General features: G+C 39.6%; 6 protein-coding genes across 6 annotated transcripts; all 6 read right to left on the bottom strand.

Moving 5' to 3' along the window:
* Positions 1-1,860: 1,860 nt before the first annotated feature.
* Positions 1,861-2,799, bottom strand: LOC123777615 (olfactory receptor 7G1-like). The gene has a single exon (XM_045774381.2). The coding sequence runs from the start codon at positions 2,797-2,799 to the stop codon at positions 1,861-1,863; it is 939 nt and encodes a 312-aa protein (XP_045630337.2).
* Positions 2,800-15,147: 12,348 nt separating this feature from the next.
* Positions 15,148-16,101, bottom strand: LOC123777617 (olfactory receptor 7G1-like). The gene has a single exon (XM_045774383.2). The coding sequence runs from the start codon at positions 16,099-16,101 to the stop codon at positions 15,148-15,150; it is 954 nt and encodes a 317-aa protein (XP_045630339.2).
* A 14,820-nt stretch (positions 16,102-30,921) lies between these two features.
* Positions 30,922-31,860, bottom strand: LOC123777587 (olfactory receptor 7G1-like). The gene has a single exon (XM_045774348.2). It carries the CDS (start codon positions 31,858-31,860, stop codon positions 30,922-30,924), a length of 939 nt encoding a protein of 312 aa, XP_045630304.1.
* Positions 31,861-39,966: 8,106 nt separating this feature from the next.
* Positions 39,967-40,905, bottom strand: LOC123777570 (olfactory receptor 7G1-like). The gene has a single exon (XM_045774320.2). It carries the CDS (start codon positions 40,903-40,905, stop codon positions 39,967-39,969), a length of 939 nt encoding a protein of 312 aa, XP_045630276.1.
* Positions 40,906-44,201: 3,296 nt separating this feature from the next.
* LOC123777571 (olfactory receptor 7G3) lies at positions 44,202-45,140 on the bottom strand. Its single transcript, XM_045774321.2, has one exon. It carries the CDS (start codon positions 45,138-45,140, stop codon positions 44,202-44,204), a length of 939 nt encoding a protein of 312 aa, XP_045630277.2.
* An 8,050-nt stretch (positions 45,141-53,190) lies between these two features.
* Positions 53,191-67,955, bottom strand: LOC123777632 (uncharacterized). The gene is made up of 6 exons (XM_087867738.1): positions 67,925-67,955; positions 67,339-67,397; positions 66,242-66,373; positions 55,913-56,000; positions 55,127-55,206; positions 53,191-54,633 (listed from the first exon to the last, which is right to left on the bottom strand). Exons 1-6 carry the CDS (start codon positions 67,953-67,955, stop codon positions 53,191-53,193), a joined length of 1,833 nt encoding a protein of 610 aa, XP_087723864.1.
* Between the last annotated feature and the right edge of the window lie 4,134 nt (positions 67,956-72,089).

Raw genomic sequence — 72,089 nt, 5'->3', positions numbered from 1 at the left:
ATGTTAACCAAATTGGATTTAAATTTAAAAATTAAAAAAGAAATATCCAGGGGCGCCTGGGTGGCACAGCGGTTAAGCGTCTCCCTTCGGCTCAGGGCGTGATCCCCGCGTTATGGGATCGAGCCCCACATCAGGCTCCTCCGCTATGAGCCTGCTTCTTCCTCTCCCACTCCCCCTGCTTGTGTTCCCTCTCCCGCTGGCTGTCTCTCTGTCAAATAAATAAATAAAATCTTTAAAAAAAAAAAAGAAATATCCAAAGGAGAATAGGTATATTTATATACATAATAATTCTATCCCATGTATAAAACATTCTCCTTTCCACCATGAAATGTATATAATATTCAAACAGATTTATTTATAAATGAAGAAGAGTACCAACCAAAGTATCTTTCAACCTCACAAGAATACTGATCTTGTAATGTCTCCATACGTAATATAATAATAGCAATGAAAATAAATTACTGCTAAAACCAACACTTTTGAACCTCAAAAGCACAAAGATGGAAAAACAATCAAGACCCAAAATGCAACCATTAAGATTTAACTTTTAACTTGTTCAAAAATAAAAAAATTTACAAATTGGATAGGGATACATGCGGGTGATAATAACATTGAATCCCACTGCCCATTTTAGAGGGCAACTGTGATCAAATACTGACAACTTTATAGGATTCAACCTAATAGAAGAACATCTAACAACATGATTAATACAAAGTTCAGTATAGTGCTTGTCACCGGGGAGAGAGAGGGTAACGTGGCTTGGACACCATCAAATGGACTGTCTGTGGCACGGCTTCATTTCCTCACCTGGGTGGGAGGTACATGTTTTACTATTTTTAAAAACCATAGATAGATTTTATATACTACTTTCTATATATTTTAACAAGAGAACTTCAGGAAAGGTCTCATGTTCCAGATTCTAAATACATTCTTCCATAGATTTCTTCCACCTGTTGCAACCATCTGGTCCATAAGGGGAGCTAGACCCAGGAGGAAGCCACCACCTGGAGGAACAAATGAAGCCTTACTGTCCGGTTCTTGTATAGCCCTACTTCTGAAGTCCTTACAATGAAAGAGAACTCTTTTTTTACAGCTTTACGGAGGTATAATTAACAAAATCGCATAAAGCGAGGGTGTACAATATGACGACTTCTATGTATGCACTGTGCACTGATTGCCACAAGAACGTTAATTAACACATCCGTCACCTCATAACCCTCTCTGTGTTTTGAGCATATTAGAGTCAGGATTTCTTTTTCTTATACAACCAAAGACCTTCTCACTGATAAAATTTAATGATCTCCCAGCATGCCAAACTACTAAGATAACCTAATAATGCCATTTTAGATGTCATGGAACTGAGTGGTTGCTGATGTTGCCCCGCACAGGTACAGTTTCCAGCGACTGGAATTGGTGATTACTGAATCAGGGTAAAAAATATCAGCACCTGGCATCCTAGCACTTTCAACACTGAAGTGCGATTCTCATGGCATGATCCCAGAATCAGGTAAACTCATGACACCCTCATTTAAATTCTTTCCCTGTTCTATCCACCTTATCCCACTTCTCTTCTGAAAACACATCTCACAAGATTGCTATGACAAGAATCCCTGACTCAGGTTCTGCTTTGAGGGAATCTGACTCAGAAACTGAGATTACAGATTTGAAATCACTTGCCACACACCACATTGCTTGATAAAGTGCAGGTTAGTTTTCCGCATCAAATTAAAATGCACATGGCCATTATGCTATCTCGTCATTTCAGAAGATGATGATGCAAGAATCAGATATTCTAGCTCATCATGTATTTTTGTCACTTTGACTCATTCTAGAAACGACAGTTGAATGCCAGTGACACAATCACAGAAGAGAAGGTGTCCTACATATAAGTTTCTTCAAGGCTCCCTTCATGTCCCTGTTCCTCAGGCTGTAAATGAAGGGGTTCATCATTTGAGGGACAGCGGTGTACATCACTGAAGCCACCGCAGTGCTTCTGGAAGAGTCAGTAAGAGCAGAACTAATGTACACCCCCAAACCTGTCCCATAGAACAAAGACACAACTGACAGGTGAGAACCACAGGTGGAAAAAGCTTTATACTTTCCACCTGCTGATGGCATTCTCAAAACAGAGGACACTATCTGAGTGTAAGAGAGAATGATTCCACACAGAGGAATACCACCAAATACGCTAGTTGCAAAATATATCAGGATGTTATTGATGAGGGTGTCAGAACACGCAAGCTTGATGACCTGAACCACTTCGCAGAAGAAGAGAGGGATGTCAAGGTCTGTGCAGAAGGTCAGCTGCAACACCATCAGACTGTGCATCAGGGCATCCACAATGTTAATGCACAAGGAGAGTAGAACCAGCAGGCCACAGAGGTGGGGGTTCATGATGACTGTGTACCTCAGGGGACGACAAATGGCCACATAGCGGTCATAGGCCATTACCGCAAGAAGAAAACCTTCCAAACCACCAAAAACCAGGACAAAGCAGACCTGGGTGAGGCAGCCTGTATAGGTGATGCTCTGATTCTGTGTTTGGATGTTCACCAGCATCTTCGGGATGGTGGTTGTGCTTAAACAGATGTCAGTAAAGGACAGGTTGGAGAGGAAGAAGTACATGGGGGTGTGGAGGTGGGAGTCGGAGCTGACAGCCAGGATGATGAGCAGGTTTCCCAGGATGGTGACCAGGTATACGCACAAAAACAGAATAAAGAGAAGCGGCTTCAGTTCTGGATCCTCTGTCACTTCCATAAGAAGGAATTCTGAAACCCCTGTTTTGTTTCTGGGTCCCATGTTGTTGATGAATCTGATAGAAAAGGTGGAGTGAGAACACAATCAAATGTGTGTTTTCTAGACCAGCAGAAGGACCATCGCCAGAAGCAGACACTATCTTAGGATAGGATGGAGGCTAATAGAGAGAGATAAAAAGTAGGTGCCTTCAGGACGCCTGGGTGGCTCAGTCAGTTAAGTGTCTGCCTTTGGCTCAGGGCATGATCCCAGGGTCCTGGGATCAAGTCCCACATCAGGCTCCCTGCTCAGCAGGGAGTCTGCTTCTCCCTCTGCCTGCCGCTCCCCCTGCTTGTGCTCTCTCTCTCTCTCTGGCAAATAAATAAATTTAAAAAAAAAGAAGTAGGTGACTTCTGTATGCATATTATTCTGCTCCTTTAACAAAAACCTGAAGCTGATACCACAGAGTGTCATCCATTGTTAATTTCCACAAGAGTCAAGAGGGGGCCATTTTTTAAAAAATTACACTACCTATACTGTTCTGATTACTTGAAACGTTTGCTAATTTTATAAAGAGAAACAGACTCTAGAGGCAGCTGAAGATTCTGTCTGGATCCCCAAAGACCTCAGAGGAAAGCAACTGAGATAATAGATAAGTATGTCAAGAACCAGGAATATTTTATTGATGTACAATACACATAATAAAAATCTACCATCTACAAATCTAAAAAAAAAAAAGAAACAGGAATGGGAAGATAAAGTAAATTTTACCAATTTCTTGCTTCCCACCACCATCAGATTGCAAGTAAATGTCAGATAATTTTATAACAGCCATCCCGTTTTATAAAAAGCATATTTCTACTCAGTAGGAAAATGGTCCTGGCTATAGTAGAGACTGAGTGTGGTATTAGTAAATCAGCAATACTTGAGATTGGTGTAAAGTACAAGGAAACATGTGAAGATGACAGACAGGCAGGAGGACCCTGGGTGACATGGTTCTAATCATCTGATGCATGTACTCTTCACAGCTTCCTCTGGATGAAACTGTAGTAAAATATCTGCCCTCATTTCCAAACATTGACTAAGGACATTGGATTACCTGATGGGTATCATAGTAGAATGATTTGACATTTCCTCTGAATATACCAAATGGAAGATAAATACTCAGGAAGGGCAGAAAGACTGAGTCGCCCTTGGGCTCCAGGGCAGAAGAGATCATCTGCGAGATGAGGCTCAGGTGTGCTACTTCTTTTCTGGAGAAGAATTGTTGAAGCAAGTGGTCACAGGCAGATTGAAGTCTCTGTATCTCTAGAGGTTCAATTTCCAAAGCTCCTCATTAGCCAAGCAATTTTATTGTCACTGTGATCCAGGGCAGTGCAAATCCTTCAAGGCCAAGACTCTAGAGGGAGGAATTCAGGATGACTGCTTTTCTGATTCTGAGGCCAGGTATATACAATTCACTCTACAATATGTTTAAGTAAATGGAAAAAAAAATCCCAAAATGTATATGGAATCACAAAAGACCCCAAAGAGTCAAAGCAATCTTGAGCAAGAAAAACAAAGCTGGAGGCATTACACTTCCTTACATCAAGCTACATATCAAAGCTATAGTAATCAAAACAGTATAATATTGGCATAAAAACAGACACATAGACCAATGGAATGGAATAGAGAGTCCATAAATAAGCCGACACATATATAGTCAACTAATCTTTGACAAGGGTTCCAAGAATATTCAATGGGGAAGGGGTAGTCTCTTCAACAAATGGTATTAAGAAAACTGGACATTGGGGTGCCTGGCTCAGTTGGTTAAGCGTCTGCTTTCAGCTGGGGTCATGATCCCTAGGGTCCAGGGATCAAGCCCTGCATCAGGCTCCCCACTCAGCAGGTAGCCTGCTTCTCCCTCTCCCCATCCCCAATCATGCCCTCTCTCTCTCCCTTTCTCTCTCTCTCTCCTCAAATAAATAAATTAAATTTAAAAAAGAAAAGAAAAGAAAACTGGATATCTACATGCATAGGAATGAAATTGGATGCATATTTTACACCATACCAAAAAAACAATTATGAATGAAGTCATATGGTATTTGTCTTTCTCAGTCTGACTTATTTCACTTAGCTTAATACCCTCTAGGTCCATCCATGTTGTCTCAAATGGCACAATATCATCCTTTTTTATGGCTGCCTAATATTCCATTGTGTATGTATACCACATCTTCCTTATATTTTTTCATCTATTGATGGATGAAGAGGAGTGGGAGATACAGGCTTCCAGTTATGGAATGAATAAGTCATGGGAATAAAAGGCACAGCATAAGGAATATAGTCAATGATACTGTAATAGCAATGTATTAGGATAGGTGGTAGCTACACTTCTGGTGAACATAGCATAATGTATAAACTTGTTGAATCAGTATGTTGTATGCCTGAAACTAACATAGCATTGTGTCAACTATACTCAAATTTAAAAAAGTAAAAGTAAAATAAAGAGATATTTTAAAAATCAACTTGAATGGATTAAAGAATTAAACAGAAGACCTAAAATCATAAAACTCCTAGGATAAAACATAAGGAAAAAGCTCCTTGGCATGGTCTTGGCAATGTGTTTTTGGATATGACACCAAAAGCACAAGTAACATAAGAAAAAAATACACAAGTTGGACACATCATACTAAAAAGTTTGCACAGCAAAAGGAAAGAAACAACAAACAAAATAAAAAGACAACCTACAAAATGGGAGAAATATTTGCAAACCACACATTTGAGGAGGACTTAATATCCAAACTAATAGCAAAAGAAAAAAAAATAGTAACCCCATTAAAAAAAATGATGGAAGAACCTAAAAACACATTTCTCCAAATAAGAAATACAAATGGCCAACAGGTATATGAGAAGATGCTCAAAATCACTAATCATCAGGGAAATGCAAATCAAAACCACAATGCGAAATCACCTTACACATGTTAGGATAGCAGAAGAAGAAGAAGAACAAGAAGAAGAAGAAGAAGAAGAAGAAGAAGAAGAAGAAGAAGAAGAAAGAAGCAGCAGCAGGAGGAGGAGGAGGATGAGGAGAAGGGAGAGAAGGGGGAGAAGGGGGGAGGAGGAGAGGGAGAAGGGGGAAAAGGGGGATAGGGAGAAGGGGGAAAGGGGGGTGGGGGAGAAGGGGAAAAGGGAGATGGGGGGGCGCCTGGGTGGCGCAGTCATTAAGCGTCTGCCTTCGGCTCAGGACATGATCCTGGCGATCTGGGATCGAGCCCCACATCAGGCTCTTCCGCTGGGAGCCTGCTTCTTCCTCTCCCACTCCCCCTGCTTGTGTTTCCTCTCTCGCTGGCTGTCTCTGTCAAATAAATAAATAAAATCTTTTAAAAAGGTGGGGGATGAGGGGGGAGAAGGGGGAGGAGGAGAAGGAAAAGGGGGAGAAGGAAGGAGGAGGAGAAGGGGGAGAAGGAAGGAAGGGAGAGACAGAGAAAAAAAAGAAAGAAAGAAAGAAAGAAAGAAAGAAAGAAAGAAAGAAAGAAAGAAAGAAAGAGGAAAGAAAGAGAGAGAGAGAGAGAGAGGGATGGAGGGAGGGGAGAGGGAGGGAGGGAAGGAAGCAAGGGAGGGAGAGAGAGAGAAAGAGAGAGAAGGAAGGAAGGAAAGAAGGAAGGAAGGGAGGGGGAAAGGAGGGAGGGAGGAAGGAAGGAAGAAAAGGAAGAAAGGAAGAAAAGAAAAAGAAAGAAAGGAGGGAAGGAAGGAAGGACGGAAGGACGAAGGGAAGGAAGGAGGAAAGGAAGGAAGGAAGGAAAGAAGGAAGGAAGGAAGGGGGATGGGAGGGAGGAAGGAAGAAAGGAAGAAGAAAGCAAGAAAGCAAGAAAGCAAGAAGAAAGAAAGAAAGAAAGAAAGAAAGAAAGAAAGAAAGAAAGAAAGAAAGAAAGAAAGAAAGAAAGAAGGAAGGAAAAGAAAGAAGGGAGGAAGGGAAGGAAGGAGGAAAGGAAGGAAGGAAGGAAGGAAGGAAGGAAGGAAGGAAGGAAGGAAGGAAGGAAATAAGGGAGGAAGGAAAGATCAAAAAGTGTTGTCAAGGATGTGGAGAAAACGAAGCCTGGTGCACTGTTGGTGGAAATCATAAACTGGTACAGCCCTATGGAAAACACCATGGAGGTGCCTCAAAGAGTTCAAAATAGAACTACCATTTGATCCGGCAATCCCACTTCTGGTATGTAGTCAGGTGTATTGAAATCAGGATCTCAAAGAGATCCCTGCACTCCCATGTTTGTTGCAGCATTACTCACAATAGCCAAGAAATGAAACCAATCTAAATGTTCATTAATGCATGAATGGATAAAGAAAATGAGGTATATATTCACAGTAGAATATTATTTAACCTTAAAAAAAGAAGGAAATCTTGACATTTGTGACAACAAGGATGGACCCAGAGGACATTATGCTAAGTGCAATAAGGCAAACAGGGAAAGACAAACACTGTATGGCATCACTTATATGTGGAATCTAAGACAGTCAAACTCATGGAAGCAGAGTCAAATGGTGGTTGCTACTGGCTTGGGAGAGAGGTAAATAGGGGAGTGATGGTCAAAGGGGACAAAGTTTCAATTGTGCAAAATAAATAAAAGTTCTGGAATCTACTATACACCATAGTGCCTACAGCTAACAATACTGTACTGTACATTCAAAATTTGCTAAGAGGGTAGATCTTATATTAAGTATTACCATCATGAAAAATAATAATAAAAATAATATGACGGATATGTCTTGATGGTGGCGATGGTTTCACAAATACACATTTATCCCAAACTCATTGAGTTGCATATGTTAGTATGTACAGCTTCTTTACATCGCAATCATATCTAAAATAAGTGCTTTTATAAATTAATTAAATCATGGCTGCACTATAAAAAATCCATCACAGAAGTTCAGATCCTCCTTTTTTGCCCAATTGGGCCCCACTAAAGCTTGGGTCAAGCAGCTTCGGGCAGTGCCTCCTGAGTATATTCAGAACATATGCACCAGCATCAACTCTAGGACTCTCCTATCTCCTGGGTTAAGATGAGATTTTTTAAAATTATTTTTATTTAAATTCAATTAATTTACATATAGTGTATTATTAGTTTCAGAGATACAGTTCAGTGATTCATCAGTCTTATATAATACCCAGCGCTCATTACATCACATGCCCTCCTTAATGTTCATCACCCAGTTACCCCATGCCCCACCCCATGTCATCTGCAAAGAGTGAGAGTTGGACTTCTTCTTTGCTGATTTCGATGCCTTTGATTTCTTATTTCTCTCTCTCTCATGGATAAATAAATAAAATCTTTAAAAAATAAAAAAATTATGAATAGCAATATAGAAACTTTGCTTCACCAATGAGAAAATCTGAGCCATGCATGCATGGGGTTGTGAAAATAAGCAACTATATCAGAACTGATCATTTGCTATAAATTTGGACTCAGAAACACCTGAGTTTATTCCAGGTTCCAGCACATGCTTTGGGAATAAGGAGATGTTTACAAGTAAGAAATACCACCAAACACAGTGCTTGACACATAGGATCTTCTTCATCTCGCCTGTAAGAATTTGTTTATGGAGGGGCCCCTGGGTGGCTCAGTCAGTTAAGCGTCTGACTCTTGATTTCAGCTCAGGTCATGATCTCAAGGTTGTGAGACTGAGCCAAATGTTGGCTCCACACTGGGCAAGAAGCCTGCTTGGGATTCTCTACTTCCCTCTCCCTCTGCCCCTGCCCCCCTTAAAAAAAAAAAAAGATTTGTTTATGTCATGACAATGACTGGACTAACAGGCATGGTTCATTATAGGGAGGGAAGGAAGGGTGGGACAAGATGAAAAAAAGAAGAGAGAAAGAAAGAACAATCCTGGCATGGTAACAAATTTCAGGAAGGAACTGATGTGCTAAAACTTCCACTGTAAATCTTGCTCATGTATAGAAGCAGAGAGAGGAAACAAACCTTGGTACATTTCATTCTGGTTCACTGACTTTCACTCCTTTGCTGTATTCCCCTGTCTTACAATGTCACTATTTATTTTCTCTTGAAGGAATGGGCATTTGCATTGTGACACACAGACACACATACAGGCACCTACATATACATGCACACAAATACACATACACATATGTTTGTGTAAAAATAGTTTACCATAAGGCCAAGAGACCCAACCAACTAAAGACTGTGTGGTTGCCTCTGGGAATGGAAGGACAGAAACGGACAAAAACAAAAATAGAATGTTGTCTCTATGCAAACTATTTTCTTGCTTTAAGAAGAAAACTAATATGGCAAATATCAAAATTTATTAATTCCAGACACAGATACATGAGAACCTGTCCTAATATTCTGTATTAGTCTCCATTTTTTAAATATTTAGTAGGTTACTAAAGAGGGCCCAGCACTAGAGATGTGGCTTATGGGATTTACCCTGGTCCATCTCCTGTTCCAGGGTCCTCATAGACAGGCACCAGGACCCAGACCAAGGATCATCCCTACAAAGGAATATTAAAAAACAGACATGGGGGGATAAATATATGCTGACCATTTACCTCAATTCTGTGCCCAGAAATTAAGAAACATTTAAGAGAATTCTAGAACTTTCCACAAACTTTTTCAAGAGAAATTTTCTCCTGAGGATGGAAAAGATCTCTAGAATTTTGGGTTCAGAGTAGAAAATGAGACTTATTAGGTATTGCTGCAAAAGTACATGTTTATATTAGATGATGAACAATGAGGCACTTCATGGATTAATAAGATCAGGTCATCTGCAGCATATTCTCACTCACAGACCCAAATGGACTAGTAGACAAACACCTCTTCCTATTTGAAAATCATATAATAGGGAACTTGAGATTATCTGGATGCCAGCCCTAAGGAATGATACCCAGTTCTCCCTTTGATACTAAGGGAGATAAATGGAAGTCCTCTTCTCAGGGAGACTGAGAACACAGCTCAAAGGACTGGCCATTATACAAAATAATGGTCCCTGAGAAAAGACTCAGGCATGCTGCTCAGGAACCTGAACAGAGTGGCCACAGGCAGACAATCTGCAGACTCTGTGGTCCTTCAGGATCCAGTATCCGAAGTTCCTCATTAGTCCCATTCTTTTGCTATCATGCCGATCCCCAGGTAGTGAAAATTTTTAAGGAACAAGGCTCAGAGAAGGAATAACTTAATACTGGCTAATTCCCTCATCCTGGGAGGCCAAAAGTATGCAATTCTCCATCCACCTATTTCTTTTCATATCCATTTCAAATTCAAATTCCTTTTAAACAGAGATGCAGTTCCCTTCTGCAATTGTATTCTAGTCTTGTTTCCTAAGGTACATTCAAAGGCACTCTTTATAGCAACAATCTAAGGAAGACAAACAGGACATGTAAGCTCAAAAGTATAGCTTATTACATGGAGATAGATAGATGATAGATAGATCACCTATAAAATGCAAGTGATAATATGCATGATAATATAGCAAATATACCATAAGAAGCAAATTTTAAGGACTAATTCTATGTATGGCTCATTGTATTCTGTTTCTACATATTATATTCAACAGTTTCTTTTTTTAATAAATGTTAACAACATATTTCATTTAACTTAGTATATTAATTCAATATGTAAACCATATAAAATTATTAATGAGATATTTTACTTTTTTTTTTCCTCTTTGAAATCCACTGTGGGTTTTAAACCCAACACCTGTCTCAGTTCGGACCACCATTCTTCATGTGCTCAACAGCCACATGTCTGCAGTGGCTCCCCCCTGGGACAGCACAGCCTGAGAGCCTTGACCTGTATATTCAACAATTTCTAAGGTATTCCTTACAATCAAAATGAACTGTTCATGGAAAAGTAGCCTCAGGAAAAAGGCAAAATGGGAGACCGGGCTGCTCAAAGCTCTTGTCCTCTCAAAATAACACTGAAAAAAAACAAGCAGAAATGTCAGAACTCACTTCGTGAGAACTCTAAAAAACAGTCAAAATTTACAGCAACCAAGTAAGTGCTGAATCAAGAAAAAAGCAACTTCAAACTGGCAGAAAAGTTATGTGGCACTTTTACCTGTCCTTGCCCCTCCCTTTCCGTGGCATGGCAATAGTCTTAATATGAAAATGGTTATAGCCTGTATTCTCAGCATGAGACCTGGTCCAGGTATTCTGAGGAACCAGAGTAGATCCTTTCTCAAACCATGCTGTATGTCTGTTTTAACCTGTCTGGGAGCTACCTGAAGGACTGACACAAGGCATTCGTTTCTGTTTGCCTAACTCAGAACTCAGGCTGGAAAAGCAGAGGGCATTGCTCAAAAATACTGCAAACCAAACCAGCAGCCTATATGCAGTTATGGTAAAAGATTAAGTCAAAACATAAAATAGGGGGCACCTGGGTAGCTCAGTTGATAAAGCGGCTGACTTGCGCTTAACCAACATGAAAGTTTAGGATCAAGCCAAGTGTCTTGGCTCAGGTCATGATCTCAGAGTTGTGAGATCAAGCCCCACGTGGGACTCCACACTCAGTGTGGAGTCTGCTTGAGATTCTCTCCCTCTCCTTCTCCCTCTCCCCTCTGCCCACTCGCACTCTGTCTCTCTCTCCAAAATAATACATAAATAAAATCTTTAGTAAAATTTTAAAAACAATAATACAGACCAGCTAAACCCCAGAGTAAAACAGGGGAATTTTTCTTTAGGAAATTAGGATGTTTAAAAGTAACCAAGTTGGGGCACATGGGTGACTCAGCTGGTTAAGCATCTGACTCTTGATTTTAGCTCAGGTCATGATCTCAGGATTATGGGATCAAGCCCCACGTTGGGCTCCATGCTCAGCAGGGCATCTGCTGGAGATTCTCTCTCCCTCCTCTCTCTTTGGCCCTCCTCCTACTCGTGCTCTCTCCCTCTCTAAAATAAATAAATCTTTAAAAAATAAAATAAAATTTAAAAAAAGCAACCAAGTATATGGGAAAATTTAGAAAGCCACCTGGATAACCATGGCAAGACATATACTCAGAAAAGAAGACATATACTCAGAAAAGACCAGAGAAGATCCTAAACTTTAACACTGATCTCTATACTCAGTGCAAACCTGGATAAGCGCTGAAAGAGTTCTGCAGCACGGATCTAATCTGAAAGGACTGATAGAGCTGTGTTATTTCTTTGTGTGTTTGTATCACTCCTGGCATTTAAGGAATTCTGTCACAACGCTAGCTGAACAAAGTAAGGAACATAGATTTCAATGAACACATAAAATAAAAATTACAGTCTTTGCAAATACATTCTGGGAAAGTTACTAAACAGACTACTACCACCTTGAAGAATTTTTTAAAAAGCAAGTGGTAGGATTACCTCATTTTTTTATGCTACACACATACACACACACACACACACACACACACCATAACTTATTAATCCATTCATCCATCACTGGACACACATGGATGGACCCTGAAGGCATAGCTAAATGAAATAAATCAGAGAAAGACAAATACTGTATGATCTCACTTATATGTAGAATCTAAAAAACAAACCCAAACACCTAACTCGCAGAAAAAGAAAACAGATTTGTGGTTACCAGAGATGAGAGGTGGGGTGAAGGGGAACTGGAGGGAGGAAGTCAAAAAGTACAAACTTCTGGTTATAAGATAAATAAGTTCTAGGGATGTAACATACAACATGATGACTACAGCCAACACTGCTATGTGATATATGTTAGAGCAGATCCTTCAAATTCTCATCACAAGGAGAAAATATTTTTCTTTTTTTTTGTACCTATATGAGATGATGGATTTTTTTAAAAAGATTTTATTTATTTATTTGACAGAGAGAGACAGCCAGCGTGAGAGGGAACACAAGCAGGGGGAGTGGGAGAGGAAGAAGCAGGCTCCCAGCGGGAGAAGCCCGACGTGGGGCTCAATCCCAGAACACCAGGATCACGCCCTGAGCCAAAGGCAGACGCCCAATGACTGCGCCACCCAGGCGCCCCAATGGATGTTAGGCAAACCTGTGGTAATCATTTCACAATATATGTAAAACACGCCATCATGCTCTATACCTTCAGCTTACACAGTGATGTATGTCAATTGTTTCTCAATAAAACTGTGGAAAAGAGCAAACTCTGGGGGAGATTCTGATACCCAGAGTGATTACATTGTAATACTGAGTTTAAGAAGCAAAAAGAAAAAAGAATGAAGAAAAATGAGCAGACCCTAAGGGACCAGTGGGACACATCAAGTGAAAAAAAAATACGCATTATGGGAGCCCCAGAAAGAGAAGAGTAATTGAAGATAAAATGAACAAAAACTCCCCAGACATGATAATAGACACGAACCTACAAAACTAGGAACCTTAGTGAACTCTAAGGATGATAAGTCAAAGATTAACACTAAGACTCATTATGATTAAACTGGCAAAGCCAAAGGTTAAGAGTCTTGAAAGGAGCTCATCACATACAAGAACTTAAGAGAAAATAACTCCACACATACAAGAGGTCCTCAATAAGACTAAAAACCAATTTCTCATAAGAACCATGAAGGCAAGAAGGTAGTGCGACGACATATTTAAAAGTGCTGAAAGAAAACTGACAACCAAGGATTTTATATTTGACAAAATTTTCCTTCCAAAAATGAGGGGAAAATAAAACATTCCCAGAAGAATAAAGCTGAAGGAGTTCATTACCACTAAGCCTGTTCTATGAAAATATCTAACAGATTCCTTCAGGTTAAAAATGAAAAGACACTAAACAGTAATTCAATTCTGAATGAAAAAGATAAAGATTTCTGATAAATGCATGGGCAAATAAAAAAACAGCATTGTATTTCTGGCTCATAACTCCACTTTTTATTTCCTACTATCTTAAAAAAAATGTAAAAATGTTAAATCTCTGCTATTAGAAACAATTTATAAAGATTTAATGTGTGACAGCAACAACATAAAGACAGAGCTATATAAGAGTAGAGGTTTTGCATGCTATTGAAATAAAAATGGTATGAGTTCAAACTAGAGTTTTATAAACTTAGCATGTTAAATATAATGCCCATGATAACCATAAAAACAATTATCTGGATATATTCCAAAAAGACAATGAGTACAAAATCCAAAATGTTCACTACAAAAATCAACAAGGCCGTAAGGAGGGAAGTAATGGAAGAAATAAAGAACATAAAAAGGTATTAGACATAAATAAAATTTTCAGTGGAAGAATTAAGTATCTCCTTATTGGTAAGTACTTTAAATGTAAGTAGTCTCTCATGCTTCATGAGAGACTAGGGACTCTGAGAAACAAACTGAGGGCTTCAGGGGTGGGAGGTGGGGGATCGGGATAGGCTGGTGATGGGTAGTAAGGAGGGCACGTATTGCATGGTGCCCTGGGTGTTATACGCAACTAATGAATCATCGAACTTTACATCAAAAACCAGGGATGTACTGTATGGTGACTAACATAATATAATAAAAATAATAAAAATAAAAAATAAAATAAAAAAATAAAGGTAAGTAGATTAAACTCCCCAATCAAAAGGTAGAGATTGGAAGAAAGATAAAGAAAACATGATGTGAATATAGGCTGTTTATGAGAGACTCATTATGGATTCACAAACACAAATAGATTTTAAATTTAAAAATAAAAAATACAGTCCCGGGGCACCTGGGTGGCGCAGTCGTTAAGTGTCTGCCTTTGGCTCAGGGCGTGATCCCAGCATTCTGGGATCAAGCCCCACATCAGGCTCCTCTGCTGGGAGCCTGCTTCTTCCTCTCCCACTCCCCCTGCTTGTGTTCCCTCTCTCACTGGCTGTCTCTCTCTGTCAAATAAATAAATAAAATCTTTAAAAATAAATAAATAATAAAATAAAAATAAAAATAAAAAATACAGTCCAGGAAAACAGTTACCAAAGAGAGCTAATATCAGGTGAAGAAAAAAAGACTTTAAGTCAAAACTGTTAAAATAAACAAAGCAAGCAAGATGGAAAATAAATAGATACACAGAAATAGAGATTAAAAGACCAATAATCAAAACAATATAACAATTATAAACATATATACACCAAACAACAGAGCCTCAAAATACATGAAACAAACATGACAGAAGTAAGTAAGAAATACGTTTCCACATTTATACTTAAGATACTTCAATACATCACATTCCACAATGCTTAGTGCCCCTGGATAGATCGACAAGAAATAATGAACTTGAAAAACAGTATGAACAAACAAAACCTAACAGATACATGTGAACACTCTATCCAACAACAGTAGAAAATGCACTCTTCTCTGGAGCACACGGAACATTCCCCAGGATAGATCATACACAAACCTGCCACAAAGCAGGTTTCAGTAAATTAAAAAATATTATAATCATTCAAAGTGTCTTTTCTGATCATCACGGTGTGAAGCTAGAAATCAGTAACTGAAGGACAAATGGAAAATACACAAATATATGGAAATTAAACAACACACTCCTGAAAAAGCAATGATATCTTACCCATGAGTTTCCTCAAGGCTCCCTTCATGTTCCTGTTCCTCAGGCTGTAGATGAAGGGATTCATCATTTGAGGGACAACGGTGTACATCACTGAGGCCACCGCAGTGTTTCTGGAAGAGTCAGTAAGAGCAGAACTAATGTACACCCCCAAACCTGTCCCATAGAACAAAGACACAACTGACAGGTGAGAACCACAGGTGGAAAAAGCTTTATACTTTCCACCTGCTGATGGCATTCTCAGAACAGAGGACACTATCTGAGTGTAAGAGAGAATGATTCCACACAGAGGAATACCACCAAATACGCTAGTTGCAAAATATATCAGGATGTTATTGATGAGGGTGTCAGAACACGCAAGCTTGATGACCTGAACCACTTCGCAGAAGAAGAGAGGAATGTCAAGGTCTGTGCAGAAGGTCAGCTGCAACACCATCAGACTGTGCATCAGGGCATCCACAATGTTAATGCACAAGGAGAGTAGAACCAGCAGGCCACAGAGGTGGGGGTTCATGATGACTGCGTACCTCAATGGATGACAAATGGCCACATAGCGGTCATAGGCCATTACTGCAAGAAGACTACTTTCTAAACTTGCAAAAACCAGGATAAAGTAGATCTGGGTGAGACAGCCTGTATAGGTGATGCTCTGATTCTGTGTTTGGATGTTCACCAGCATCTTTGGGATGGTGGTTGTGCTTAAACAGATGTCAGTAAAGGACAGGTTGGAGAGGAAGAAGTACATGGGGGTGTGGAGGTAGGAGTCAGAGCTGACAGCCAGGATGATGAGCAGGTTTCCCAGGATGGTGACCAGGTATACGCACAAAAACAGAATAAAGAGAAGGGGCTTCAGTTCTGGATCCTCTGTCACTTCCATAAGAAGGAATTCTGAAACCCCTGTGTTGTTTCTGGGTCCCATGTTGTTGATGAATCTGATGGAAAAGGTGGAGTGAGAACACAATCAAATGTGTGTTTTCTAGACCAGCAGAAGGACCATCGCCAGAGGCAGACACTATCTTAGGATAGGATGGAGGCTAATAGAGAGGGATCAGAAGTAGGTGCCTTCTGTATGCATATTATTCTGTTCCTTTAACAAAAACCTGAAGCTGATACTGCAGCGTGTCATTTATTGTTAATTCCCACAAGGGTCAAGAGGTGGCCATTTTTTTTTAAATTACACTATCTATACTGTTCTGATTATTTGGAACATTTGGTAATTTTATAAAGAGAAACAGACTGGGGAGGCAGCTGAAGATTCTGTCTGGATCCCCAAAGACCTCAGAGGCGAGCAACTGAGATAATACATAAGTATGTCAAGAACCAAGAATGGGAAGATAAAGTGAACTTTACCAAATATTTCCTGCCTTCTCACCACTACAAAATTGTAAGTAAATGTCAGAGACTTGTCTAACAGCCATCCTATTTTTTAAAAAAGCAGAATTCTTCTCTCATTAAGAAATGGCCCTGGCCATAGTACAGAGTGAGTACATTAGGAAATGGAGGTACTTGAAATTGGTGCAAAGTATAAGGATATGAAGAGGATGAGACACAGGCAGGAGGACCCTGGATGACTTGGTTCTAATCACCTGGTACATGTCCTCTCTTTGCAACTGCCCCTGGATGGACCTGTAGTAAAACACCTGCCCTCACTTCCAAACGTCCATGTAGGTTACCTGGCTGGCATCACAGTGGAATGATGATTGACATTTCCCCTGGATGCACTGTCTGGAAGATTTGTACTCAGAGAGGGCAGAGGGACTGAATGAGACCTAGGCTCCTGGGCAAGAAGGATCATTTATGGGAGGAGAACCAATTATGCTACTACTTTTCATAGGAAGGATTGCTGAAATAAGTGGTCACAGGTAGATTGCAGTCTCTGTGTCCCTAGAGGTTCAATTTCCAAAGCTCCTCATTAGTCCAACAATTTCATTGTCACTGAGATTCCAGGCAAGTGCAAATCCTTCGAGACCAAGAATCTGGAAGGAAGGAATTCCCTGACCCTGTGAGGCCCAGTGCACACCATGTACTTTTCTCCACCTGCGTCTGCTTATCTCCATTTCAAATTCTTGGTAAATGTGGACACACCATCCTTCTCTAACTGCATAAGAGTCTTCTTTTGTTAGTTATGGACAAAGACATTTCTATGTAATCAATGACATCAGGAAATCTGATGCCTATTTGGGGTGTGAGAATACAGTGTGCATGTTTAGATATATGAGATATATTTTAATATATCTTATATGTATTGTTACATTATAAATATTACATAAATAAGATATTTAAAAACATAGCTACATTATTGTAAAAATGCAAACACTCTAAGGTTTATCTCTCTGAGTCTTTAATCTTCACTGTGTATACACAGGGCATATACAATGTTTTATACAATAGATTCTAATCTATTCTCTGTGACAATTCTCTGATTAACTCAAAGAGACCTGCTACTCCCACTTTAGGTTTTCACAGTCACTTTTTTTTTTTTCAAGTTTTAATTTAAATTCTAGTCAGTTGGGGCGCCTGGGTGGCTCAGTCAATTTAAGCAACTGCCTTTGGCTCAGGTCATGATCTCAGGGTCCTGGGATCAAGCCCTGCATAGGGATCCCTGCTCAGCATGGAGTCTGCTTGTCCCTCTCCCTCCCCTGTGCCCACTAGCTCTCTCTCTCTCTCATGCTCTCTCTCAAATAAATAAATAAAATCTTTTTTAAAAAGTAAATTCCAGTCAGTTAACATACAGTACAATACTGGTTTCAGGAGTAGAATTCAGTTATTCATCACTTACACACAACACCCAGCACTCATCCCAAGTGCCCTCTTTAATACCCATCACCCATCCAGCCCATCCCCCACCACCTCCCTCCATCAACCCCTAGTTTGTTCTCTGTAGTTAAGAGTCCCTTATGGTTTGTTTCCCTCTCTCTCTTTTTCCTCCCCTTCCATATGTTCATCTGTTTTGTTTCTTAAATTCCACATGAGTGAAATCATATGGTATTTGTCTTTCTCTTATTTCGCTTAGCATATAATACACTCTAGCTCCATCCCCGTTGTTGCGAATGGCAAGATTTCATTCTTTTTGGTGGCTGAGTAATATTCCATTCTATATATAGACCACCTCTTCTTTATCCATTCATCAGTCGATGGGCACTTGGGCTCTTTCCATAGTTTGGCTATTGTTGATAATGCTGCTATAAACATCAGGGTGTATGTGCCCCTTCCGATCAGTATCTTTGTATTCTCTGGGTAAATACCTAGTAGTGCAATTGCTGGATTGTAACTATTTTTAACTTTTTGAGGAACCTCCATTCTGTTTCCAGAGTGGCTGTACCAGTCTGCATTCCCACGAACAGTGTAAGAGGGCTCCCCTTTCTCCACACCCTCACAAACACCTGTTGTTTCCTGTGTTGTTGATTTTCACCATTCTGACTGGTATTCATGGTCATCTTTTCTAATTTTGTCACAAGTCTCAAGGTATAGTGTTCCTCACTTTAGGGGACTGTGGACTGAAACATTAACATGAACATAAACATAAAATTTGCCATCTTAACCATTTTTAAGTGTGTGGTTCATTAATGTTAAGTATTTCTCCCTGCTGTGCAAACAATCTCCAGAAGTCTTCATCTGGTAGAAATAAAACTCCATGTCATTTCAACAAGGCCAAATCCCTTGCCTCCCCCAGCCCCGAGTAACCACCATTTCATTTTTTTATAGTAATATTTTTTATTATATTATTTTAGTCACCATACAGTATATCCCTGGTTTTTTTGGGTTTTTTTATTATATTATGTTAGTCACCATACAGTACATCCCTGGTTTCTGATGTAAAGTTTGATGATTCATTAGTTGCGTATAACACCCAGTGCACCATGCAACACGTGCCCTCCTTACTACCCATCACCAGCCTACACCATTTCATTTTTGGCTTTATAATTTTGACTCCTCTAGAGACCTCATAAATAGAACCATAGTCTTTGTCCTTTTGTGACTGGCTCATTTTACTTAGCTTTATGTCCTCAAGGTTCATCCATGTAACTTCATGGGTCAGGATTTCCTTCCTTTTTAAGGAGTCATATTCCATGGTGTATATATACCATATTCTATCAAGTGTTCACCATTGCAGACCCCAGCGGTCTGCTCCACAGATGACACCAGAAGCTTTCATCACCGAGGAAACCAAAAGCCAGCTCAGCTGCTCCAGTCTCCCTGCAGTTTTCATCACCAAGAGTTCTGCACGTTTCACATTCAAAAACCAACAGCTTGAGTCCCACTCCATTCCCACCACCACAGGTGCCTTGGTCTTGGAAGTCAGTATGGCCACCAAGCACACACTCACAGCTGGTCCCAGTCCCCACAGCTACACATGTGCATGCAGCCAGCCCCATTTCTTGTCCCTGGTCTCCACCCCATGCATACCCATGGCTATCTCTGTCATGATGTAAATACATACCACACAGCCCCAGAAATCACAGTTGTGCATACACAGGCAGAAAACCTCAACCCTTATCGCTGGCCTCTACCACTATGCACACATCTACAGCTGACCCCTGTCATTGCCCTGACCCTCACCACCATGCAAGTACTTACAGTCGGCTGTGCCACCATGCAGGAAACTACAGCTAGCACCCACAGCAGAGTGTTTGCACACTGCTAACCCTGACCATCACAACTACCTGTCCTGGACCTTCATCACTGATTCTGGAGGTGCTGCAAGAGAAAAGAGCCTCATCAAATACAAGGGAAACCCCATAAGGTAATCAGCAGATTTCTCAGAAAAAACCTTGAAGGCCAGGAGAGACTGAGATTTTATATGTAAAATATTGAAAGAAAAAAACCTGCCAACTAAGAATACATTACTATATATAATATATATATTACCCAGTAAAGCTTTCCTTCAGAACTAAAGGAGAGATAAAGATACTCACAGAAAACCAAAAGCTGAAGGAGTTCATCACCACTAGACAAGCCTTAAAAGAAATTCTAAGTGAGTTCTTCCAGCCAAAATAAATGATGTTGGGGCACCTGGGTGGGTCAGTCGGTTAAGTGTCTGCCTTAGGCTCAGGTCATGATCCCAGGGTCCCAGGATCAAGCCCTGCATCTGGCTCCCTGCTCAGTGGGGATCCTGCTTCTCCCTCTCCCTCTGCCATTCCCTCCACTTGTGCTCTCTGGCTCTCTCTCTGTCAAATAAATAAATAAATAAAATCTTTAAAAAATAAAAAAAATTAAAATAAAATAAAAATGATGTCAATTAGTAACATGAAAACATATTAAAGTATAAAACTCAGTGGTAAAGGCAGTCAAATGCAAAAAAAGTCTAATATTTTAATGGTTATAACTCCAGGGTAATGGTTAAAAGACAAAATTATTAATTATAACTATACTGCATTAATTTTAAAAATATACAATACAAAAAGATGTAAATTGACACACCAAAAATATAAAATGGGGGAAACAAAAGGGTAGAGTTTTTTATGTAATCAAAATTAAATTGTTGGCTTAACATAGACTGGGGTTTTTTAATTTTATTTATTTATTAGAGACAGAGTGTGAGTGCATGCGTAAGCAGGAGGAGTGGCAGGCAGAGGGAGAAGCAGGCTCCCTGCTGAGCAAGGAGCCCAACGTGGGATTCAATCCCAAGGCCCTGGGATCATGACCAGAGCTGAAGGCAGACACTTAACCAACTGAGCCACCCAGGCGCCCCTTAACATAGACTGTTATAACTATAAATGTTTTATATAAGCCTCATGCTAACCACAAATCAAAACCCTATAGTAGATACAAAAACAAAAACAAAACCAGAAACGGATCAACAAATCACGGAAAATCAAAAATCACAAAGGAAGACAGCAATAGAGGAAGAAAGGAGCAAAGGATCTACAAAACACCAAGAAAACAATTAACAAAATGACAATAGTAAGAATTCACCTATCAATAATTACTTAAAAGTAAAAGGAGCTAAAGTCTCTGATCAAAACACATAAAATGACAAACAGTTGTTTTTTTTTTTTTTTTAAATCCCATCTATATGATGCTTACAAGAGATGCACTTCAGCAATTAAGGACACACATAAACTGAAAGTGGAGGTGTGGAAAAAGATATTCCATGCAAATGGAAACCGAAAGAGAGCAGGGGTGTCCATACTTATATCAGATAAAATAGACTTTAAGTCAAAAACCATAACAAGAAGCAGGGGCGCCTGAGTGTCTCAGTCAGCTAAGTGTCTGACTCTTGATTTTGGCTCAGGTCATGATCTCAGGGTCCTGGAATCTAGCCCCGTGTTGGGTTCCCGGCTCTGCAGGGAGTCTGTTCCTCTTCTTCTCCCTCTGCCCTTCTCCCCCTGCTTGCACTCTCTTAAATAAATAAACAAACAAATAAATAAATCTATCTTTAAAAAATTATAAATAAAATCTTTAAAATAAATAAATAAATAATAAAAAATAAAAAATTATAACAAGAGGCAAAGAAGATTGATTATAATGTATTATAATCAATTATACAATTATAAATGTATATCTATCCAATATCAGAGTACATAAACACATTAAGAAATATAAATGGATCTGGCGAGTAATAGACAGCAATAAATTATGGTAGAGGTCTTCATTATCTTACTTTCAGCAGTGGCTACACCATCCAGGCTGAAAATGAGTACGTAAACATTGGACTTTAAGCACAATTTACCAAATAGACCTAACAAATACATCCAGAAAATTCCACCTAATTGCAGCAGAACACACGTTCTTCTCTAGCATATACAGAACATTACCCTGAATAGATCATACATTGGGCCACCCAAAACAAGTCTTAACAAACTTACGAAGACTGAAATCAGCCTATCTTTTGCAATCACAGTGGTATGAAACAAGAATTCAATAACAGGAGGAAAACTGGAGAATTCACAAATAAGTGGAGAAAAAAATGTGCTCCTGAAAAACCAATAGATCAAAGAAGAGATCAAAAGGGAAATTAAAAAAATATCACACAACAGGGACACCTGGGTGGTCGGTTGGTTAAATGTCTGCCTTTGGCTCAGGTCATGATCCCTGGGTCCTGGGATCGAGCCCCCCATCAGGCTCTCTGCTCAGTGGGGAGTCTGCTTCTCCCTCTGCTTGCTGCTCCCCTTTCTTGTGCTCTCTCGCTCTCTGACAAATAAATAAATAAATAAAATCTTTTTAAAAAATCATACAACAAAGGAAAATAGAAATACAACATGCCAAAAGTTATAGGCTCAAGCAAAAGCAGTTCTAGGAGAGTAGTTTATACCTATAAAAGCCTACAGTAAGCAAAAAGAAAGATCTCAAATAAACAACCGAAATTTATACCACAGGGAACAAGAAAAAGAAAAAACTTAGCCAAAAACCAGTAGAAAGAAGAAAAAAACAAATATCAAAGCAGAAATACTAAACAGAGACTAGAAAGAGAATAGAACAGATATCACCAGAATGGGGATGTAGGAGACACCAGCCTCCTTGTCCCCCAACAGAAGTCAAGAATTAGACACATATTCTGGGGCATCTGGGTGGCTCAGTCATTAAGCGTCTGCCTTCGGCTCAGGGCGTGATCCCAGGGTCCTGGGATAGAGCTCTGCATTGGGCTCCCTGCTCCACTGGGAGCCTGCTTCTTCCTCTCCCACTCCCCATGTTTGTGTTCCCTCTCTTGCTGGCTCTCTCTCTGTCAAATAAATAAATAAACTCTAAAAAAAAAAAAGAGTTGGATGCTCAACCCAGGGCTCAGTCTCATGACCCATGAGATCATGACCAGAGCCAAAACAAAGAGTCTGATCCTTAACCAACTGAGCCACCCAGGTGCCCTGTGAAAACTATATTTAAAAAAACAACAACAACAAAACTAAGAGCTGGCTTTTTTGAAATTATAAACAAAATTGAGAAAATTTAGACTAAGAAAAAAAAAGAGAAGACTCAAATAAAATTAGAAATGAAAGAGGAAACATTAAAACTGATACCACAGAAATACAAAAGATCATAAGAGACTACTATGAGCAATTATATGCCAACGAGTTGGATAACCTAGAAGAAATGGATAGACTCCTAAAAGCATAAAAGAAACCAACACTGAATCATGAAGAAAGAAAATCTGGAAGAGACCAATAATGAGGAAGGAGACTGAATCTGTAATAAAAAACCTCCCAACACAAAAAAGCTCATGATGACATGGTTTCACTAGTTAATTCTACCAAACATTTAAGGAAGAATTTACACCAATATTTCTCAAAATCTTCCAAAAAATTTTAAAGATGGAAAAATTTCCTAAATCATCTCATGAAGCCAGCACTAACCTGACACCAAATCCATATAAAGACATCACAGTAAAATTATAAAGGAATATCCCTGATAAAGAGGGGAGGGGAGTGGGGGACTGGGATAGGCTGGTGATGGGTAGTAAGGAGGGCACGTATTGCATGGTGCACTGGGTGTTATACGCAACTAAGGAATCATCGAACTTTACATCAAAAACCAGGGATGTACTGGGGCGCCTGGGTGGCACAGCGGTTAAGCGTCTGCCTTCGGCTCAGGGCGTGATCCCGGCGTTATGGGATCGAGCCCCACATCAGGCTCCTCCGGTAGGAGCCTGCTTCTTCCTCTCCCACTCCCCCTGCTTGTGTTCCCTCTCTCGCTGGCTGTCTCTATCTCTGTTGAATAAATAAATAAAATCTTAAATAAAAAAAAAAAACAGGGATGTACTGTATGGTGACTAACATAATATAATAAAAAAACATTTAAAAAAGAAAGAAATATTTCATTAAACTTAAAAAAAAGACATGCAAAAATCATCAACAAAATATTAACAAATTGAATCCAACACCAAATTAAAAGGATAATTTGCCATAACCAAATGATATTTATCCAAGAACTCAAGGGTAGTTCAACATAAGAAACTAGATCAAGGAAATGCATCACATCAATAAACAAAAGGACAAAAAACTCAATCTCAATTGATGAAGAAAAGGAATTTCTTAAAATCCAAAGCCCATTCATGATAATTAAAAACAAAAAACTCAGAAAACTGGGGATAGTGCAATAATCCCTCTAGATGTTAAATGGTTTTTATGAACAACCCACAGCTAACACCATATTTGATAGTGAAAGACTGAAAACTTTCTCCCTAACATCAGGGACAAGGCAGGGAAGCCTACATGCTGCTGGTCACCATGGAACTGGAAGTTCTAACCAGAGCTATTAGTCAAGAAAACCAAATAAAAGTCATCCAGGTTGGAATGGAGGAAGTAAAACTACCTCTATTCACAGGGACCTAATCCTATATATGGTAAACTCCAAAGAGTCCATAGGAAAGGTATTGAGCAAAGAACTGGTTTTTGTTTGTTTGTTTGTTTGTTTGTTTTTGGTATTAAATTCAATATTTGTTGTTTAATTTCACAGGTGTTTATCAGTTGAGCAAAGAACTGTTGCAGGATATGTGATCAACACAACAATATCGTTGTGTTCTTACAATTTGAAAGGAGCAACTGAAAGGAATATAAGAAAGTTATTCTGTTTAAAATAGCATCTAAAACAATGAAACACCTAGAAATAAATTTAACCAAGAAGGTAAGAGACTTGTAACTGAAAACTAAATACACGGCTGAAATTGAAGAAAACCTAAATAAATGGAAATGTGTCTGGTGTTAATGGGTAGAAAGACTTCATTTTTTCAGATGTCAATCTGTACAAAGAAACCTAGAGGGGCACCTGGGTGGCTCAGTCAGTTAAGCATCTGCCTTTAGCTCAGGTTGTGATCTCAGGGTCTTGGGATTGAGCCTCGCATCAGGCTCCCTGCTCAGCGGGGAGTCTGCTTCTCCATCTCCCTCTGTGCTCTTTCTCTCTCTCAAATAAATAAAATCTAAATAAAGAAAAGAAAAAGAAAAGAAACCTAGAGATTCAATGCAATCCCTCTCATTATTTTTGTGCAAAAAAGGACAATGCCTTTTTTCCAGATATGGAAAACCTGATCCTCAGACTCATATGGAATTGCAGGGGGCCCCAATCAGCCCAAACAACTTCATACAGAATAAAATCAGGGGACATAGACTTTTTGAGTTCAGAGAGTGCAATTTGGCAGTTCCTCAAAAGCTAAGCATAGAACTACCATACAACCCAGCCATTCCACTCCTAGGTATATAGCCAAAGAATTCAAATCAGGAACACAAACAGGTACTTATGTAACAATGTTCATAGAAGTATTACTGATAATACCCAAAATGTGGAAACACACACACACACACACACACACACACACACACACACACAGAGGATTATTTTTCAGCCATAAAAAGGAATTCAGTTCTGAAACATGCTAAAACATGGACAAACCTTGAAAACATTATGCTAAGTATAATAAGCCAGATGCCACAGAACATGTATTTTATGACTTCTCTTATATGAAATATCTAGATTAAGAAAAATCATAGAGATAGAAAGTAGACCAGAGGTTGTCAAGGGCGGGTTCTGTGGCATTAGATCAAGTTATTGGTAAATGGCTACAGATTTTCTGTTTGATTCATGAAAGCTTATGGAAACAGATACAATGTTTGCCCAATACTGTGAGTGTAGTTTTGCTACCAAACTGCACACGTAAAAATCATGCAAGTTGCATAAGATGTAAGAGAGTGGTCCAGTTTCATTCATTTCTATGTGGCTGTCCAGTTTTCCCAACACCACTTGTTGAAGAGACTGTCTTTTTCCCATTGTTTCTTTTTAAGTTTTTATTTAAATTCCAGTTAGAGAACATACAGTGTACTATTAGTTTTAGGTGTACAATACAGTGATTCAACAATTCCATACATCACCCGGTGCTCATCACAACAAGTGCCCTCCTTAATCCCCACCACCTATTTAACCCATCCCCCATCCACCTCCCCTCTGGTAACCATCACTTTATTCTCTGTAGTTAAGAGTCTGTTTCTTAGTTTGCTTCTCTCTCTCTTTTTTAATCACTTTGCTCATTTGTTTTGTTTCTTAAATTCCACATATGAGTGAAATCATACGGTATTTGTCTTTCTCTGATTGACTTATTTTGCTTAGCATTATACTCTTTGGCTCCATCCATGTCACTGCAAATGACAAGATTCCATTCTTTCTTATGGTGAGTAATATTCCATTGTATAGGTATACACCCCATCTTCTTTATTCATTCATCGATCAACAGATACTTGGGCTATTTCCATAATTTGTCTATTGCGATAATGCTGCTATAAATACTGGGGTGCATGTATCCCTTTGAACTAGTGTTTTTGTATTTTTTTGGTTCAATACCTAGTGGTGCAATTGCTGGATCACAGGGCAGTTCTATTTTTACCTTTTTGAGAACCTCTATACTGTTTTCCACAGTGGCTGCACCAGTTTGCGTTCCCACCAAGAGTGCAAGAGGGTTCCCTTTTCTCCACATTCTTGCCAACACCTGTTGTCTCTTCTGTTGCTGATTTTAGTCAGTCTGACAGGTGTGAGGTTGTATCTCACTGTGGTTTTGACTTGTTTTTCCCTGATGCCCAGTGATATTGAGCATCTTTTCATGTCTGTTAGCCATCTGGATGTCTTCCTTGGAAAAATGTCTGTTCATGTCCTCTGCCCATTTCTTAACTGGATTATTTGTGTTTTGGGTGTTGAGTTTGGTAAGTTCTTTATAGATTTGGGATACTAACCCTTATTGGATACGTCGTTTGCAAATATGTTCTCCCCTTCCTTTGGTTGCCTTTAGTTTTGTTGATGGTTTCCTTCACTGTGTATGGTGGAAGTCCTAGCCACAGCAATCAGACAACAAAAAGAAATAAAAGGCATTCAAATGAAGGGCATTCAAAAGGAAGAAGTAAAACTTTCACTATTTGCAGATGACATGATACTCTATATAGAAAACCCAAAAGACTCCACCAAAAAACTGCTAGAACTGATAAACAAATTCAGTAAAGTGGCAAGATACAAAATCAATGTACAGAAATCCATTGTGTTTCTACACACCAGTAATGAAGCAGCAGAAAGAGAAATTAAGGAATCAATCCCCTTTATAATTGCACCCAAAATAATAAGATACCTAGGAATAAACTTAACCAAAGAGGTGAAAGACCTGTACTCTGAAAACTATAAAACACTGGCAAAAGAAATTGATGATGACACAAAGAAATGGAAAGACATTCCATGCTCACGGATTGGAAGAACAAATATTGTTAAAATGTCTATGCTATCTAGAGCAACCTACACGTTCAATGCAATTCTTACCAAAATATCAATAGCGTTTTTCACAGAGCTAAAACAAAAATTCCTAAAATTTGTATGGAACCACAAGAGATTGTGAATAGCCAAAGCAACCTTGCAGGGGAAAAAAAGAGCAAAGTTGGAGGCATCACAATTCCAGGCTTCAAGTTATATTACAAAGCTGAAGTCATCAAGGCAGTATGGTACTGGCACAAAAACAGACACACAGACCAATGGAATAGACTAAAAGCCCAGAAATATAACCACAACTAAATGATCAATTAATCTTCACAAAGCAGGAAAGAATAATTCAGTGGGAAAAACACAGTCTCTTCAACAAATGATGTTGGGAAAACTGAACAGCACCATGCAGAAGAATTAAACTGCACCACTCTCTTACACCAAACACAAAAATAAACTCAAAATGATTAAAAACCTAAATGTGAAACTAGAAAAAACTAGAAAAATCCTAGAGGAAAACACAGGCAGTAACCTCTTTGACATCAGCCATAACAACTTCTTTTTAGATATGTCTCCTGAGGCAAGGGAAATAAAAGCAAAAATAAACAATTGATTTAGGTCTTCTCAAATGTCTTTCTTTTTTAAAAATTTTTATTTATTTGTCAGAGAGAGAGAGAGCACAAACAGGGGGAATGGCAGGCAGAGGGAGAAGCAGGCTCCCTGCTGAGCAAGGAGCCCAATGCAGGACTCAATCCCAGGACCCTGGGATCATGACCTGAGCCAAAGGCAGACACTTAACCAACTGAGCCACACAAGCATCCCCCCAAATGTTTTTCTTTCTTTCTTTTTTTAAATTTAAATTCAATTAGCCAACATACAGTACGTCATTAGTTTTTGATGTAGATGCCATGTTTACAGATTAGAAGACATATCATTATAAAGGTTTCACTTATCCCAAGTGGTCTATAGTTTCAGTGTGGGGCACCTGGGTGGCTCCGTCAGTTAAGAGTCTGCCTTTGGCTCAGGTCATGATCCTGAGGTCCTGGATTAAGTCCCGCATCGGTCTCCCTGTTCAGTGGGGAGCCCACTTCTCCCTCTCCTTCTGCCTCTCCCTCTGCTGGTGCTCATGCTCTCTCTCACTCACTCATGCTCCCTCTCTCAAATAAATAAATAAATAAAATCTTTTTTTTTTAAGTTAGTTTCAGTGCAAATCCAATCAAAATCCCAACTGTATATTTAAGCCTGATGAGCCAGTTCTGAAATGTACGTGGAAATGCAAAGGACTAAAACTAAATAAGGCATTCCTGAGGAAGTATAAAAATGAAGGATTTACTTTACCAGAATACTAAATATTAGGATTTATAAAGCTGTTCGATGAGAGACAAATAGACTATTGGAACAGAATAGAGAGACAAGTAGATCCATGTATATTTGAAAACTTAAAGCAAATCTGCAGGGGAAAGAATTAATGTTTGAATACAGGATGCAGAGAGAATTGATTATGTGGTGAAAATAAATTTTAGATGCATTAAGATTAAGAAACACATGTAAATAAAACCATGTCAACTATGCTCAAATAAAAAATTTGGGGGGGGGAGGGACAGAGGGCAAGGGACAGAGAGAATCTTTTTTTGAGAGAGAGAGAGAAAGAGGGGAGAGAGACAGAGCATGGTGAGGGAGACAAAGAATCTCAAGGAGGATCCGTGAACAGCACGGAGCCCAACCTGGGGCGTCATCTCATGGCATGGGATCAGGGCCTGAGCCGAAATCAAGAGTGACTAAGCCACCCAGGTGCCCCTCAAATAAAAAAAATTTAAACAGATTTAAATATGAAAAGCAAAATTATGAAATTGTTAGAAGCAATACAGAAAGATACCTTAATAACTTGGAGTAGAGAAGGATTTATTAAATATGATACAAAAAACACAAACCATAAAGGAGAAAGTTAATAAATGTAGCTATACTAAAATTAAGAATTTCTGTTTGCCAAAAGACAACACAATGAGTTGAGTGAAAAAACAAGGCACAAATTGGGAGAAGACATTTGCAACTGATAAAACTGATAACAGCTCAGTATCCAGGATATATACTTATACACATCAGTTAGAAAAAAAATCAGTAGGGGTGCCTGGGTGGCTCAGTCAGTTGAGCGTCTGACTTCGGCTCAGGTCATGATCCCAGGGTCCTGGGATCGAGCCCCACGTCAGGCTCCCAGCTCAACACGGAGTCTGCTTCTCTCTCTCCCTCTGCTTGTGTGCTCTCTCTCTCACTTGCTCACTCTCTCTTAAATAAATAAAATCTTCTTTAAAAAAAAAAGAAAAAATCAGTAGAAAAAGAGGCAAAAACTTGAATATGCACTTCACAGAAAAAGAAAGCTAAATAGCCAATTAACCTATTTAAAAATGTTCTATCTTTTTAAAAAAGTTCTATCTCATTGATAGTTAAGGAAATGCACATTAAAACCATAATGTAATACCATATACCCTCACTCATGAGACTGGTAATCAAAGTGTTGGTGAGAACATGAAGCAAGAGGAATACACTTACTGTGGATGAGAATGTAAATTGGTATAATCACTTTGGAATACAAAATTATAACAAAAATACCCCATGATTCAAAAAATTAAAATAAACAATTGGGACTTCATCAAAATAAATAGCTTCTGCATAGTGAAGGACACTATCAACAAAACTAAAAGGCAACCTATGGAACAGAAGATATTTGCAAATGACATATCTGATAAAGGGTTAATATCCAAAATCTATGAAGAACTTATAAAACTCAACACCCAAAAAATGAAAATCCAATTTAAAAATGGGCAGAAGACATCAATAGACATTTTTCCAAAGAAGACATACAGATGGCCAACAGATACATGAAAATTTGCTCACCATCACTGATCATCAGGGAAATGCAAATATCTTTATTGTTTTGGCATTTTACAATCAGGATTACTTTCTCTTAGTAGATACGATGGCTTCCTCACTGATCAGGATCAAAGGTCTAATGATCATCTCAAACCAATGAGATAATCACATTATAGCAGTTTTATAATCTATAAAACTGCATATAGTTAATGCTGATGTTGCCCTGCACTGACACAGTGTATCAGTGACAGGTCTCAGGAATTACTAGAGTATGAAAGAACAGCTCTCCACATACACACACCATGTCATACACTTGGCTTGTCTCTAAAGTGCAATTCACATGGCCCTAACTATGAGATCAGGCGGACTCAAGTCTCTGATATAATCACAGACATATTGGTCCTCTCCCTGATCTACCCAACTTCTCCCACTTCTCTTCTGACATTTCAGTATCGGTATCACCCTTGCCTTGGGACAGCTTGTGAGGATCCCACCAAAAATACCAGGCTTAGGAATTAGAACTCATTTTCAAAACATCACAGAGCTATTCAAAGAATAAATCAAGTTTCAACCCAAAATTAAGATTAACTTACCCATTAAGCTCTCTAGTCATTCTAGAAGAACTTGCTTATGCAAGAATCAGACATTCTGGCTCACCCAGTATTTATCTCATTTTGACTCATTCTAGAAACCTCAGTCCATGCAGGCAACACAGTCACAGAAGAGAAGGTGTTCTATGTATGAGTTTCCTCAAGGCTCCCTTCATGTCCCTGTTCCTCAGGCTGTAGATGAAGGGGTTCATCATTTGAGGGACAACAGTGTACATCATTGAAACCACCGCAGTGTTTCTGGAAGAGTCAGTAAGAGCAGAACTAATGTACACCCCCAAACCTGTCCCATAGAACAAAGACACAACTGACAGGTGAGAACCACAGGTGGAAAAAGCTTTATACTTTCCACCTGCTGATGGCATTCTCAAAACAGAGGACACTATCCGAGTGTAAGAGAAAATGATTCCACACAGAGGAATACCACCAAATACGCTAGTTGCAAAATATATCAGGATGTTATTGATGAGGGTGTCAGAACACGCAAGCTTGATGACCTGAACCACTTCGCAGAAGAAGAGAGGGATTTCAAAGTCTGTGCAGAAGGTCAGCTGCAACACCATCAGACTGTGCATCAGAGCATCCACAATGATAATAAACAGGGGGAGTAGAACCAGCAGGCCACACAGGTGGGAGTTCATGATGACTGCGTACCTCAATGGATGACAAATGGCCACATAGCGGTCATAGGCCATTACTGCAAGAAGACTACTTTCTAAACTTGCAAAAACCAGGACAAAGCAAATCTGGGTGAGGCAGCCTGTATAAGTGATGCTCTGATTCTGTGTTTGGATGTTCACCAGCATCTTTGGGATGGTTGTTGTGCTTAAACAGATGTCATTAATAGACAGGTTGGAGAGGAAGAAGTACATGGGGGTGTGGAGGTGGGACTCAGAGCTGACAGCCAGAATGATGAGCAGGTTTCCCAGGATGGTGACCAGGTACATGGACAGGAACAGGATGAATAGGGGGAACTGCAGTTCTGGATCCTCTGTCACGCTCATGAGAAGGAATTCTGAAACATGTGTATCATTTCCAGGTTCCATATTGTTGATGAATCTGATGGAAAAGATGGAGTCAGTCAAATGTGAGTTTCCTAGACCAGGAAGAGAAGCATCACTAGAGGCAAAAACCATCTTGGGATGGGATGGAGACTAATAGAGAGGAATAAGAGATGGGTGCCTTCTTTATGTATATTATTCTGTTTCTTTAAAAATAATAAAAACCTGGGATGCCTGGGTGGCTGTTGGTTAAGCGTCTGCCTTTGGCTCAGGTCGTGATCCCAGGGTCCTGGGATTGAGCCCCACGTCAGTCTCCCTGCTCAGCGGGAAGCCTGCTTCTCCCTCTGCCTGCTGCTCCCCCTGCTTGTGCTCTCTCTCTGACAAATAAATAAATAAAAACCTTTAAAAAATAATAATAAAATCTGAAGCTGATATAGCAGAGCATAAACAATTGTTAAGTCTGGAGAGGGTGAACAGATAGTCATTTTTAAAAATTACACTGTTTATGATGCTCTGTTTATTTAAAACATTTGGTAATTTTAGGGGCACCTAAAATACCAATTGTGGCTCAGTCAGTTAAGCATCTGACTTCAGCTCAGGTCAAGATCTCAGAGTCCTGGGATTGAGCCCTATGTCAGGATTTTCTCTCTCCCTCTCCCTCTGCCCCTCCTCCTGCTCATGCTCTCTCTCTTTCTCTGTCTCTCTTTCTCTTAAATGAATAAATAGAATCTTTTTTAAAAATAAACTGATATGTAGAATGTAAACACCTTGTAATGTTTAATTTCTTGATCAGACTTAGTAATTATGTGGGTTTATTCCACTTTAAGAAAATTCATCAATTAGTGCAACTTTCTTTGTGTTTGTTACACTTCAATAAAAATGTTTACTTCTGGGGGAAAAAAACATTTGGTAATTTTATAAAAAGAAACAGACTGGGAAGGCACCTGAAGATTCTGTCTGGGGGGCACCTGGGTGGCACAGTCAGTTAAGCCTCCAACTCTTGGTTTCAGCTCAGGTCATGAACTCAGGGTTGTGAGATCATGCCCTGCTTTGGGCTCCATACTCAGCAGGGGGTCTTCTTGAGATGCTCTCTCTCTAAAATAATAAATCTTAAAAAAAATTCTGTCTGGATCTCTAGAGACTTCAGAGGCAGACAACTGAGATAATACATAGATATGTCAAGAACCAAGAATGAGAAGATAAGGTAAACGTTTCCCAAACTTCCTGCCCTCTTACCACTACAAGATTATAAGTAAATGTCAGAAAAATTTATAATGATCAAGTTTTTTAAACTTTATTTTTTTTAAAGATTTTATTTCTTTGAGAGAGAGAGAACACGAGCACGTGGACCAACAGAGGGAGAGGGAGAAGCAGGCTCTCTGCTGAGCAAGGAGCCCAATGCAGGGCTCGATTCCAGGATCCTGGGATCATGACCTGAGTGAAAGGCAGACACTTAACCTACTGAGCCAGCCAGGCACCTCAACAGTCATGTTTTTTAAAAGACAAATTTCTACTCAGGAAGAAATGGTCCTGGCCATACAAGTGAGGGAAAAGTATTAGTAAATGGAATGATGGCAAAAAGCACAAGGAAACATGTGAAGATAAGACAGGTGGGAGGACCATGGGTGACTTGGTTTCAATCATCTGGTGTTTGTACTCTCTTCACAGCTGCCCCGGATGAACCTTTAGTAAGACATTTGACCCCATTTCCAAACACTGAGTAAGGGCTATTAGGTTACCTGGTTGGCATCATGGTGGAATGAGGACTGACATTTCTGATGTACCTTGTGGAAGATCTGCTCTCAGGAAGTGCAGAGGGATTGAGAGAGACCCGGGCTCCTGAGCAAGAGGGATCATCTATGGGAGAGGCTTAGGTGTGCTACTACTTTTCATCTTGAATGAGGTGGTCACAGGCAGACTGTAGTCTCCGTATCCCTAGAGGTTCAATTTCCAAAGCTCCTCATTAACTAAGCAATTTTTTTGTCACAGACATCCCAGGGCAGTGTAAATCCTTAAAGATCAACACTCTAGAACAGTGGGATTCAGGATGGTGCGTTCCTGACCCTAGGAGACCAGGTGTACATCATGTACATCTGGTCTGTTCATCTCCATTTCAAATGCTTTGCAAATACAGACACACTCCTTCTCTAATTGAATTTCAGTCTTCTTTTTTTAGGTATTAATGAAGGGATCTCTATCCAATGAATGACACCAGTAAGTCTGATACCAATTTTAGTTGTGAAAATATAGTTTGTATATATTGATATGAGTAATACATTTTAAAATATAGCTGAGGGGCACCTGGGTGGCAGAGCGGTTAAGCGTCTGCCTTCTGCTCAGGGCGTGATCCCGGCGTTATGGGATTGAGCCCCACATCAGGCTCCTCCGCTAGGAGCCTGCTTCTTCCTCTCCCACTCCCCCTGCTTGTGTTCCCTCTCTCGCTGGCTGTCTCTATCTCTGTCAAATAAATAAATAAATTTAAAAAATCTAAAAAATAAAAAAATAAAAAAATAAAATATAGCTGAGTTGTTGTAAAATGGGGAACTCTCAAAAGTTTTTCTTCTAAGAGTCACTGTTTCCTGGAGCTTAATCTTCCTTGTGTATATTTATAAGTAGATTCTAATTTATCCTGTGTGACAATTTGTCTCTAGTCAATGAAGAAAAATCTGTTACTTCTTTTTATATATTTGTAACTATTTTTTCTAATTTTTTCACAATATTTTCAATGTACATATTTGTTCACTCTAGGGGACTGTGGGTTAAATTTATCTAAAGAACTCAGATGAATTAATAAGAAAAACATAAACAGCTCAGCAGAAATACCACATAGATATATTTAAAAGAAAGGGAAGCTCACATTGAAACCATAAAAATCCTAGAAGAAAGCACGGGTAGTAATTTCTCTGACGTCAGCCATAGTAACTTTGTCTAGATATGCCTCCTGTGGCAAGGGAAACAAATGAACCATTGAACATTATATCAAAAACTAATGATGTACTATACTTTGGCTAATTGAATTTAAATAAAAAAATAAATACAAAAAAAGCAAAATTGAGCTATTGGGATTACATCAAAATGAAAAGTTTCTGCACAGCTAAGGAAACAATCAACAAAACAAAAAACAACCTACTGAGAAGACATATCTGATAAGGGGTTAGTATCCAAAATATGCAAATAACTTACACAACTCAACCAGAAAAACGAATAATCCAATCAAAAAATGGGCAGAGGACATGAATAGACATTTCTCCAAAGAAGACAGACAGTTGGCCAACAGATACATGAAAAGATGCTCAACATCACTAATCATCAGGAAAATGCAAATCAAAACCACAATGAGATGTCACCTCACACATGTCAGAATGACTAAATTCAAAAATACAAGAAACAACAGGTGTTGGCAAGGATGTGGAGAAAAAGGAAGCTTCACATACTGTTGGTGGGAATGCAAGCTGGTGCAGCCCCTGTGGAAAACAGTACGGAGATTCATCAAAGAATTAAAAATGGAATTACCATATGGTCCAGTAATTCCACTACTACCGTATTTACCCAAAGAATCCAAAAATACTCATTCAAAAAGATACATGCACTCCTATATTTATTACAGCATTATTTACAATAGCCAAATTATGGAAGCAGCCCAAGTGTCCATTCATAGATGAATGGATAAAGAAGATGTGGCATATATATATATATATATATATATATATATATATATATATATAATGGAATATTTCTCAGCCATAAAAAACAATGAAACCTTCCCATTTGCAACAACATGACAAGATTTGTCAGAGAAAGACAAATACCATATGATTTCACCCACAGGTAGAATTTAAGAAACAAAACAAACCATCAAAGAAAAAGACAGACAGGGCACCTTGCTGAAGAGGTTAAGCATCTGCCTTTGGCTCAGGTCATGATCCCAGAATCCTGGGATTGAGTCCCACATGCGAGGACTCTGCTCTCTCTCTTCCTCTACCCCTCCCCTCAACTCGTGCTCTCTCTCTCGCTTGCTCTCTGTCTCAAATAAATAAATAAAATCTTAAAAAAAAAAAAAGAAAGAAAAAGAGAGACCAAAAAAAAAAACCACTCTTAAATATAGAGAATAAAGTGGTGGTTGCCAGAAGGAAGGTGGGTGGAAGGATGGGTGAAATAGGTGAGGCAGATGAAGAGTACATTTATCATCATGAGCACTGAATAATGTATAGAATAATGAATCATTCTATTGTATACCTGAAACTAATATAATACTGTACATTAACTGTACTGGCATTTAAAAAAATTTTTTAAAGATTTTATTTATTTATTTGACAGAGATAGAGGCAGCCAGCGAGAGAGGGAACACAAGCAGGGGGAGTGGGAGAGGAAGAAGCAGGCTCCTAGCGGAGGAGCCTGATGTGGGGCTCGATCCCATAACGCCGGGATCACACCCTGAGCCAAAGGCAGACGCTTAACCGCTCTGCCACCCAGGCGCCCCCTGGAATTAAAAATTTTTAATTAAAAATTATAAATAACAAAAGAAAAGAAAGTTAATATGTGAAGATGTCCGGCCACATAACAGTAAGATATGCCAATTAATAAATTATTTTTACTCCCACCAGGTTATCAGTAACCTTGAAAGTACACTGATGATGATATAGATTATCAGGACCTTCTGATGTGTGTAATTGACTCTCTTATTTCCACCAAGGGACATATATGAGAATATTCCAACAGGTTTATTCATAATAACAGAAAACTAGTTACAAACAAAATTTCCATCAATATTGGACAGGATACCTACTTTGAAAAGTCACCATATATCATATAAAAACACAGAGGATTGGAAATAAATTATTTACTGATATGCCCAACAATGTGATTAAATATCAGAGTACAATAATGAGAAAAACAATTAAGATGAAAATTCATACATTAAATTTTTAACAAGTTTGAAAAGAGGCAAATTTATAAACTGAGCAGGAACATATATCAGGGTGATAAGACAATGACATTTAATTCCATTGCCAGTTTCATAGGCCAAATATGATCAAATACTTGAAATTTCATAGAATTCAACCCAAAAGAAGAACTTCAAGGAAAATAAGTACACAAGTCAGAAGTGTTTGCACCTAAAATGGGGAGAGGGTGATGTGAGTGGCAGATCACATTGTTCTTTTGAACCCCTGGGTAGGTATAAATGTTCTTATTATGTGACTCTTCTTTCAAAGCTACAGGTAGATTTTATGCACTATTTAGTATATACAACATTAAAAAGCAAAACTGAAGAAAGATCTGACATCTTCCTAACTCTAAACACATTCTCCCATATGGTTTTTTTTTTTTGCTCTTTTTTTCTTTTTAAGATTTTATTTAGTTATTTGAGAGAGAGAGAGAGAGAGAGAGAGCACAAGTGGTGGTGGGGGGGGGGGATGCAGAGGGAGAGGGAGAAGCATGCTCCTGGCTGAACAGGGAGACCAACGCAGGGCTCTATCCCACAACCCTGGGATTTCCCACAACCTCCTGCAGAGGTCAAGGGAGAAGCTGACTTCCCACTGAGCAGGGAGCCCCATGTGGGGGGCTTGATCTCAGGACCCTGAGATCATAACCTGAGCTGAAGGCAGAAACTTAACCAACTAAGCCACCCAGGCACCCTTCTTTCCTTTTTTTTTTTTTTTAATTAAAATGGGTCATGCTTTGAAAAAAATCTCAAATATAGTTCTGAGTGTAAAAATGCATGCACAGAGGTGCCTGGGTGGCTCAGTTGGTTAAGCATCTGCCTTCGGCTCAGGTCATGATCTCAGGGTCCTGAGATCAAGCCCCCCACATAGGGCTCCCTGCTCAGTGGGAAGTCAGCTTCTCCCTCGCCCTCTCCCTCCGCGGCTCCTCCCCCTTGTGCTCTCTCGCTTGAGCTCTCTCAAATAAATAAAATCTTTAAAAAAAAGAAAAGTGCATGCACATCCCTCAAATGTCTCCCCAGAGGTTCAGTCAGTCGTTCTTGCTGGAGTCAGGGAAACCTCAGTATGAACAAAGGTCTCGGGTGATTTACCTCCGCAGCTATCCTGTGGGCTTCAATAGAGGTACCGTCTCACTAGAGACACTTGCAGTGCCAGGCAGGGAGCTGTTTCTCAGCTGTGGTGCTGAAAATAAAACCATCACTCAACCTCCAATAACAAGTTCTCCAGCAACTCCTTTGATTCTCCTGAGACCTCCACTGTTTAACCTTTTCCTAATGTATGGACCTTCTTTTCTGTGTTTATGGGGAAGAAAATTGTCCTAATCTTGACAATTTCCCTTTTCTCCACTCTTACCCTCAATAACCCCTTGTCAAAAAAAAAAGAGAGAGAGAGGCATTTCTCCATAGAATAACTTTACTAATAAAGACACATTTAAAATATTTGCATTACAGCCTTAAGACTGCACCCACTCTCTATTACATTAATGATATAATTAATTTTATTCAACTATGTCTCTCCATCAGAGATATGTAAGAAACACAGCAGTAAAAGATGACTAAGGACAAAAATGAAAACTCAGATACATTCTTAGAATAAACAAATTAGAAGGTTTCTAAGCAAATAAGATCAACCTCTGCCCTTTCTTTTTTTTTTTTACTCAGACCAGAAAAGTCAACTTTTTGAGGGTCCTCAAAAAGTTAAAATAAAACTACCCTATGATCCAGTAATCATGCTACTGGGTGTTTACCCAAAATATACAAAAACACTAATTCAAAAGGTTACATGCACCCTTATGTTTATTGCAGCATTATTTACAATAGCCAAATTATGGAAGAAGCCCAACTGTCCACTGAGAGATGAATGAATAAAGAAGATGTCATAAATATATGTGTATATATATGAATAATATTCTACTGTATATATATAATATTCATTATATATCTATATATTATATATAGAAATAGATATATAAAATGGAATATTATTCAGCCATAAAGAGAAATGAAATCTTGCCATTTGTGACAACATGAATGGAGCTAGAGAGTATAATGCTAAGTGAAATAAGTCAGTCAGAGAAAGACAAATACCACATGATTTAACTGATATGTGGAATTTAAGAAACAAAACAAAATTAGCAAAAGGGGAAAAAAGAGAAAAAGGAAAGCCAAGAAACAGACTCTTAACTTTAAATAAACTGATGGCTACCAGAGGGGACGTGGGTGGGGAATGGGTGAAATAGGTGATGGGGATTAAGGAGGGCACTTGTTATGAGCACTGGGTGTTGTATGCAATTACTGAATCACTATATCATACACCCAAAACTAATATAACACTGTGTGTTACCTAACTGGAATTAAAATAAAAACTTAACAAAAATAATATAACATTCTTTATTCCTTGTGTCTATTAGAGTCAGGGTTACTTTCTTTTAGCAGAAACAAAAGTTTTTTCACAAATTAAGATAAATTGTTTCACCATCATCTCAAACTACTGAGATAATCAAATTGTAACAATCTTATAGATGATGAAACTAACTGTAGTAGATGTTGATAGTGCCTTGCACAGATACAGTTTACCAGCGACCACTTTTTTTAAAGATTTTGTTTATTTATTTGTCAGAGAGAGAGAGAGCACAGGCAGGGTAAGCAGCAGAGGGAGGGGGAGAAGCAGGCTCCCCACTCCCAGGTCTCCAGGACCCTGGGATCATGACCTGAGCCGAAGGCAGACACTTAACCAACTGAGCCACCTAGGCGTCCCCCAGTGACCACTCTTGAAAATTACCAAATTGGGTATGAAAAATCCATTACTCCCATGTTTTAGGAGGCTTATTTTCGAGGTGCAATTCAAGTGGTGCAATCTATGAAATTGGCAGAGTTATGTCTCTAAGACTACAGACTTATTTGGATCCTATCCATGATCCATCCAACTTCTTTACTTTTCCTCTTCCTTGAATATCCAAACAAAATCACCGTATACCCTGCCTCAGGTAAACCCCTATGGACCTGACCAAAGAAACTGAGTTTGATAATGGAATTCATTTCAAAACATCACTGAGCTATTCAAAGAACAAATCAAGTTTCAACCCAAAATTAAGATGAACTTACCCATTAAGTTCTCCAGTCATTCTAGAAGAACTTGATGATGCAAGAATCAGACATATTTCTGCCACTTTGACTCATTCTAGAAACCCCAGTCCATGCAGGCAACACAGTCACAGAAGAGAAGGTGTTCTATGTATGAGTTTCCTCAAGGCTCCCTTCATGTCCCTGTTCCTCAGGCTGTAGATGAAGGGGTTCATCATTTGAGGGACAACGGTGTACATCATTGAAACCACCGCAGTGTTTCTGGAAGAGTTAGTAAGTGCAGAACTAATGTACACCCCAAAAGCTGTCCCATAGAACAAAGACACAACTGACAGGTGAGAACCACAGGTGGAAAAAGCTTTATACTTTCCACCTGCCGATGGCATTCTCAAAACAGAGGACACTATCCGAGTGTAAGAGAGAATGATTCCACACAGAGGAATACCACCAAATATGCTAGTTGCAAAATATATCAGGATGTTATTGATGAGGGTGTCAGAACACGCAAGCTTGATGACCTGAACCACTTCGCAGAAGAAGAGAGGGATGTCAAGGTCTGTGCAGAAGGTCAGCTGCAACACCATCAGACTATGCATCAGGGCATCCACAATGCTAATAAACAGGGAGAGAAGAATCAAGAGGCCGCAGAGGCGGGAGTTCATGATGACTGTGTACCTCAGTGGATGACAAATGGCCACATAGCGGTCATAGGCCATTACTGAAAGAATACAACTATCCATACTCGCAAAAACCAGGACAAAGCAGACCTGGGTGAGGCAGCCTGTATAACTGATGTTCTGATTCTGTGTTTGGATGTTCACCAGCATCTTTGGGATGGTGGTTGTGCTTAAACAGATGTCCGTGAAGGACAGGTTGGAGAGGAAGAAGTACATGGGGGTGTGGAGATGGGACTCAGAGCTGACAGCCAGAATGATGAGCAGGTTTCCCAGGACGGTGACCAGGTACATGGACAGGAACAGGCTAAAGACGAGGGACTGCAGTTCTGGATTCTCTGTCACTTTCATGAGAAGAAATTCTAAAATGTCTGTTTCATTTCTGGGTTCCATATTGTTGATGAATCTGATGGAAATGATATGGTAACAAGACAATGAAATGTTGGCAAGCAGCAGGAGTATCACCAAGTACAAGCACCTCGTTGGGAAAGGAAAGAGTCAGATGGAGAGATGCCTTCTCTTTGCATATTATTTTGTTATTTTGAAAAAAGATTTAAAGTTAATAAAGCAGTGAGTCACGATTTGTTAATTCTGGACAAGGCTGAGGAATCATCATTTTTTTAATTAGACTGTTCTTTAATTTGGTAACTTCATTAGGAGAAACGGGTAGTGAGACCGATGAGTCCATCTGCATCTCTACCCCCTTCTGCAGAGAACTCACAGCCTGCCAATAGATAATACAACAGTATGTTAAAAACCCAGAATTGTGGGGCTCCTGGGTGGCTCAGTCAGTTAAGCATCTGCCTTTGGCTCAGATCAAGCTCCACATTGGGCTCCCTTCTCCCTCTCCCTCTGCCCCTCCACTGGCTGTGCTCTGTCCCTCTCTCTCAAATAAATAAATTTTTTAAAAATCTTTTTTTAAAACCCAGAATTGGAAGATACAGGGAAACTGCCCAGCCAACTCTCGGAAACCAGTAGAAGGATTAAGCAAATGTTATAACAACCACCATATTTGCAAATGAGCATGTTCCTGTGAGAAGGAAAACAGTCTTTTTCCTTACAGAGAGAGAGAGTGGGAAACTGGCAGAACGATAACTATTTGGGGATTGGAGGAAAGGTACAAGGGAACATGTCAAGAAAATAGAATACAGGTGGGAGACAAATGGATGTCTTGAGTCTAATCATTTTATGCATGTACCCCTCACAGTTTCTGCTGGATAAACTTGTAGTAAAATATATGCCCTCATTTCCAAATATTAACTAAGGGACATCAGGTTACCTAGGTGACATCACTGTGGAATGATACAGGACATCTCTGCTAGATGTTGGATGATGGAGACTGGTGCTCCACCCGTAGGAAGAGGAAAGGGATGGAGTGAAGCATCAGTGTCCCTGGCGAGAGAGATCATCTTCAGGTCAAGGCACAGGTATGCTGTTTCATTACTGGGGCAGGGCTGTTGAGCAAAGCTGTCACAATTTGTAGTCTCTGTACCTCTGGAGGATCAATATCCAAAGCTCTTCATTAGCCAAACAATTATAGTGTCATTCTGATCCCAGGGCAGTGCAAATTCTTTTAAGACTAAAGCAACAGAATTGAGGAATTCAAGATGGTTGATACCCTGATGTGATGAGTCCAGGTGTTCACCACTCATTTCTCCAGCTGTTTCTGCTCACATCTTCTATTTCACATGCCCTCCTTTGGCATCTTGGATATCAGGAAGTCTGATGACAGTTGTAGGTTGAAATTATTTATATATATATTTCAGCCATAAGAAGGAATGAAATTCTGACAGGTGCTACCACATGGATGAAACCCTAAAAACTTATGCTCAGTAAAATGAGATGAGAAAGGACAGATATTGTAGAATTTTAGCTTACGGTACCTAGAATAGGCAAATTCATAAAGACAGGAAGTAGAATGTGGTTACCAGGGGAGGGAAGAAAGGACTGATTTTTTTTAGTGTGCTGGAATATACTAACAGCTGTGTCTGTGCTAATAAAACACGTTGCTATTGACACAGTGAGCAAGATCCCACCTGGAAATATTTCACCGGAAGTTTATCTACCCTGCTTTTTTATTCTTGTTCTATTGAAAGAACAATTCTGAATTTTCATTGAATGAGTCACTTGTTTTGTGGATCATTTTTAAAGTGCTTGAATTTCTCAGTCTTTATCGATTGTGCTTATTCTCTTAGGAAATGCTTGACTTCGTTGTACCTGGGTGGCTCAGTTAGTTAAGCCTCCAACTCTTGATTTCTGTTCAGGTCATGATCTTGGGGTCATGAGACTGAGCCCTGGTGGGCTTCCAGACTCAGCGAGGAGTCTGCTTGAGATTCTCCCTCTCTCTCTGCCCCTCCCCCACTTCCATGCACAGTCACACACGCTCTCTCTCTCACTCTAAAAATAAATACATCTTAAAAAAAAGAAATGCTTAACTTCTCTGAGGTAATAAAAACATTTTCTTATTTTGTCTTCTGAAATATTTAATCATTTTGATTCCTGTGTTTAATGCTTTGGTATATTGGAATGAATTCTTTTGAGTTTTTTTATTGTGGTAAATATGTATAACACAACATTTACTATTTCAGCCATTTTAAGCATACAATTCCATGGTATTATGAACATTCACAGTGTTGTATGACCATCACCATTGTCCATTTCCTGAACGTTTTTATCATCCCAAACAGAAATTTTGTAACTGTTAACTGATAACTTTTTCTCCAACCAGTTTTCAGAAGGAACTGAACACTTTGCCATATAGCTGATTTCAGACTTCTGATTTTCAGACTGCAACAGAATACATTTGTGTTGTTTTAAGCAGCTAAGTTTGAACATGTTACAATGACAATAGGAAACCAATACAGAACACATATCTCAATTTGGGCTGATGATAACAATGCTTTCTGGATGTTTCCTTGGATATACTATGTTTGTGTTGCAATGAAACCCAAGGAGAGGCTGTCAGTTTTTGTTTCTGGGTCTGAAAGTCCTCTGCACTGGAGCCGGCATCAGTGACCACCAGGAGAATAGCCCAAATAGGCAAATACCACCACATGGCAGAGTGAAATGCAGCCCTGTAGTTCTGTGCCTGGACTTACCCAATCCCTGAAGTTTTTGTTAGGAAAGATGACTGTTTTTATCACTTGACCCTATTGGAGTTGAGAATTTTTCCTTAGTACAGCTGCAGGCATGCATCCTCGCTGAGTTCAAGTATCTCAAATCTTCCCAAAATATAAAGGAATATAATCATGACAATTTTATAGATGACGAAACTGAGTTTAGAGGGTTGAAATACATTGTCAAAAGCCACATAGCTATGTTTTAGTGGAAGCAGGACTCAAACCCAGCTGGTCTGATTTCAAAATTCTTTTTTTTTTTAAGATTTTTTATTTATTTGACAGAGAGAGACAGCCAGCGAGAGGGAACACAAGCAGGGGGAGTGGGAGAGGAAGAAGCAGGCTCCCAGCGGAGGAGCCCGATACGGGGCTCGATCCCAGAACGCTGGGATCATGCCGAGCCGAAGGCAGACGCTTAATGACTGAGCCACCCAGGTGCCCCTGATTTCAAAATTCTCAACCTTAACCATTTGATCTCTGGTTTCATATATTCAAAGTTAGTCAGGCTATCTGGATCACACATTATTTCTCTCTGTCAAATTCCAGCAGTGTAAGCCCAAAGCAGCTGACATATTAATGGAAAGATGATATTCTAGAGATAAATTTCCTCAAAGCCCCCATCATATCTTTGTTCCTCAGACTATAGATAAAGGGGTTCATCATGGGGGTGACCACAGTGTACATCACTGATACTACTGCACTCTTCCTGGAGGAGTGTGTAGCTGAAGAACTAAGGTACACCCCAAAACCTGTCCCATAGAACAAGGAAACAACTATTAAGTGTGACCCACAGATGGAAAATGCCTTATACTTTCCACCAGCTGATGGGATTTTCAGGACAGAGGAAACAATTCGAGTGTAAGAGATAATTATCCCAGAGAGAGGAATAACACCCAACAGACTGGTCACTAAATACACAAGGATGTTATTGATGAGGATGTCGGAACAGGCAAGCTTGAGAATATGAGCTAATTCACAGAAAAAATGGGGGATTTCCAGGTCTGTGCAGAAGGAAAGCCGCAGTGCCATCAAAGTGTGGAGAAGGGCATCCAGAACACTAATAAGAAAGGACAGCAGAACCAGCAGCCTACAGAGTTTGGGGTTCATGATGATATTGTACCTCAGTGGGTGACAGATGGCCACAAATCGATCAAAGGCCATCATGACCAGAATTCCATTTTCCAATCCAGCGAAAGTCAGGACAAAGCAGATTTGTGTGAGGCAGCCTGTGTAACTGATGGATTTGCTCTGTGTCTGGATGTTCACCAGCATCTTTGGGATCGTTGTGGTGGTGAAACAGATGTCAACAAAAGACAGGTTGGAGAGGAAGAAGTACATGGGGGTGTGGAGGTGGGGGTCACAGCAGATGGCCAGGATGATGAGCAGGTTCCCGAGCACAGAGACCAGGTACATGGACAGGAACAGGCAGAATAGGATGGGCTGCAGATCTGGGTCCTCTGACAGTCCCAGGAGGAGGAATTCTATGGCATCTGAGAGGTTTCCTGGTTTCATGTTGCTGAGGGGTCTGATAGGAAAGATGGAGGTGACACGAAAACAAAACTTAAGAGAAACTTTCTTAAACATGCCTATCTTTTCTTCTGCTTCACTCTCTCCCCTCTTTACCCCTCCTTTTCTTGCTTCGTGTTCTCCTCAAACACTCCTCCCCATACCATCCTGTTCCAAGTGTTATTTTCTATCAATCCTTTGTCAAGTAGGGGGATTTAATAAGAGGAATGAAACGTTGCCCTTTTAAGATGCCTGCAAGCAGGGGCGCCTGAGTGGCTCAGTCAGTTAAGCGTCTGCCTTCGGCTCGGGTCATGATTCTGGGGTCCCAGGATCGAGCCCGAAGTTGGGCTCCCTGCTCAGTGGGTAGTCTGCTTCTCCCTCCCCTCTGCTCCTCCCCCTGCTCATGCTCTCACTCTCAAATAAATAAAATCTTAAAAAAAAAAGATGTCTGCAAGCAAATAATTCTAGAATAAAATTATTGAGGCTGCATTCTAGAATACAGTTTGAGAAAATACAGCCTATGGGCAAGATCCAGTAAATAAAGGCTTATTAGAACATAGCCATTCATTTGTATGTCGTCCATGGCAGCCTGTAAGCTACAGCTGAGTTGAGTACTTGTAAGAAGCCACACGGCCCACAAAATCTAAAATATTTACCACCTGGCTCCTTACTAAGAGAGTCTGCCTGCCTCTAGTCTGGAAGCCTGATTAAGATGTAGGTTCAATTTTTGGCAAACGCTTTTAAATATTTTCATGAAGAAGCACATCTCTCTTGCTTCTTGTAATAATTATCACCTTGATCCATTAATTCACTGGGAGTTACAAAATGCTGACACATTCTAGTTCTTTCATTTATGGGCTAAAAAACTTCAAGGAGGGCACGTATTGCATTGTGCACTGGGTGTTATATGCAACTAATGAATCATCGAACTTTACATCAAAACCAGGGATGTACTGTATGGTAACTAACACAATATAATAAAAAAATATTATTATAAAAAAATAAAAAATAAAAAAATAACAAACTTCAAAAAAGAGGAACTTTCCCTAATTATAAAAGTGGTCACCTGAAGGTTGCATTCTTGTAAAGCAGGTCACATCTTGATTCCTGTACTCATCACTTGTTAAAATAATGAAACGGCTTTCAGCATGATACACAATGTTCACCTTTGGACAATGTGCCATCTTTGGCCAATCATGACTTCTCAAACTGCCTCCTGAGACCTTCTGAAACAAAGCTCACATTTTCAGGTTTCCCTTAACTTTGGCATGAAAATTGGTCTATACTCATCAGTGCCTGGGTCTTCAGCCTCCCATGCCTGTGTTCCCACGTGGTGTGTATTGGCTAACATAAAAACAGAGCACATCTGCAGGACCTGAAGTCAAGCTTAGAAAATGCTGCCGGCTCAGAGAGGCTTGTATGAATCTGTCATGAGTTAGACACATGTGCATACGTGCATATGATTAACAGACACTGGGCACAGCGGTTCTGCTCCACAGTCACTCAGGAACCCAGAGTGATGGGGACCCCACAGTCTTGCAGTTGTATTATTTGGAACATGCGGCCTTGCTAGTCATGATTGTGGTAGATTTAAAATGTGTTTGCAAATTCCGTGATTTTTTCTCTTAAGGACAGAGAAACATAAATAGGCCAGGAAAGTATGTTGCTGCAATTTTCACTTCATTATTTGAAGGCTTAATATCCCTCTCTGAAGCTAGAGTGAAGCACTTCTTTTCTATAACAGAATAGTGGGAAAAAAGAATGACATATAAGGGGTCTTAATTGAATAAAATTTTTTAAGTGGGTCATCCTCATAATCCTAGAAAAGTATCTCTTAATTAGCTAACCCTGATATTGAACCACTGAACACTTGAGCCCCCAGAAAGGCTGGTGGAGAGAAAGAAGGAAATAGAAGCAAATACACCCAGGAATGCGGGGATAGCTCAGTCCGTTCAAGCATCTACCTTTGGCTGGGGTCATGATCTGAGGGTCCTGGGATTGAGCCCCACATCAGGCTCCCTGGAGGGAGCCTGCTTCTTCCTCTGCCCTTGCCCCTTCCCATGCTTTCTCTCAAATAAATGAATAAAATCTTTAAAAAAGAAGCAAATACACCTGGATGATTACACTCTCAGGGTAATGTGGGGACTTAGAGTAATAAATGCAAGGTGTTTGACATGGCACATGCAAATACTAACACTTCAGTCTGTTTTATCCAATTATCTCTGTGTTTGGGAGGAAAAAAATGACACTCAATTTTAGAAGTTCTTTACCTCTTCCTCACTGGTATTTTCTAAAATAAACACACCTCTTCTCCACTTAACACTCTTTAACCACAAAATGATGAGGTAAAAAAGAAGAAAACATAAAAGAATAAAAGAAAACAAGAAAGGGGGTGGATAATTAATTCCAAAAATATTCAAATGTTAATGGAAGTCATTAGAGTCAAGCTCTGTGCTTAGATTAATAGAGTCTGTATAGATATACCTACCATTTTACTTACTTCCTTAATACATACCCCATAATGTCTTTCTCTCTCAACATTTTTCCTTTCTTACCGCAGTTGCTGAAAGTGAAAATTAGCCTCTCTTTATCCAGTAGCATAGGTCCCTCCTATTTTTGTCTTAACCTATGTCTTTCATTTATATCATAGATAATATAAAAATGTTATCTTAAAAGTTCTCATCACAAGAAAAAAATGTGTGACCATGGTGGCGATGGGTGTTACTGAAACTTATTCTGGTAATCATTTTGCAATATTCACATGTATCAAGCAATTATGTCGTATACCTAAAACTATTGCAATGTTGCATCTCAGTTAAAAGAAAGAAAATGTTAAGAGTAAGCCATAGGTCAGACCCTCCTTCCTATTATTCCTGGTTCGGCCACCTCAGCCCCTGGTTCCGGGGGGAGTCCCATGTGGACCAGCTCAGGACGAGCTTTAAGCCTCTCGTATCCCATTTGGCTTATCCAGATTCTTGAGAAATTAATGATGCCCCCAAAAGTGGCAATAGGGGGTAATCAGAAGGGGGAATGAAGCATGAGAGACTATGGACTATGAGAAACAAACTGAGGGCCTCAGAGGGGAGGGGGGTGGGGGAATGGGATAGACCGGTGATGGGTAGTAAGGAGGGCACGTATTGCATGGTGCACTGGGTGTTATACGCAACTAATGAATCATCGAACTTTACATCAGAAACCAAGGATGTACTGTATGGTGACTAACATAATTTAAAAAAAACATTAAAATAAAAAAAAGTGGCAATAGGGGATTGGCATGGGCTGGCAGTGTCTAACCATCAGTTTACCATTCTCGTGAAGTAATGAACTGAAGGAATTTCTTTTTTAAGATTTTATTTATTTGTCAGTGAGCGAGCAAGCACAAGCAAGGGGACCAGCAGGCAGAGGGAGAAACAGGCTCCCTGCCAAGCAAGGAACACGATGCGGGACTTGATCCCAGGACTCTGGGATCATGACCTGAGCCAAAGGCAGAGGCTTGACTGAGCCACCCAGGCATTCCTGAATTGAAGGAATTTCTGTAACAGTATCTCAAATATATGGTAGAATCAAGATGTATGCAATGAGCCCACCTAATGTGAGCCCTTTGCTTCACAAATTGAGGCCCTGAGTGGAGTTGACTTTTTTCCTGGAGAAAGACAAGCATCATAAAAACCATCTCAGGGGTAAGGCTTGAACACAGACACTCCTTGGTTTAATCATTAATCCCCCAATTGTAACACAGATCTGTGACATTAGAAGATCCCTGAATCTCTCTGAGCAGATTCAATTTTCTCATTTTTATAATGGGAACTACTATAAAAAACATACAAAGATATTGCAGAGATGAAAAGCACCAAGCATAGTGGGGCCTTGCAATAACTTTTCCTATCACTTTTGGTTTTAGCTGTGGACAAGTCCTAATGTCCAGAAGGGAAACAGAGTGAGACAGAGTGAAAGAGGCAAGGAGGGAAGGCACCCCGAGAGTATGATCTCAGGGCTGAAAGGGATGTACTCAAAATCCCACTGGGAGCCCTCAGTATAGCGAAATAGAAAAATGAAATAACTGAAATATCATCAGTATGGAAATACATAGTTATGGCATACTCATGGTACGCCATTTTAGTATTTTATACTATTGTATCAGCCTTAATTTTTTAATGTTGTTTTAAATATGCGAAATCTAAATATTTACATTACTTCTCACTGTTTAAAATTAGACCAAAAATTACTGAAGGAGACAAGCAGTTTATATGACAGGTATAGCATGATGAAGTTTATGTCATCATAAATACTCCTTAAAATAATTATTTCATGTTTTTTATGTTCAATGTAAGTATCCCAACAAGTACAAAGTGACAATGAAGGGCTTAAGCCCACCCGACAGCATGACGAATTTGATACTGTGCCAAGCTTGCGCCAGTTTTATTTAAGAAACAATGCAGATCTCCTTGAAGCCCCAGCATATTCATACACAATCTTAATAGTGACCATCCCTCTCTGAGGGTAAGCATGACACTGAATTTTGCATGTTATCATTCCCCTAGAATGTTTCACATGAATAATAATGTAGCCCATAAACATTCTATGTTTATGGGTTACATTATGTTACATGCTCGCATTTATTATACATAGTATATTATTCAAATCAGCAACTTTTTTTGGCTTTACATTGTCTTGTCTATATTTATCAAGATTGACACAACAAGATCTGGTTTATTAGTTTTAACATACATTCTCGTATCAATGGGCATTTGGGTTAATTACAGTTTTTTTCTATAGATTTACCAGACATGTTCACATGTACTAGTAGTGTTAAACTATCCATGGCAAATACCCACGAATTCCAGAGTGGTAACCTCTGGGAGGGGAGGAGGGGAATAATAGAGGATTTGTCCATGATTTTTTTTATATATATCATGATATGTAATTACCCGTCTGAAGGCAAAGAAAGGCCTTTCTCTGTCGGATTTGGATCTGATACTCAGTTTAAAATATAATATGTATCATGTATACTTATAATTACTTTTAAAATGTCTGAAGCTAATGCAGCCAAAATGTCAGCATTAATTCTGAAAAGTAGTTGCATAGCTATTTATTTTACTGCTCACTGTGCTGTTCTGAATGTTTAAAATATTTTGTATTTTCTTTGGGGGTTTTCAGAGAAAGACTGGCAAGGTAGACTAATGGGTCTCAACCTCCTCTCAAGGTCCTTACAGTAAGAGGTTGGGTCAAGACTTGAGTTCTCTGAGGATAAAGGCTGGAACCAGATACGGTGAAAAAGGAGAAGCCAAACTCACCCATCCTAGTCCCATTCACAGCCCCCCAAAATGAGGGAAACCAGAGAACTGTAGAATTATCTGTCCAATTTCTTTTTTTTAAGATTTTATTTGACACAGAGAGAGTGAGTGAGTGAGTGAGCATGCACCAGCAGGAGGAGCAGTAAAGGGAGAAGCAGGCTCCCCACTGAGCAGGGAGGCCCATGCGGGACTGGATCCCAGGACCCTGGGACCATGACCTGAGCTGAAGGCAGACGCTTAACTGACTGAGCCACCCAGGTGCCCCTATGTGTCCAATTTCTGAAGGGGCTAATTCATGTTTGGTAGGGAAAGAGTCCCTGGAATTTAAAAGGCAGAATAAGAGCAGGAAATGAAAGCTGATGGCAAATTCAATGTAACTTAATCCTACTAAACTTTCTCTTACCTCTTGGAGGTTCTCCAGATAGGCTGATTTTTAAAAAAAAATCTTTCAATTTCTCACAGCATTTAGTAGGGCACATCAGATTGCCTCGAAGTTACCAATGAGTAATTCACCTTTCCTCTAGATATTGAAGGGTAGAGATGGGGAATCTGTTCCCAGAAAGGGCAGAGGAACCAAGTAAGGCAACTGGGCTCCAGGACAAGAGGGATCATCTCAGGAGACTCAACTGTGTTTTCTGACATGAGCAGGGCTTTGAGAGGAGTGGTCACAGGTAGACCCTATAATCTCTGTGGCCCTGGGAGCTCAATTTCCAAAGCTCCTCATTAGCCAAATATGTACTGCCGTTTCTTCCCCAAGGCATTTCAAATCCTCAAGGAGAACAGCTCAATAGAAAGGACTCATGGATGACCAGACTTCCTGACCCTGAAAGGACAGGGGTACATCAATTCTCTTCCCACATGTTTCCTCTCACCTCCAGGCAGGGAACCTCATTCTTGGATTTCTTGGGTCTGACCTTAAGAGAACTGATAAGCTTCTCATTATAACAATTCCCAGCATTCTTTGAGGCAGAGATTATCACTGGAAGAGTAAGAGAAGCAAAGTGGTGTTTAAGTCCCCATAGGAACAGAGACTGGGGACGCAGAGCATGTTATCATGGGATTATCTCCACAAAGTCACTCTAAGAAATAAAGTCCCTTCATGAATGTGGTAAGTACTGTAATAGAAGCGTGCATGCAAAGAAAACAATTTACTAGTTACTTGGGCAGGCTTTTGGAGGTTACCTGGAAAACAGACATCAAAAACAGCAATCTTAGAGATCACACACACAAAGAAACACTAACCAGAAGGAAGCAGGTGATAAATTAATTACATGAACATTGGGAAACTGAGGGATATACAGGATTCTGTACAAACTTTTCTAGTAAGTGCAAAACTGGTTCAAAATGAAAAAAGTTTTTCAAAAATTTAAAAATCAAAATATGGTCCTACAGCATACACATCAAAATTGCCAAAAAGAAAAAGACAATGTAAAATACTACCAAGAGAGCAGACATGTGTATTAAAACAATTACTTCATAAAACTGTTTGGTGGTGTTGAATAAATGTGACCATGCGTATTCCCTATGACCCAGACTGCACTCCTAAAACATACACCCTACAAAAATATGTACAGCTGTGAACCAAAGCATGTACAAGAATGTTCATGGCAGAACTACTTATAAAATACCCCAACGATAGGTCTCCTGGGTGGCTCAGTTGGTTAAGCGTCTGCCTTTGGTTTGGGTCATGATCTCGGGGTCCTGGGATCGAGTCCCACATCAGGCTCTCAGCTCAGTGGGGAGTCTTCTTCTCCCTCTCCCTGTGTCTCTCTTGTTCTTGCTCACTCTCAAATAAAATCTTTAAAAAAAAATACTCCAACTATAAACAACCCAAATGTCCAGAACAGTTGAATGAATTGTGCATATTCATAAAATGGAAAGCTATGTATCAATGAGCATAAAACTCTGCTAAAGGAAGAACATAGATGAATTGCACAAATACAGTGTTGAGCAGAATCCAGATACGGTGATAACGTATCAGGTGCAATAGTGCATATAACTCTGTAAACATACTAAAAAGCACTGAATTTTATACCTTGACACGTAAATTGTATCTCAATAAAGCTGTTGAAAATGCATGATTCTAGGGGCACCTGGCCAGCTCAGTCAGTGAAACATGTGACTCTTGATCTTGGGTTGTGAGTTTGAGCCCCACACTGGGTGCAGAGATTACTTTAAAAAAATCTTTTAAAAAATGCACTGAATCCAGAGAGGATACCTGTTCTGGTGGCAAGAAACGGGGTGATTCATGAGTGAAAAGGAAGCACTGGAGGAGGATTCTTAGTGTTGATAGTGTTCTACTTCTTGACCAGTGTGTTTAATAGTTAATACAGGTAACCTCCATCCTGGTACCCCAGCAGCAATTCAATTCTTTAATTATGCATAAGAATTTCTAAAACACTGTCATGGGTTATATGTTAGTGATAGTCATTTGTGAATAAAACCTCCCTCCCAAAACACACACACACTCACACACTGTAAACATGGAGGCTTAAAACATTAGGCATTTATTTTTCTCAAGTGACAAGTCTTGAAGACACTAAGAGGTTTTTACTTTCAGCATCAAGTGGTCACATACCTAGGGGATGAATAGGGGATTTATCACAGTCACTGCATAACTTGTATTTCTTCCACAAATCTATTTTTCAGAGGCTTTCTCCCATTCTTTACATAGAGTTCTTCTCTGCAGTTAGCATTTGCTTGTATGCCTTCAAGATGGAGAGTTCACTGAAAACTACTGCACATGGACACTACTAGGAATTTTATCCAGCATGAGTGCTCTCGTGATGCCGCCGAAGAGACGAGAGCTTACTGAAAGCATGCCCACAGACATTGCACTGATAGGGTTTTTCGCCAGTATGGACTCTCTTGTGCACAGTAAGATTACACCTTACGCTGAAGGTTTTCCCACACTGATCACACTCATATGGTTTCTCTCCAGTGTGAGTTCTTATGTGTATTGTAAGGGACACATGCCTCCTAAAAGCTTTTTCACACTCACTACACTTGAAGGGTTTCTTTTCCCTGGTATGCTTTTTCATATGCCTCCTATGAGATAAGAGACCACCGAAGGCTTTCCCACATTCCTTACACTCATATTGTTTCATTCTCGTGTGAATTTTCTTGTGCAAAGTGAGGAAAGATTTCACTCTGAAGGCTTTCCCACACTGATTACATGCAAAGGGTTTCTCTCCAGTGTGAATCCTCACGTGTTCTTTAAGGCACGAGTGATCTCTAAAGGCTCTCCCACAGTCATTGCAAGTACATGGTTTCTCTCCAGCATGCATTTTCTTGTGCACATTAAGATTACAGCTCATTCTAAAAGTTCTCCCACACAGATCACACTTGTAAGGTTTCTCTCCAGTATGTATCCGCAGGTGTGTCTTCAGGGCTGATGGACTACTTAATGCTTTTCCACAGTGGCTACACTCAACGGACTTCTCTCCAGTGTGGATTCTCTTATGTCTTGTAAGATATGAAAGAATACTGAAGGTTTTCCCACAATCACTGCAGGAATAGGGCTTCTCTTTCGTGTGTATTATCTTGTGCATGGTAAGCCTTGAGCTTCTACTGAAGGTTTTGCTGCACTGATCACATTTGTAGGGTTTGTCTCTTGAATGAATTCCTTCATGTTGTCGCAGAAGTGAACTATCTCTAAAGGTTTTTCCACAGTCACGGCATTCATAGGGCTTCTCCCCAGTGTGAATTCTCTTGTGCCGAGTAAGGTAAGAGCTTGAACTGTAGGCCTTCCCACACTGGTTACATTTAAAAGGTTTTTCTCCACTGTGGGTTCTCATGTGCAATGCAATGGATGAGTGGTTCTGCAATACTTTACCACACAGGATACACTCAAAAGATTTCTCTCTAATGCAAGCTTTTTCATGCTTAAAGTGTAAGGCTGAACTTAAGACTTTCCTAGAGCCAGTGCATTCATAGGATTTCTCTCTGGTATGTTGTCTCTTGTGAACAGCTAAGAAAGAATTCCCTATGAAGGTATTTTTATCATTTTTAAAGTCATTGGATTTTCCCCCAGAAACAATGTTCTCATGTGGGTTAAGGTGTATCCAATCTCTGAGGGCCTTCCCAAGATGAAGGGGTTGATGGGGATTCTCACCAGGATGAATTCTCTGATTCCAAGTGATGCTAGATTTCAAGCTCAAGGCAATTTTATTCTGTTCAATGGATCTTGTTCCATGAGTTTGCTCCTATTGATTTAAATGAGTTATGATCACTAGATTTATCACATTCATTATATTGATTGAGAATCTTCCTCCCCATACTCATAAATTCTGACATGTTTAAACAAGCACTTTATTAGAACCAGAGCTTACCTAACATCTTCTTAGTGAACATACACAATTCCTGTATGAATTTATTAGCTTGAATAAAGATGAATCTTAAACCAGATGGGTCCCGTCAGGGTGTCTTTAGGGTTTTAACATGTAAATGCTTTGGAGTAAATGTTTTCAATATTTAATATCTAACTTCCACTATGAAAATATTTACTTTTGGAATTCTCTGCAACCATTTTTGGAGCTAGTGTGTGAGTTTCCTTCAAATTCATGATATTTAGAGAATTTCCTTTTTTCTATTGGTAGAATGAGTGCCTCAAATTGCCCCGTTAGTTCATGTGTTCCTTTTATTACACAGAATTCTGGACTTCTAACAGAGAGCAAGAAATTCTCATGTGACTCTTACCTTCCTGCCACTGAGTGCTTCTTTCTCCGAAGTATCTTGCTTATGTTGCGCTTGTTTGGTTTTAAGGAGAACCATCCCATCTGAACAAATTGGGGAGTAAAGTAAGTTTTTGTCAATATGCTGACAAGAGCAGGTAAAGCCCAAGCCCAATCTGAAACAAACAGGGAACAGCCTCGAGTATGAAATGGCAGGATGATAAGGACAAAACTAAGGTCCATGTGGATTTCTCTTCAAACAGACCCTAAACTTAGGAAGACAATGTGCAAGACAAATTCATTCTTGATCAAAAGAATGATATTTACATGCTTTAGTGTTTTGTATCACTTACTAAGGAACGGTTCTATCATGATTGAAAATTACATTAACAAGCAAAGGCTATATATATATATATATATATATATATATATATATATATATATATATGTTACACACACACATATACATATACACATATATGTATATGTGTATATATATACATATGTATGTATATGTATGTACACGCATGTGTATATATGCACAAAATGGGAAGAATTTGACAGTGATTCTATATGTAAACATTAAAGCACGAGACAGGTCTGTCTTTCAGAGCAAGAAAAGTATGAAATGATAGGTTAAAAGCCAAAGACCAGGGAATTCTGAAAGTACATGAATAAACTCAACCAAATGGTCTCTGCTTTCTCCTCAAATTTAAAAGGTATTAAGTTCCCTGTTTGACTTTTTATAATGTACCTCTTCTTCACCCCCACCAGATGTAGTACAAAACATTCATATATGCCCATTGCTCACTTGAACAGATATCTTGGTGACTTCCTGTCTCTGTTTTCATTCCATCTTCCTGTTCCATCTGGGTGATCAGAGTGGGTTTGCTGAGCTGCTTTTCTATAACGGGGAACAATGCATGTGAGGGACCATGTAGTGTACAACAAAACTACCATCAAACCATGGCAACTCTGTCTTTGAGGTTCTGAAGGTAGGTCAAGTGTGGCTTTAGGAGCAGCAAAATGATTATGACAAATTTCTAACAGACAAAGCAAAAGTAAAGCACTTGGGAGATCAGCTTTCAGAGTGATAGAATGAGGACCCTGTTTAAGTCACCTCCCCCACTAAAACCACCAAGGATGGGCAAAACAAATTGATTCTATCAATTCAGAACTCTAGAAATTAACCAAAGACAGAGAACACATGGAAATTTGTCTATCCAAGAAAAAGCACTGAACCTCGGTAAGAGAAAAGGGTCTTTGACATTTTAACTTCAGATTATTTCTATTCTTGCTCTCTCCTTAGCTCTATGGCATAATAGTCAAAAGCCAGATGCCTTGCAGTCAACAGAGACCTGAGCACTGTTAAAAGGACAAGCCCCAGAGCAGTCTATATTATTTTTCTAAAGTACTTCTATTTATTTTTAAAAAGCTACTGAGGAGAGAGATACCATTTTTTTACATTTTTGTACACCTCATTAATACATGGCTCAAAAGAAGACCAGTGGATTCTCATATCCACTGCTGCATTCAGTGTGTGTTCTATGTTGTTTTGGTTGAAGATATGAAGAAAATCTAGGCTCAGACAGATAAGTAGTTGGAAAGGGGAGGAATATATTAATAGTCTTTAAAAATCAGTGTGGATATTCTTTGATAAGTCACCAAAACTCAACAAGTGGAGGTTTCTTTATGTTAGCTGCAATGTAGAATCTGAAACCGTTATCAATGAGTCCTTTGTACTCTTACGTTAAAATCCATTGTCCATCAATGAGTCCTTTTTCATTAAAACCTACCATCCATAATCTGTTAATTCATTATTAATCTAAGCTTGCAGCTCCCCACAAAATCTGTACCCTCAGTGTGCTGTGGCTATTGGATTTTACTCAGAGCTCAGCTTAGCAGGAAAAAAGCTCTGAGGTTTGGGTGATGCCTTGGGGACTTTTAAAAGCTCCAATCAGTTCCTGGGGATCCAGAATTCTGTACATGAGCAAGGTTATGCACATTCCCAGGAAAGAGGTTAAGTCCAAAGTCACAGAGCTTTGGTTGACTTTTAGACCCTGCCCAAGCTGGAAATGAAAAATAACCTGGTCTTGTAAGTTGCCTGAAGCTTAAAGGTATGACTTCTTACATAGATCTACTTGGCAAGGGACGAAGAGACGTAGGCAAGGCATTTAAGAAAGTGCTTCTAATCATTGTTGGACTAAGTTACAATGACCAGGAAACCACACTTAAAAAATTTTTAAAGCACTTTTTAATTTTTTAATTTTTATTTATTTTTTTACTTTTTATTTGTTCTTTTTTTTGTTTTTACTTTGTGTTTACTTTTTTAATTTTTTAAATTATTTTTAAGTAGGCTCTATGCCCAGTGTAGAGCCCAACACAGGGCTTGAACTCACAACCCTAAGATCAAGACCTGAGCTGAGATCAGGAGTAGGACACTTAACTGACCGAGCCACCCAAGTGCCACAAAATAAGCACTTTAAAAGTTAGGAGAAAACTCTGTGGCTGAGCATTTCAGGGAATACAGAACCTGTGGAATTCAGCTAGGAAGGTCACTAAACAAACAAGCACCAACAAGAAAACAATAAACCTTGACAGCAAAGGCATCTGATACTAGAGTTAGTAGAATATATTATTTAAAATGTCATTTTCATGTGTCTGTTACATCAGTGTGGATGGAACTGGAGGGTATTATGCTGAGTGAAGTAAGTCAATCAGAGAAAGACAATTATACGGTTTCACTCATATGTGGAACGTAAGGAATAGCACAGAGGACATTCGGGGAAGGAAGGGAAAACTGAAGGGGGGGAATCAGAGGGGGAGATGAACCATAAAGACTCTTAAACTGAGGGTTGCTGGAGGGCAGGTGGGGGGGTGAAGTAATTGGGTGATGAGCATTAAGGAGGGCACTTGATGTAATGAGCACTGGGTGTTATATGCAACTGATAAATTACTGAACACTACATCTGAAAACTGATGTACTATATGCTGGCTAATTGAATTTAAATTTAAAAAATTAAAAATAAAATGTCATTTTTAAGAACAAATTAGAGACATGCAAAGAAACAGGAAAGTATACCATACATATGGGGTAAGAAAAGCAGCCAATAGAAAACATCCCTTAAAAGGCCATACTTCGGAGTTAGTAGACAAATATTTAATAAAATATTTAAAATCATCCAAACAGACTTAATGGACAAAGACTGAAAACTATCCCCCTAAGATTAAGAATGACAACAAAAGGATGTCCATTCTTGCCACTTATAGTCCACATTACATTAGAAATTCTAACCAGGACAACTAGGCAAGGAAAAAAGAAATAAATGTTATCCAATTTGGAAAGAAGAAAAACCATCTCTATTCACAGATGTCATAAGCTTATAAATAGAATATCTGAAATAATCCACACACAAAAAAAACTGTTAGGTGGCAAGGAAAAGATCATACACAATGTATCTATTTTATTTCTATATACCAGCAATTAATATAATGAAAATGAAACCAAGAAAACAATTCCATTGACAACAGGATCAAAAAATGATTAGGGATAGATTTAACATAAGAACTTTAAGGGGCGCCTGGGTGGCACAGTGGTTAAGCGTCTGCCTTTGGCTCAGGGCGTGATCCTGGCATTGTGGGATCGAGCCCCACATCAGGCTCCTCCACTATGAGCCTGCTTCTTCCTCTCCCACTCCCCCTGCTTCTGTTCCCTCTCTCGCTGGCTGTCTCTATCTCTGTCAAATAAATAAATAAAATCTTTAAAAAAAAAAAAAACATAAGAAGTTTAAGACTTAGGGGTGCCTGGGTGGCTCGGTCAGTTAAGCATCTAACTCTGGGTTTCAGCTTAGGTCATGGTCTCAGGGTCGTGGGATCAAGCCTGGTGTCAGGCTCTGCACTCAACATGGAGTATTCAGGAGACTGTCTCCCTTTCCCTCCTCCTGTTCATGCAGGCTCTCTCTTGCTCTCTTTCTCTCTAAAATAAATAAATAAAATCTTTTTTATAAAGTATTTTTTATTGTCTAATACTTAGACATTGTAGGGATACCTGGGTCGCTCAGTCAGTTAAGTGTCTGCCTTTGGCTCAGATCATGATCCCAGGACCCTGGGATCAAGTCCCACACTGGGCTCCTTGCTCAGTGGGGAGCCTGCTTCTCCCTCTGCCTGCTGCTCCCCCTGCTTACACTCTCTCTCTCTGACAAATAAATAAATAAAATCTTAAAAAAAAACTTACATTGTTAACAGAATTTAAAGACCTCTATGGACAGAAAATATAAAAACGACCAATCAGAGATGAAGAACTCAATAACTGAAATTAAAAATACACTAGAGAGAATAGTAGACTAGAGAAAGCAAAACAGATCACAGAGCTGGAAGACAAGGTAGTGGAAAGCAACCAAGATGAACGGAAAAAAAGAACACTTAAAATTAAAAATAGGGGCACCTGGCTGTCTCAGTTGGTGTAGCAAGTGATTCCTGATCTCAGGGTTATGAGTCTGAGCCCCACGTAGGGTGTAGAGATCACTTAAAAATAAAAGTTAAAAAATTTTTTGAGAGTAGGTTGAGGGAACTCAATGACATCATCAAGCATAACAATACTTGCATCATATGGATCCCAGATTAGAAGGGAGAAAAGGGGGCAGAAAATTTATTTGAAGAAATAATGAATGAAAAATTCCCTTATCTGGGGAAGGGAACAAACATCCAGATCCAGGAGTCACCCCCAACAAAATCAGCCTAAGAAACTCCACACCCAGACACATAGGTATTAAACTGGCAAAGAAGAATGATAGAGAATTTTAGAAGCAGCAAGATTCAACAGTTACATACAAGGGAAATCCTATAAGGCTATCAGCTAATTTTTCAGCAGAAACTTTGCATGCCAGAAGAGAGTGGCATGATGTATTCAAAGTGCTGGAAGGATAAAAACCTGCAACCAAGAATACTCCACCCAGCAACGCTGTTGTTCAGAATACAAAATAAAGACTGTCCCAGAAAAAGGAAAGTTGAAGGAATTTAACTCCAATAAACCAGTCTTACAAGAAATGTTAAAGGGAATCCTTTGAGTGGAAAGGAAAAGCCATAATCAGAAGTAATAAAACTATAAAAGGAAAAAATTTCACAGGTACATTCCAACATAATAAAAGTAGCAGATTCATCATTTGTAAAACCAGTGTGGAGATTAAAGCACAAAAGCAATAAAATTAATTATATCAATAAAAATCAGTCAGGAGGGGCACCTGGGTGGCTCAGTCAGTTAAGCATCTGCCTTCAGCTCAGGTCATAATCTCAGGGTCCTGGGATTGAGCCCCGCATCAGGCTTCCTGCCCAGCAAGGAGTCTGTTTCTCCTTCTGCCCCTCCCCTCTCCCTGGTCATGCACGCACTCACTCTCTCTCTCTGTCTCTCAAATAAAATATTTTTAAAAATCAGTCAAGGGATTCACAAAATGAAAGGATGTAAAGTATGACATGATATACATAAAACCTGTGTGTAGGGGGGTAAAATTTTAGTACTTTTAGAGTGGATTCAAACTTAAGAGACCAATCTAATACAGACTGCTATACACGTAAGATATTATATATAAACCCAAGAGTGGTAATCACAAGTCAAAAACCTGTAATAGATACCCTAAAAATAAAGAGAGAGGAATTCAAGTGTATCATAAAGAAAGCCACAAAACCACAAGGAAAGAGAGCAAGAGAAGAAAGGAACTGACAAGAACTACAAAAGCAACCATAAAACAAGTAACGAAATGGCAATAAGTACATATCTATCAATAATTAACTATGAATGTAAATGGACTAAACACTCCAAAAGACAGAGTGACTGAATGGATAAAAAAAGCAGGACCCATCTATATGCTACCAACAAGACAATCATTTCAGACTTAAAGACACATGCAGATTCAAAGTAAAGGGATGGAAAAACATTTACAGTGCAAATGGAAAGAAAGTGAAAAGAAAGCTGAGGTAGCAAATACTGACATGGAACAAAATAGACTTCAAAACAGATTGTAACAAGAGAGAAGGACGTTACGTCATCATAAAGGAAACAACCCAACAAGAAGACGTAACAACTGTAAATATTTATGCACCCAACTAAGGAGCACCCAAATACATAAAACTATAAAAAACAGAGGAAATCAATAGTAATACAATGATAGCAGGGGACTTCAACACTCCATTTACATCAATGGACAGATCATCCAGACAGAAAATCAACAAGGAGAGTGCCTTGGTGATTCAGTCAGTTAAGCATCTGCCTCTGGCTAGGGTCGTGATCACAACATTCTGGGATCAATTCCCACATCGGGTTCCCTGCTCAGCAGGAAGTCTGCTTCTCCCTCTGACCCTCTCCCCTGCTCATGCGCGCGCTCTCTCTCTCTCTCTCTCACACACACACACACAAATAAACAAAATGTTTTTTTAAAAATCAACAAGGAAACCATGGATTTCAATGACATACAGGACCAGATGCATCTAACAGATATTCAGAACATTCCATCCCAAAACAACAGAATACATATTATTTTCAAGTGCACACAAAACATTCTACAGAAGATACCACATGTTAGTTTACAAGTCTCAACAAATACGAAAAGACCGAAATCATATCATGCATCTTTTTCAACCACAGTGGTATGGAACTAGAAATAAACCACAAGAATGAAAAATCTGGAAAGAATATAAATACATGGAGGTTAAGTAACATGCTGCTGAACAATGAATGGGCCAACCAGGAAATCAAAGAGGAAGTTTAAAAATACATGGAGACCAATGAAAATGAAACCACAATTGTCCAGAATCTTTGGCATGCAGCAGAAACTTTTCTAAGAGGGAAGATTATAGCAATACAGGCATACCTCAAGAAGCAGGAAAAAATCTCAAATGAACAACCTAACCTTCCACCTAAAGGAGCTACAAAAAAGAACAAATCCCAAATCCAGTATAAGGAAAGAAATAATGAAGATTAGAAAATAAATGAAATTGAGGGGCGCTTGGGTGGCGCAGTCGTTAAGCGTCTGCCTTCAGCTCAGGGCGTGATCCCGGCCTTCTGGGATCGAGCCCCACCTCAGGCTTCTCCACCAGGAGCCTGCTTCCTCCTCTCCCACTCCCCCTGCTTGTGTTCCCTCTCTCGCTGGCCATCTCTCTCTGTCACATAAATAAATAAAATCTTAAAAAAAAAAAGAAAAAGAAAATAAATGAAATTGAGACTAAAAAACTATAGAACAGATCAGCGAAACAAGGAACTGGTTCTTTGACAAGATTAACAAAATCAAGAGACCTTTAGCCACACTCATCAAAAGAGGAAGGACTCAAAATCATACATGAAGGAAGAGAAATAGCAACACGACACCACAGAAATACAAAGGATTATAAGAGAATATTATAAAAAGTTATGTGCCAACAAACTGGACAACCTGGAAGAAACAGATAAATTCCTAGAAACATATAACATCCCAAAACTGAATCAGGAAGAAATAGAATTTTTGAACCAACCAATTGAATCAGTAAGATGAAACAAAGATTGAATCAGTAAGATGAAACAAAACAGGAAGAAATAGAATTTTTGAACCAACCAATTGAATCAGTAAGATGAAACAAAGATTGAATCAGTAAGATGAAACAAAACAGGAAGAAATAGAATTTTTGAACCAACCAATTGAATCAGTAAGATGAAACAAAGATTGAATCAGTAAGATGAAACAAAACAAAACAAAAAACAAACAAACAAAAAAAAAACTTCCAAAAAACAGAAGTCCAGGACCGGATGGCTTCACAGGTGAGTTCTACCAAACTAAAATTTAAAGAAAGAAGAGTTAACACCTATTCATCTCTAACTGTTCCCCCAAAAAAAGGAGAAAGGAAAATTCCCAAATTCATCCTGTAAGGGGTTTCTGGGGCCACCCAGAAACCAGTTAAGCATCTGCCTTCCACTCAGGTCATGATCCCAGGGTGTTGGCAAATGGTGTTGGCAAAACTGGACAGCAACATACAAAAGGATAAAACTGATCACTTTCTTACACCGTACACAAAAATGAACTCAAATGGATTAAAGACCTAAATGTGAAAACTGAAACCATTAAATTCCCAGAAGAAAACATAGGCAGTAAGTAATTTACAACATTAGCAGTAGAAACATTTTTCTAAATACAAGTGCTCTGGCAAGGGAAACAAAAATAACATTAAACTATTGGTACTACTGCAAAATAAAAAGCTTCTGCACAGTAAAGGAAACAATCAATGAAAAGACAACTTACTAAATGGGAGAAGATATTTGCAAATACTATATCCAATAAGGGGTTAATATTCAAAATATACCTATACAACACCAAAAAAACAGATATTCCAATTAAGAAGTGAGCAGAGGACATGAATAGACACTTTTCCAAAGACATCCAGGCAGCCAACAGACACATGAAAAGATGGTCAACAGCACTCATCATAAGAGAAATGCAATTCAAAACCACAATGAGCTATCACCTCCCATCTGTTAGAATGGCTAAAATCAGCAACACAAGAAATAGTAAGTAGTGGTAAGGATGTGGGGAAAAAGGAACCCTCTTGCACTGTTGGTGGGAACATAAACTGGTGTAGCCATTGTGGAAAACAATATGGAGGATCCTCAAAAAATTTAAACTAGGATTACCACATGATCCAGTAATTCCACTACTGGATATTTACCCACAGAAAATGGTAACACTAATTCAAAAAGATAACTCCACCCCCATTTGTTGCAGCCTTATTTATAGCAGCAAAAATACAGAAGCAACCCAAGTGTCCATCGACAGATGAATGTATAAATAACATGTGGTACATATATACGATGGAATATTATTCAGCCATAAAAAAGAATGAAATCTTGCCATTTGCAACAACATGAATAGATCTAGAGTATAACATTAAGTAAGTCAGTTGGAGAAAAAGACCATGTGAGTTTCACCCATATGTGGACTTTAAGAAACAAAACAAACCAACAAAGAAAAAAAAAAAGACAAACCAAAAAAAACAAATTCTTAACTACAGAGAACAAACTATAGAGAACAAACCTCCTGAAAAAGGTGAAGGAGATTAAGCATACACTTACCTTGATGAATACTAAGTAATATATAAAACTGTTGAATCATGCTATTGTACACCTGAGACTAACGTAACACTGTATGTTAATTATACTTTAATTTAAAATTTTAATTAAAAATATATTAACATAATGATGTACTGTATGGTAACTAACATAATAATAAAATATAAAAATATATTAACAAAATAAAGACCTCAATGAATGAAAGGATATCCCATGTTCATAGATTGGAATAATTAATATTGCTAAGTTGTCAACACTCCCCAGATTGATCTACAGACTCAATGCAGCTTTTATCAAAATCCCACCTAAATTCTTTGCAGAAATTGACAAACTTAGCCTAAAATTCATATGAAAATGCAAGGTATCCAGAATAGTCTTGAAACAATCTTGAAAAAGAGAACGTTGGAAAACTCACACTTACCAATTCAGATCTTACTACAAAGCTACAACACTAATCAACAGCATGGTACTGGTACAGGGACAGAAATATAAGCCATCGGAATATAACTGAGAGCCCAGAAAACTGAAAAGTTGGATTATTAAAATTAAACTTTTATGCCACAAATGATACCACCAAGAAAGTCAAAAGGCAAGACACAGAATGTAAGAAAATATTTGCAAATCATATACCTGATAAGGGATCTATATCCCGAATATATAAAGAACATTCACAACTCAATAGAAAAAATAGCAATCCAATTCTTATATGGGCAAAGAATTTTTTTAAAGATTTATTTATCTGAGAGAGAGAAAGATCATGCACGAGTGGGGGAAGGGGCAGAGGAAGAGGGAGAGAATCTCAAGCAGATTCCCCACTGAGCATAGAGCCCAATAAGCACATGAAATGTTGCTCAACATCACTAGTCATTAAGGAAATGCAAATCAAAACCACAATGAGATACCATTTTACCAACGTTAGGATATCTATAAACAAAAAGCAGGCAGTGTTAAGTGTTAGCAAGAATGTGGAGATTTTGGAACATTTATACATTGCCGGAGAGAATGTAAAATAACACAGCCAATTTGGAAAACTGTTTGGCAGTTCCTCAAAATGTTAAGCATAGAGTTACCAAATGGCCCAGCAACTCTACTCGCAGGCATATACCCAAGGTCAATGAAAATGTATGTCCACACAAAAACTTGTATTGTATGAATGCTTGTAGCAGCGCCATTCACAGAAGCAAGTGCCAAAAATATCAATGTCCATCAGCTAATGAATGGATAACCAAAAGGGTAGGTCTACATAACAGACTATTACTCAGTAATAAATAAGAATTAAGTAGTGATAGAAGGGGGAATGAAACATGAGAGACTATGGACTATGAGAAACAAACTGAGGGCCTCAGAGGGGAGGGGGGTGGGGAAATGGGATAGACCGGTGATGGGTAGTAAGGAGGGCACGTATTGCATGGTGCGCTGGGTGTTATACCCAACTAATGAATCATCGAGCCTTACATCGGAAACCAGGGATGTACTGTATGGTGACTAACATAATATAATAAAAAATCATTAAAATAAAAAAAATATTCTCTCTAAATGGAAAAAAAATAAAAAATAAAATGGACGCGTCTTTAAAAAAAAAGAATTAAGTAGTGATAAATGCTACAACATGAATAAACATAGAAAACATTATGCTATGGGAAAGAAACCAGTCACAGAAGACCGCATGTGGTATGATTCCATTCATACGAATATTCAGAATAGGCAAGTCTGTAGAAATGGAAAGTAGATTAGTTGCTGCCAGGGTCTAGAGACCAGGGAGGAATGAAATGCCCTGTATGCAGGGCAATGAGAATGTTCTGAACAAAAACAAAACAAGACAAAACAAAAAATCAAGAAACAGACACGCATACACAACATATTGCTTTGTATTCTCTAAATGGCTAAACTATGGTAGGTGTATTATATCTTAATACAAGCTATTTTTCTTAAAAGTAAAAATCCACAAAAACCTACAAGAAACCAACAGGAATATTCATATTAACCACAAGGTAACCGGGGCTTATTCACCCCAGAAATCCATGTTCAAACTCAATAAATAAATGGATCGTCAGCCTTACCCAGAGATGCCAAGTTTCTATAGTTCTCCAGCATCACATCTCTGTACAGTTTTCTCTGACGTGAATTCAACAACGCCCATTCCTCCTGGGTGAAGTTCATGGCCACATCCTCAAAGGTTATTGAGTTCTAAAATATCAACACATCCTGTCTCAATCAGCAACCAACCCCATCAACATTCTTGGGAAGAGAGTCAGGGTGACCTCACTGGGGATGATCTTTCATAGTGATTTCAAGATCCTAGAAGTCAGTCCTCTTCCCTCTCACTCCTTAAGGATCTCAGTCAGTCTCAAGAATTTAAAGCATCTCTAACACACGATGAGCTGTATCTCTCCACACCTAGCCTGAGAGTTTTCACAGTCTTACTCTATCTCCAGGATCCAACACAGACCTGAACCCACTGCAAGACAAATACTTGCTAAATACATTTCCCCCTACAGAATGACCATATACTTTATATCCTTTTACTCTCCCTAACATCATTAAGTAGAAAAGATGCCTGAAAAAGACTGCAGAGTAGTGGAGTAATTTTGTTGGAGGAACCACCATCAGGTCTCAAGATAAAAGATGGATTGTTAAGCGTCCTGCGAAAATTAATAAAGGGAAACCTCACTGATATGGAGCCAGCTGGCCAGCAAGGGGAGCTCTCACCCCCACCACCAGTGGTCATTGCTGACCCAACAGGAAGAGACACACCTTGCAAGTCCTTACTCCTTTAGCTACTACTTACTACCCCAGCAGGAGGAAGAAGGTTTTAAGCACAGCCCAGGGAATGAGAGACTGACACAACTCAGCCAATGGAAAGACACAATACATTAAATTCCCAATTTATTCAATAGATGTTTTGTTTATAACAGCCTTCCAACTCCCTCCTTTCCTCTATAAGAGAGGTTCCTCTCCTTTGTTCTCCAGACTTGCCTACAGTTTCACTGTAGCTTGCTTGCCCCAAATTGCGATTCTCTGCTATTCCCAAATAAACCCATTTCTGCTGGTAAAATCACTGACAAGTTTTATTTTTAAGGTTAACGCTCTGGAGTGTTGGCAGGAAACACATTCACTCCAGGACAGAAATGTTATTTTAGAAGAAAATTCACCTGTAATGCAGAGTGGATGTTTTCCACCTTTGTGATCCTCTCATGGGCACCAGCAGGGTCTACAACAAGCAGAAATAGAAGACAAGGTGACATGAGAGCCTAGGCACATCCAGTATTTTAACACCCGCAAGTCTAGAAATTGTCCAATTATCAGCTGAGTCATCCATACATATACACATGCCCTTATTAGCCAGAGCCAGAAAACAGGGTGCCTTGATACCCATGAGGAATGGATTTAGTCTCCATTTTCTTAGGCAGGGAAATTGAAACTCAGAATGGTAGAGTTGTGATCTTTCCCAACTTTATAAAACAAATGGATGGGATAATGAAGTGCCACCCCTAAATGTTCTTCCCTCTCTCTCCACCATGCACAAATGCCTCCTCCTCCAAATTCCCAAAGACCACTGAATCATAAGGGAGCAAATTCTGGGGCTCCAGGGGTTTGCAGAGTTCCACACCAGCTCCTCTCACGTTAGCCTCTCCTTCCCAGTCCTCCTCCATGGCGACTCGGCTTTCTTCCTTGGTGCCCACTCTAAGGGGGAAAGGCCACTTGATTCTAGTGAAGTGCATCTACCCTAGAACTTACCGAATATAGCAGACAGATGCATGGCTGCCATTTTGCAAGACTTGAGTCAATATGCCCAGGATGCTCCTCTTCTTGCTGCTCTGGTCCACTGCAGGCAGGACTCTGAAATGAAGAAACGTTAACGAGAGAATCTGCAAGCTTTCTGTTTCTCCTTTGCACTGAGGACAATTCCATCATAGCCCATCTAGCATGTGTCCCTCTCAAATTCAGTCTTTGATCCTGGGTCTTTGTCTTGCCATGGACAACCTCAAAGCAATATGATAGGTGTTCTTGATCTCAGGTGTTCTTGATCTCCCTCGTCCCCAAAGTAAATCTACCACATTACCAAACCACAACGCCCATCACTTATCAAAACTCCCACCTCCGCTGAGGCACTTCCCTGGTTTCTCATCTGCAATGGCACCAAGGCATAGACCTCATTACGTCATCAGCACCTGACTCACACTCTTGACTCTCTGCCTTGATTCAAGACAATTCTATGTTCTAGGGCATAAGCTAGCGAACATCCATGACTTTCACATCTCAGTCACGTAACCTGAACTTCTTACCTGAGACTCCTGCCCTCTCCAAGACAGAAGTCACACCATCCCACTGTCAACATGGTAGCTATACTTCCACCCTGTTCACTTTTTAATTTGTACTGCACTTGCTCTTTCAATAATATATTTTCCAAACCTCAAATTCCTCTCTCTCTCTGGACTGTTGTAACACCTGCTCTGGATAATTCCAACCATGTGTCTATCCCACCTGGGTGATTCCTACCTAAGCAGTTTCATGGGAAGCACTAAAACTTTGAGGCCATCTACTCTAAACAGGCCTTCAATGCTAAAGAAAAATCCCTACAAGCAATTTAATCCCTTAGTTATCCAAAGCTCTTTTCACAATTTCTCCAGGACTTTGAATCTCACATGGTCTCAACTTTTCCTCTTCAACAATAAATGATCTTCTATCTTACTTCACAAAGAAACACTAACAATGAGAAGGATTTTTCCTCTCCTTGCCACTAGTTCAAATGTAGTCCAACACCATCATGGTTTCTTTCTCCCTTGATTTGACAACAAGGAAGTGTCTTCCTTTTTTTTTTTTTAAAGATTTTATTAAGATTTTATTTATTTATTCGACAGAGATAGAGACAGCCAGCAAGAGAGGGAACACAAGCAGGGGGAGTGGGAGAGGAAGAAGCAGACTCACAGCAGAGGAGCCTGATGTGGGGCTCGATCCCGTAACGCTGGGATCACACCCTGAGCTGAAGGCAGACGCTTAACCGCTGTGCCACCCAGGCGCCCCTAAGATTTTATTTTTGAGTAATCTCTACAACCAATGTGAGGCTCAAACTCAACTTCGAGATCAAGAGTCACATGCTCTTCCCACTGAGTCCTCCAGGTGCCCCTCTTCTTATCAAAAGCCAGGATCTCTGACTTTGCTATGCCAGAGTTTCCCATCCTTGGCACTACTGACATCTGGGACTGGATACCTCTTTGCAATGGGGGCACCCACGTGCTTTGCAGCATCTCTGAACTCTACCCAGCAGATGTCAGTAGGATCCTCTCCAGTTGCAAAATCAAAACTGTCTTCAGATATTGCCCAGTGTCCCCCAGGCAGCAAAACTGCCCCCCCATTAAGAACCACTGGTCTAATCCCTTCCTATCTTCTCTCAGAAGGCTTACTCTATTGTTACTCCTTGGTTCTTCTTTTCCATCACCACTGTAAGCACAAAGAGTTAGGGGTCCTCAGAAAAAGTGAGACATAGCTTTCTTGACATAAGAAAAGTTATTTTAGGGGCGCCTGGGTGGCACAGTGGTTAAGCGTCTGCCTTCGGCTCAGGGCGTGATCCTGGCGTTATGGGATCGAGCCCCACATCAGGCTCCTCTGCTGTGAGCCTGCCTCTTCCTCTCCCACTCCCCCTGCTTGTGTTCCCTCTCTCACTGGCTGTCTTTATCTCTGTCGAATGAATAAATTTAAAAATCTTTAAAAAAAAAAGAAAGAATTATTTTAGGCCCCAGGCCACCTTGGTGAGCTATGCCTGACCAGGACTACTTGCCCAAAGCACATTCTTGAGTTATCTTTGCAGGATTTAAACCCCTTTGATCATTCAAACACCAGACAAACGGGAGCCTGAGAACTGACAGATGTTGACCCTTGCTGGCCTGGTGACTTCCATCAACTAAGACCTGGACTCTACCACCTTAAAATGACTTTTGCCCCAATTCCATCCTGAAATTCCCCATTGCCCAAGCCCCTTCATGAGTATGTATGCACCCTTAGCTTAAAAATTCCCCAGTTTTGTTGTTGGAGACGACACGGCTTTAGGAAATATCCCCAGAGTTCTCCTTTATTTGTTGTGAAGTAAAACCCTTTTCCTCTTCTTTGGCTTAATCATGTCGTTTGACTCAACACACACCACGAGGTGAACCCAGTTTTGGGGAACACCACCAACTTCTACTTCACTGTCCTCATACTTTTAATATTTATTTTTTAATTATTTTACTTATTTGTCAGAGAGAGAGAGCGCACAAGCAGGGGGAGCGGCAGAGGGAGAAGCAGGCTCCCTGCTGAGCAAGGAGCCTGACGTGGGACCTGATCCCAAGACTCCAGGATCATGACGTGAGCCGCAGACACACACTTAACTGACTGAGCCACGCTGGCATCCCATACCTTTAATATTTAAACATAACATAAACATAATACATCTCTCCCATCTTGAAACAAACTTGTGCCTCAGGTCCCACTTCTCCCTCTGGTTACTGCTCCCTCACTCTTCTTCACCACCAAACTTCTCGAAAGAGTAGTCTACCCTCACACTGCCCCCATTTCCTCACCTTCCTTAATACACACTCCAACCTGGCTCCCAGCCCACTGCCCCCCATCTGCCAAGACTGTGTATTCGAGAGACTTAAGAGAATCAATCCAGTAATGCACTTCTGTCTTTGACTTAAGTTGGTCCCGCGGAGGAATTCTATCGCTACTCTCTTCGCTAAGTTACTCTCTTCCCTGGGCTTTTGTGACCAGGCTTACTTCTCTGGCTATTCTCTTTTCACCTTGGCAAGCTCTTCTCCCATTGCTGACTGTCCTCCAGGATCAGTCTTGGCCTCCATTTCTTGCCTCATTCTGTGCCTTCTGTATCTATTATTCATCTCCTTAATTTTCATCTCTAGCTGGTAACACCCAAACCTCCACTAAGGGATGTCAAATTTATGCTTAAGACCCATATCCTCTGGGCACCTGGGTGGCTCAGTCGTTAAGCGTGTGCCTTCGGCTCAGGGCGTGATCCCAGCGTTCTGGCATCAAGCCCCACGTCAGGCTCCTCCGCTGGGAGCCTACCTCTTCCTCTCCCACTCCCCCTGCTTGTGTTCCCTCTCTCGCTGGCTGTCTCTCTCTCTCTGTCGAACGAATGAATAAAATCTTTAAAAAAAAATTAAGACCCATATCCTGCTGCTTTTCAACTACTAAATTTCTGTCATCTAAAATTTTCAGACTCCTCTGATGAAACTTAAAAACTGAATGTAGTGATCCAAAGGGGCCCACACCCCAACGTTTACATCCGCAATGTCCACAATAGCCAAACTATGGAAAGAGCCCAGGTGTCCATTGACAGATGAATGGATAAAGATGTGGTCCATATATACAATGGATTATTATGCAGCCATCAAAAATTTGAGATCTTGCCATTTGCAACGAGGTGGATGGAAATAGAGGGTTAATTATGCTAAGCAAAATAAGTCAATCAGAGAAAGACAATTATCAATCATCTCACTGATATGCGGAATTTGAGAAACAAGGCAGAGGATCATAAGGGAAGAGAGAAAAAAAATAAAACAAGAGATAAATAAAACCAGAGAGGGAGACAAACCATAAGAGACTCTTAATCTCAGGGAAAAAACTGAGGGCTGCTGGAGTGGAGGGGCTGGGAGGGATGGGGTGGCTGGGTGATGGACACTGGGGAGGGTATGTGCTATGATGAGCGCTGGGAATTGTGTAAGACTGATGAATCACAGACCTGTACCCCTGAAACAAATAATACATTATATGTTAATAAAAAATATTTTTTTAAAAAACTGAACTACTTATCTCTTCCCAAAAAAACTGTTTCACTTCAAACATATGCGCTCTTGCTAAGGCATAGGAGCTCCCTGGCTATTGAAAGCAGGTAGAAAGGATTATTGGT

The sequence above is a fragment of the Ursus americanus genome, chromosome 14, assembly GCF_024610735.1.
Source record: "Ursus americanus isolate L20-20 chromosome 14, mUrsAme1.1.p, whole genome shotgun sequence".
NCBI lineage: Eukaryota > Metazoa > Chordata > Mammalia > Carnivora > Ursidae > Ursus > Ursus americanus.
Note: the sequence above shows the minus strand (reverse complement) of the source record. Positions and strands in the feature narration are given on the sequence as shown.

Coding starts and splice junctions, on each gene's coding strand:
- LOC123777615 (XM_045774381.2), bottom strand. CDS start 2,799: ATGGGACCCAGAAACAAAACAGGGGTTTCAGAATTCCTTCTTATGGAA.
- LOC123777617 (XM_045774383.2), bottom strand. CDS start 16,101: ATGGGACCCAGAAACAACACAGGGGTTTCAGAATTCCTTCTTATGGAA.
- LOC123777587 (XM_045774348.2), bottom strand. CDS start 31,860: ATGGAACCTGGAAATGATACACATGTTTCAGAATTCCTTCTCATGAGC.
- LOC123777570 (XM_045774320.2), bottom strand. CDS start 40,905: ATGGAACCCAGAAATGAAACAGACATTTTAGAATTTCTTCTCATGAAA.
- LOC123777571 (XM_045774321.2), bottom strand. CDS start 45,140: ATGAAACCAGGAAACCTCTCAGATGCCATAGAATTCCTCCTCCTGGGA.
- LOC123777632 (XM_087867738.1), bottom strand. CDS start 67,955: ATGGCAGCCATGCATCTGTCTGCTATATTCG. Junction 67,398..67,924: donor GCATCTGTCTGCTATATTCG/GTAAGTTCTAGG, acceptor TGCTTGTTGTAG/ACCCTGCTGGTGCCCATGAG. Junction 66,374..67,338: donor ACATCCACTCTGCATTACAG/GTGAATTTTCTT, acceptor TTGATATTTTAG/AACTCAATAACCTTTGAGGA.